Here is a 72,089-nt window from a genome sequence, read left to right on the forward strand (position 1 = left end):
CATGCTAAAAATCCGAAGCAAATAGCTTGGATAAGCAAAAGGAATTCAAAGCCCGAGACTATCCGAAGGTGTTTCAGCCCAGGCCGAAGGTGTTTTGGGCAAACCGAAAGTTTTTCAGCCCAAGCCGAAGGTATTTTAGGCAAGACAAAGGTTTTTCAGCCGAGGGCCGAAGGTGTTTTAGGCAAGCCGTAGGTAATTCAGCCCAAGGCGAAGTGTTTTAGGCAAGCCGAAGGTTTTTCAGCCAATACCGAAGGTAATTCAGCCAAGGCCGAAGGTGTTTTGGGCAAGCCGAAGGTTTTTTAGCCGAGACTGAAGGTAATTCAGCCCAGGCCGAAGGTGTTCTAGGCTAGTTGAAGGTGTTTCAGCAGGTACTAAGATGGTTCATCCGAACCAAAGCTCACCCAAGCATGTACCATGTTTGAGAGCCAAAGCTCATCCCTTTGCAAGCTTTGCTGAGGTTCAAGCTCCTGACCATTGCCGAACGTAACCCGAGCCAAAGGTGGTTCATCTGAGCTGAACATTATCCGAGTCGAACCTCATCCGAGCAAAAAGTGATTCATCCAAGCCGAAAATGATTCATCCGAGCCGAAAATGGTTCATCCGAACCGAGGCTTATCCAAGCCGAAGAACCAAAGCTCATTTGAGCTGAAGATGGTTCGTCTAAACCCAAGCTCTAAACCAAGTGCCAAAGCTAGAGTTACTAAGCAAATTGGTTTGGCAGGTTGAAGTAACCATTGCTGAAGCCAAAGAAACAAGGCGTAAGCAAAAATAAATGAGTAATTCAAACAATTGAAGTGACAACTCATAAAATTACTTTATCAAAAAGTAATATTCAAGTCATGTGAGTTCATGGCAACTCAAGCACTCATTTCTCATGTGCCCAACTACATAATTACCTTACTTGCCTATAATTTATTACAAAATTGAAACAACTTTGTTTTTTTTCTTTTAATCCTTTGTATTTTGTAGGAGTGTGACAATATGGATTTCTATCAATATTATATACTACACATGCTACAAGTACAATAATAATAATAATAATAATAATAATAATAATAATAATAATAATAATAATAATAATAATAATAATAAACACTTATTATGTGTAACTTTGGGTTAGTATTTCTCAAAAAAAAATATATATAATAATAATAATAATTAAGAAACATATGTATATTTGGTTCACTTTCATGTTTATGGAACAACTACATGTAATAGTATTATTGTAATTAAATTAAATTTATTTTTTATTGGAAATTATTTTTTAACAACGTTTTATTAGAATAAATAAAACTCTAATACGTATATATTTGCATACGTTTTACTACTACGAAACTTATACATAGCTCTTGAAATTAACATTTGATAATACAAAAATGATATCTGTTGAAACACGAATAAACAAAAATGAACATTGGATGATGCAATAATTCTTATAATAAAAATTATTCGAATGTGTAAACTTTATAAATAAATTTGCTCTCATTTTTATTTTTAAAAAATTATTAATATCCAATTCTAAAAATATTTTAATTTGAACAAAAGACTCCTTGTTATAAAAATAAACATCCAATGATACATAAATGAAAATTTGCCAATTTAGAAATGAACATTTTTAAAAATTTACATCAAATCTATGCTATTATTTTAAAACATGAAGTTAGAAGGACACGTGTCCACTTCCTTTTTTATTTATTTATTTATTATTATTAAAACAAAAAATACCAAAAAAAAAAAATCTCAAGAGTTGTGACATTTTGTGACTTTTTTTTTTTAAAAAAAATAAATTTTGTTATTTTGGTTTTACAAAAATTTAAGCCCTATTTATCTATCTTACTGAAGTGTCCTTTCCAAAAAAAAAAAAAAACATCATAGTGAAGCGTTTCAATTTTTTTTTTCTTTTTTATACTTGTTTATTTCTTTTCCTCTTATCATTGTTCATCATCTGTTTTATAAAATTTGTTTCTTTAATAGTCTGTTCCATATTTCCCTCTCCTATTTATATCACAATACACATGCAATTGATCTCTCCAACCAAATTTTGAGTTTTTTGCTTAAAAAAATTGGGTTTTCGTGATCGATTTTTTCAGATACTTCCACAATTTCTTTTTAGTTCAGACATTTCTTTAGCATCTTTAATTTCCGATAAGCAAAAATTATAAAAATTTCCGATAAGTAAAAATTATAAAAATTTGATATTATAATAATTTCCAATATGTAAAAATTATAAAAATTTGATATTGTGATTTTTATAAAAAGATCTCACATCACTATATTTTTCATTATATATCAATCACAGAACAAAGTCAAAGGAAAGTGTGTGAATAGTGCTAAAGTCAAAACATCTCAACTAATAAAAAATGGAGGTAGTATGTTACAACAAGGTTTGTATTTTTGCAAGTTCAAGTTTGGGGTTTCATATTTGAAATCAGGTTGTAGTGGTGAATTTATTGGTATAGATTTGTGATGCTAGGAATTATTTCTTTTATTTTTTTTCATAATTTATATTTTCTTTCTCATTTACCTATATTGTTAATTGATGCTTCGTTTTACTATGTTTTCATAACTTCTGGGTCGTCAAGTTTGTGGGATTGCTTAGACTGATTTAGTTAGATTTTAGTTTATTTGCATGACCAAAATCGGGTTTATGGTATCTAACGACTAATATGTTTGTGGGACGTTGAGAAGAAGTTAATTTATTTCCCATCTCCAATTGTCACAAGTTTCGTATCCAATTGTCATAAATTCCATAAAAAATTGCGAGTATTAGGCAAGATTGTTGTGATCATTTGATTATCTTTTTTTTTTTTGCAATGTTTATTTGGTAAGAATGTACATCTTTTCTGGTTAGAAATTCACTTACATATATTAATATTTTTGGGTAAAAATTTACATCTTTTCTGATTTAATAAAATTCGATTTCATGTATTAATATTTTTGGGGATGAGTGTTTAAATGGTATTGTTGAATTTCTAAAAATCCATAAGAGTTTTTAGACCAATAAATAACTATACGTTCAAATACCAAAAAAAGTATTGTATAATACATTAGACAGCTGTGCATCGCACGATTTTAAGACTAGTTCATAAATGAAAAGGGGCGGAAGTAGGGGCGGGGCACGCGCGAAGGATGGGGGTGCAGGCAGTGTTCTTTTTCATGGGATGTAGGACTGTAGGTAAACAATTGTATTTTCCCAATACAAAATTCCAAATAACGGCCCGCTATAGCACAACCATTATAAAACAAAGGCCCTGTTCTTTTGAGCTTCTGGGCAGAACAGAGCAGAGCAGGGGTCAGCAGAGCAGAGCAGATTAAATGTCAGCAGAGCAGATCTCAAGATAGCAGAGCAGAGCAGAGCAGATTTCAACATTATTATTAATACTATTATTAATTTTGTTGTTGTTGTTATTATTATTATTATTATTATTATTATTATTATTATTATTATTATTATTATTATTATTATTATTATTATTATTACTGCTACTGCTGCTGTTATTATTATTATTATTATTATTATTATTAAAAAACCTACAAATTCAATCAATTTACAAGAAATTGGTAGGGAGCCGAGATACAATCTGGGCTCCCACCCCTCTAGCTATAGCGAACCCGATCCTACTGAAGATGTGAGCAGCTGCACGAGCACCAATATCCTGAGTCTTAGCGAACGCCTGAACCCGCTTCAGCAACGCAATAGCATCCTTGTCTAATTCCCCTAATGAAGAAAAGGAGAAAGGAAGAAAACCATAGCCATTAGCCCTGCAACGTGCCCCATATTTGTCCCGCTTCCGCTGAGCCGCCGCCGACACAACACGACCAGGAACGAAGTCAGACAACCCCGAATGTGTCAAAGGTGAAGACCCCGTCAAGTCGACACATACATCACGTCCTCTATCCCAGGAATAAAGCAACACATCTGCTGGTCGTAGCGCCCCCTCGTTCCCACCAGTCAACCCAACGTTGACCTCCTTTCGAGCAGAAATCCCAGACCGAAAACAAATATCAACAAGGGTGTCACGAACAACGTTGTGCCGATGTTTAATACCTACTATCCCAACACAAGATATTGCATGATCCCCATAAATATCTCCATCAAAAACCCTTGAGCAAGTAGAACACGGTGTTGAAACGGAGAACAATGGAACACCCAATCGATAGCAAAGAACACAACGGTAAGTCTTACCATTCATAGTCTGACCCAAACCCGATATCGGGACCGTTCGCAACCAGGCCGAAGAGTGATTCCCCTGTTGGGACTTCCATAAGGCAACCTGACGCGGAGATAAGGAGAAAGTGGAATCCACAGATGAAGTGACCTTCGTGAAATATATATCTGCCAATTTTTTCATGAGTCTGGGGGTAGCGATCTCACTAGGGTTACTCAAAAGGTCAGTCTCCACAGTCCTGTTAAAAAGACTAAGAGCACCATCAAAGGCCGGTCCCGGACCAACAATACCAGAATCGCGAAGAAGCGTAGCTTGAAGACCAGAAGACTGGAGACGCGACGCAAGGAAAGCGTAATGCCGAACAACACCCGCCGAATATACACCCAAACCACCATAAGAAAAAGGTAAGGTGGCAAGTCGTCATTGCCAATCACCAAAACCAGGCCCCGAAGCAGTTACAATAAGCTCTAAAGAAGCTCGAAGGGCCACGTCAAATGAAACCTGTGCCGTTTCAAAAAGACGAGGAGGACAAGTGCGCATAGCAAAGTAGAGTTTTGAAACCCCAGTACACGCACGAAGAAGTAACAACTCGCATTGGGGATCATCGAGCTTAGCAACAACATCCATTAGCACAATGGTCTTCGACACTCTCTGCGAAACAAGCTCACCACAGAAAGAGGAATCAGCACTGACAGGACCACCCAGCAACTTAACACCATGCAAAGGACGACTAATATTTGGAGGAAAGACACCGACGAGACGACTACGAGGGTCCTCCAAAGGCCAGAATACTTCCGTTTTCTCAACGTTGACATGGAGTCCGAGACGAGGTCCCTCCGCCAAAATCAACTCCAAAACTTTCCCTACCACTAAGGTATCACCAATAATAGTACCGTCATCTAAATACCAAGCTTGCAAACATAAGTCAAAAGAATCCCTGATTTGGCACACTAACGGGTGAAGAACCAAAGCAAAAAGCAAAGGACCTAGAGGATCACCTTGTTGCACCCCCTGACATGACCATAAGATATGCTCCCCGTAAAACAACCTGGCTGGAGTAGAGTAACAGAATTCAACCCAACGAGAGAGAGAAGGACAACGGAGACGAACCTCACGCAACAAAGCCGACCGGTCTACCAAATTAAAGGCATTCTGGAAATCCACTAACAACATGGAGAGGCCAACATCACCACCACGCGCCTCAACCAAACGATTAACTACATGAAGAATAGCCTCACCACCCGCCGGCACCCCAACACCAAATTGAAGACCTCCTAGATAACTTCCCAGACGCGGACCAATCAAAGCAGCACCAACCTTTGAAACCAGACGCCTCCAAACAGTACCTACAACAATAGGCCGAATACCACCACCAGGCTTGACAAGTGGCGTAAGAGGAGCACTAGCAATGTATTCTCCCAACACAGCAGGACATTTCCCAGCGAGAAAAAGATTAACCACTTGCGTAATAGAGTCCACCAACTCATCCGAAATAGCAACTGCAGCACCACTCAAACAATCCATAAGGTGTTGAGCACGCAAGCCGTCTCTACCGCATGACGTACCTCGCGGAAAACCCCTAATCTGATCCACAACAACAGCAGGAGTAGCAATAAGGTGCTGATCAACGGGAATATCCGGGAAGATAGGAGCCGGAAAGGAAGGGTGCTTAGCTTGTAAATCTGCAAGAGTAGCGTCATTGTAAGGGGCAAGACCAGAAGACGAAAGAACCCTAACCGCAGCAGTGTAATGTCCGTCAGAAATCTTTCTCTTACACTGCTTAATATTACGCTCAGACAAATCATGGTCCTCATCAGCATCCAACAAAGGTGGAGACACATCAGCCAACGTGTCACGCACAAGCTGCACAGAACCACCAGGCTCACACCAAGAACGAATAGCAGAGGTGATACCCTCTTCCTGTCGCTGACGCCTGACACCCGAAGAACACTCGCGACTACTCCTTGGGGAAAAGGTTTTAAGGACACAGAGAGGCAACACAAGCAATTGAACCCAACAAGAGATGTCATCAGGCTTGCCAATCACCTTATCATATGAAAACATAAATATATGTGTACCACATTTAACATATGTTAATAGTAGAAAGATAAAAGACAACGGTTTACTTATATTTATTTCACAAAAATTTTAAAATAAAATGATTTAATGAGTAATAATGATTTTACTTATAAATTTGTCTTAATCATATATTTTTTACCCTTAAAATAATAATAATATACAAAGTACTACTTGAAAACAACTTTTTTTTTTTTTTTTTTTTTTTTTTTTTTTTTTTTAAAATCTTAAAATGTATGGAAAGATTTGAAAAATAATTCAACTCAATGAACTAACAATCAATACCCACATAAAATGTTTCTACACATTATGATTCTAATATCAAATGTTTATAAAAGAAATTGTTATTAATTGTTATTATTATTTATTTTTTTTGAAAGAATTGTTATAATTATTAGAAATTATTAATTAATAATATTATTAAATATTAATTTTTTTATAGTTTGAATTATTAAATATTATTATTGATAATAATTATTATTAATTATTATTATGATTAATAAATATTAATTATTATTAATATTAATAATTATTAAAATTATTTTTAATATTAATAATAATTATAATTATTCAAAATAATAAATTATTATCATCAATACAATATTAATACTTTTTTTTTTATTAAATATTAATTATTATTGTTGTTATTATTAATTATTATTTAAAAACAGACAGAGCAGAACATATTTGATTTGAGCAGAGCAGGACTCAACAGAGCAGCTCTAAAAAACGGGGTCTTATGGAGTTAATCTATTCGGGTCACTTAAATTATCGAATGGGTCAAAATTCCACTATATCATAGTCAATTTTAACGGGCCGAGCCTGGCCGGTAATTACAATGGTGATATCCAAAGCGCATTTCCACTAAATAAAAGCCCAAAAAATGGCCCACTTTACGAAACAGAAGGCCATTATCATAAAAACCGAAGTATGAGAAGAAACCCTAACCCTCCAAGCCCCTATTTCAATTATTAGTCGAAACCAAAACCCTAATTTCAGCATTTCTCTGCTGCAGCAGCCATGGGTAACTCCATCTCTCTCTTTCTTCTTCTTCTTGTTCGAATTTGCGCAACAATTTTATGTAATTTTGATCATTGTTCAATATGATAACTGTGAATGTTGATTGCAGTTTCAGGCTCAGGAGTAATGGCGAAGAGAGTGGTCGTGGATGCCCGACACCACATGTTGGGGCGTCTAGCCTCCATTGTTGCAAAGGAGCTTCTTACTGGGCAGCGTGTTGTTGTGGTTCGTTGCGAAGAGATCGCACTTTCTGGTGGTCTTGTTCGGCAGAAGATGAAGTACCTTCGATTTCTTCGTAAGAGGATGAACACTAAGCCTTCTCATGGTCCTATTCATTTCCGTGCTCCTTCTAAGATCTTCTGGCGTACTGTTCGAGGGTATTTCCTGATTTTCTCTGTATTTTGGATTCTGTATTTTTTGTTTTATTTGCTATTTTTTTTATGTTTGATTGATACATGATGATATAGGATTGCTTCTATGTTTGAGAAATGTAGTTTGTTCATGAATTTTTTTTGCGATTTTTCACTTAATTTATTATTTATGCTTGAAAATTGGATTTAGCTAACTGTGATATTTAGAGGATAGAGTACTTATTTCTGCCTGTTTTTGATTTAATTACTAAATCCTATTCTTTATTTTAATTTAAACATAACGCATTTTGTTGAATCAAGTTAATAGGTTTATAATTCTGATTGTTGTAGATTAAAGTTTGCCTCCAAGATTAACATTCATGTTTATCTCCTATCACAAATTGCTACATTTGTTTTTCTGCCACTTTATTAAAAAGCTTTTATTACTTGAAAAATACAGAGTAGAAGAAAAAGATTTAATTGTGAGATAAAATATGGTTGGATCCTCTCGTAGATTAATACACTCTTATGGTTTTAGAGGTTCTGGTCTCCTTGTGATTAGAGTTTGATTTTTTGTTTAGTGATCATCGTTTGTGGTAAATGGTATTGATTGTGAAATTGCTTGTTTAGTATGATTCCTCACAAGACAAAGAGGGGAGCCGCTGCATTGGCAAGGTTGAAGGTGTATGAGGGAGTTCCCCCACCTTATGACAAAATCAAGAGGGTGGTTGTTCCCGACGCTCTCAAGTGAGTTGGATCATTCTTAATTTTGTTGATTACAGTTTCGAATTTGATTTTGCTGTGACATTTTGCCTCTAAGTATTGACAGTGTCACATGTTGGGTTAATTCAGGGTGTTGAGGCTTCAAAAGGGTCACAAATACTGCTTGCTTGGCCGTCTATCAAAGGAAGTCGGCTGGAACCACTACGACACCATCAGGGTACGCATATTTTTTAGTAGCTTTTGTCGTCGTTTATCTCTACTTATTTGCTTGTTGAACCTCGTTTAAATTGTTTTTTTGCTCATGTTTAGTTACTTATCATGTTATAATTGTGGTGCTTTATTATACTTGGTTGATACATAGACTTAAATTAGTTTCTATTGTGGACTGCATTCATTAGTCCTATTATGATCTGAAAATTGTAGTTTTCTCAGCATGTGTATGTTCTGGTTTAAATAAATTAGTCTTGTCATTGTTGTTTGACCATATTTCATTATAATTATAATAAATGTTAGCTGATGCTTAAAATTCTATTGTCTGCAACCTTTTGCATTTGCTCAAGCAATATGTTTTCATCAGATGAAGTATGTATTTGAATTGATTTTTTTGCTCCCGTTCAATCTGCTGGTGCTACTAATGAGGCATTGTTTTAATATACACATTCTCTAATGTAGGAACTTGTTTGCTTGAAGTTTAGAATTTTATGTGTGCATGACTTGTTTGCTATGATGGAAACCTGGTTGTGATATTTGATCTCATCTGTTCTTGAATCCTGGAACTATGAACTAAATCTGTCTTAACTTGCTGTGTTGGTATTTTTCTGCTGACTGTTGTTTTGACTTGCAGGAGCTTGAGGAGAAGAGAAAGGAGAGGTCCAAAGTTGTTTACGAAAGGAAGAAGCAGCTCAACAAATTGAGGGTGAAGGCTGAGAAGGCAACTGAGGAGAAGCTTGGTTCCCAACTAGAAATTCTTGCACCAGTCAAGTATTGAGGATAGAAGTTGATTGCTTCCAGTTTTGTTAAACTAGACAAATTGAGTTGTTTTATACTTTTTATGTATTGCCATTTAGTCTTAAATCATTTGTGTCATACATCCATCATCTTTGTTATCGTGTGTTTTGGCACTAATTTTGATTTTGTTGGCCACCTAATATGATGAATGTAGGTCATTTGTTGTGGTGCTTAACTTTTTTGAGCATATATAGGTCTCTGTTCTACCTGAGTAAATCTTAATCTAGCTTGTCTTAGGCTCAGAGTTTGTCAAGACCTAAACTTAAACCTTGGCTTTTGCTTGTGAAGCTCCAATTTACACCTTAAGCAACATACTGCAGTTTGACATATGTGCTCCTAGACTAAAACTCAATTTTACAGGACAAGCAGGCTGCAGAAGTGTAGTTAACACGGATGTTGGATTTTGATTTTGTTGGACTCCTTTCACTTCGCGATGGATCTGGTAGACACTGTAGGCTGTAGAGAATTGTCTAACTGGTTATAGACTAAACAAACTTATATTAGTTTCACGCACCGCCACAGCCTTCCCCCTCCCCAGCCACTACTATACAATGGTTACAACCTCTTTTCCTTACCTTCCAGGCAAGCAGGTTACTAGCACATGCTTATGAGGAGGGCGAAGAGGGTGGATCCGTGGATGAAACAGGTTACTTGCACATGCTTAGACAAAAACTATATTAAAGAGAATTGTAATCAATGATTCAGTATATTAAGCATGGAGTTCCTCAAACTATATTAAAGAGAATTGTAATGCTTTGACAAAAACAATTTGTTTCATTTTAATTGATTCAGTATTTGCTTTTGCATTCTCAAAATCATAAAATTAATACCAATAGGGTAAAGATAAGCTTTGAAAACAGAGGAATTTCTAGCTTGATATTTAATGTACATTCCCATTTTAGATTTTCTGGATCCATCACTGCTATCAGCTCAACCACATAGCCTGAAGAACAGGCAAGCTTTGATTTACTTGTTAATCTCTGAAGTCTGAACCATATCCGAGGAACTTTCAGCGAGCTTTACAACTTCACCAACGACGACGGTGATATCATCCAATTTCCCCCCTGCTTAATGACCACACATTTCGGTTAATCTGTAAGCATCACACAAGAAAGTATCAATAAGAATTGATTTGACTAAAGATATGTAATCAATGCCTGTTAGCTTCATTCCTAGCAACTTCTTCCAATCTGGCACATCAATACCCTACAACACCGATTATATTGAATGAGTTAACCAAGTGTATGGTGTAATGAACAACTTAGGAGGAACAAACAACATTCTTACTAGGATTGTTTTACCTTGGTTCGAGCTTCTGATGAATAAGGAGAGTCGAAACTGATGTCCATTGAGTGATCTCTAGCTAGCCTAGCTAATGCCTTGGCTAGCATAAAAAAATCCAACTAAGTTAGGACTTCTTCAAGATTAATAATTCCGAGAAACAATATATTTACTGTAAATTTTATAGCAGGAGGAAGTACCGGCTTCTGCTACGTCGCTGTTGCTTGCAACAGTTGATGCAATTTCTCTGTCATAAACATTGTCGAAAAGACCATCTGATCCCATAACTACAATGTCTCCCTCCTCCAATTTTACACTGCTCACCTGTTTATATTTAAGCAATTAAGAAATCAAAACTATTAATGAATGAAGTGTGAAAGATATGATGACATACAAAAAGGGATTAATGTTTGACAGTAGTTTGAGTAAAAGATGTTTGGAAAGTAAAACAGGCCTAACATTTTCTTACCATTGCATCTAGGTATGTTTGACCTGAAGTTTCTGAGCTCAACTGATAAGGACAATCAAAGTAATGCTCTTGAGTGCATGTTGAGAACATTATTTGTCCTGCAGAATCACTAAGCCCCGGTATTTGTTAACACGAAAACATAATCAGAACTTCAGAAGAACCAATTCATCTTAATTCTGCCCCACATCTTATGTAACACTTGTATGTCACTCGCTAAGACAGATTCATCAATATACATATACTTTTACTCTGTTAGTATAAGTGGTGCAGCCTTCATTATATTATGAATCAAAAAGGAGGATTGACACAAATGCAGAACATAGAAAGTGGACAGAAGATGTAGATTTAGTTCAGATTAGTAGTTTTAGTATCAGTAACCACCTTTGCGAATAACACGTAGTCCACAATCTCCAACATTTGCAATCTTAAGAGTCCCATTTCCTTCCATCATAGCAACAATTCTGTATGTTAAGTGAGAGATCAGACAATCAAATTAAAATATTTTTAGTACATTGTGTGTGTATTCACTAGAGAGTTAACCTACACTGTTGCTGAACCCATTGAAGAGGTAGCTGCATGCGCCTTTTTCAACAAAACCTGCGGATCATAATTCACCTGTTGGCATATAAATAGACACCTTGCTTAGTTGGACAATACTACATGCCTTGATAGGCTTAAACTAAGGAAGAAAAGGCATACATAGCAGGGGATTGAATAATGTGAATTGGTTGAGCTAATTAATCAATCGGAACTATGTGTTTCCCTTTGGTTTTCTTCTCCATCTAATTAACTGACATGCTACAGGCTTAACTTTTTTTTTTTATAGAAACTGTGACTACCTCTGTATCATACACCATTGATGATGCATGTGCCATCAGCTCCCTAGAAAACAATGCAGGATCAACATCGCGTTCTGCCCACCTGCCACATAATGACAGCAGTCGCAACACAAAGTATAAATATTCAACTATTCAGACAGTATCAGTTAGTAACGAGTAAGGAAGTATGCATACTGCATACCCTGACACTCCATCTGCAACAGCTATAGCTCCACCGCCGTGGCTGCTAATGAAAAAAGCATCTTCTCCTCCCCTTTCAATCTACAAAGGCAGAACTATCATATCAACTCCCTTCCATAGGCTATACAAAGAATTGAATGCCGCGGGAAAAATAGAAAGCAGCAAAGAAGACTACCTACATACCTTGTTTGGATGAGGTATAAGATGTGTTCCAACACAAAGTGACATCTCTGACCTATGAATAATCACAATTCACAATCATCAGATTTAATAACATGTAATTCTGCACTTTTATCAACTAAAATATTTGGTTGGGGCCCAGGAATATGTTTTATACTCTATCATAATGACTTAAACTTAGTTGATGCTTTGTATATACAATTCATAAATCATAGCTACTGAAGATTTCTCTAAATTATACTTCGTATATTATTGGTCATAATAAGGTTCTACTAGTACAAGTAACAACCCATCACAAATTTGAAATAATATCAAGCTTATATTGAAGAGAATCAAATGAAAGACTTTTGTAAAATACTCAAAGAATCATTCTAGATCATGAAATAGTACAAAGCATCATCCAATCTCATAAACTAGCAAAGCTCAAACGGTAAGATTTTAAGAAAGAATTGTGTAGGATTTGATCATTATCTTTTCTTGTTTTTCAACTAACAGTCAAATACTCATATGCTATACAATATGATAGTTTAACAATTAAAAAAAAAAAATGTATAAATAAGAACATTACTTGATAGGATAAGTAACTTGAGATGAAAGAGCAGCAACATTAGAAAGTGGAAGCAGGGTAATTCTGTTGCCTAATGATAGTTTCGTCACTTTCGTTGGTAATAAAAATGAGCTCAATGAAGATCTGAATGCACTGCTACTATTAACCACCATTTTTCTCTTCTCCTTTTCCTTTCTTCGGTAAATCTCTTCACCTTATCAATCTTGTGGACTCGTTTCTTTTGGGGGATAAGCAATTTGCAGCATCAGATAACTTTGCAATTACTATTATGTATCTAATAAAGAAAGAAAATATTATCAATAAGCACCAGTGGTCTAGTGGTAGAATAGTACCCTGCCACGGTACAGACCCGGGTTCGATTCCCGGCTGGTGCAATATTTTTTTTTTCTTTCCCCAACATTTTTGAACTTTTTTTTTTTTTTTTTTTTTTCCGTACTATCCAAAATTTGTATATATACTTTACAAGACTAGTGATAAATCACTAATATGAAATAAAAATGGGTATTAAAAGCAAAAACAACTTTTGAATACATGAAGAGAATATGATTTTGGAAAATTTAACAACAATAAACCAACCTTTGCTCCATTATTCCAAAATGAACCAACCTTTAAATCTGCCCAATATAAACACCAGTTTGCCTTTATTCTCCCAAAATGAACCGAACAAGTCACCTTACCTGTTATACTAGGTAAAAATTCACGTGTCATTAAATAATTGGTCAAGGCTTCTTTTTTTTTTTTGATAATTTTTACAAAAAAAAAAAAGAAATTAAAAAAAAAAAAAAAAAAAGCAAAACAGCCTTCCAAATGCCAACCACCCCACTACCAACCACTCGAAGCTTGACCCCCTGCCCCCTGGTGCTGGCCCGCCCAAAACCCCCCTCCTCCGGTCGTCGGTGCCGACTATACTCACACCTTAACCTTCACCCTTCTCGCCACCAAAACCAACATTACTTACCAACAACCACATTCTCCACCTGCCGCACAAACAAAGCAACATCAGCAGCCCACAGTCCCACACCTACAACCGCCAAGACCCACAAATCACGACTCACCTCAACAACAATCGCCACTAGGGGTGAGCAAACCGGGTACCCGGTCAAAATTTAAGAACCCGGACTTGGAATTGGTTGGAACCGGGTCCTAAAATTCGGAACCGGAATTGGAATTGGTTCAACCAGGTCCTAAAATTTAGGAATTGGAATTGGAACCACCGGGAACTGGTTCTGGTTCTGGTTCCGGTTCCGGTTCCGGTTCCGGGTACCCACATGTGTATGTAATTTTTAAAATATAATACAAATTATAATTTTTATTGTAGTTAGGTTCATTTTTAGCATTTAATACTTATATTTATATGTGCATTAAGCTATTTGTAATTATGTTAGGTATTAATAATACTTTTTTATTTTACAAATTAGATACATTCAATGTATTTTTATTATTTAAATTTAATTTAGTTTAGCATATATTGGGTAACCGGGTACCCAACCGGTTCCGGGTCCAAAAAGTTGAGAATTCGAATTGGAATTGGTTATAACTGGGTCCTTAATTTATTACCCAGAATTGGAACCACCGGGTCCAATTCCGGTTCCGGACCCGCCAGTTCCTAACTGGTTCCGGTTCCAATTCCGGGTACCCGGAATTTTTGCTCACCCCTAATCGCCCCCATTAGCCCTGCTACGTCTCTTCCCAACGCAACTCCACCACCAATCATACAAACCCTAATCGAACTCTTCATCAACAATATCAACAACGTTGAGGGACGAGTCATAGTGTTGCTAGCCGGCGACAGGTTGCGGGTTGCGAGTTGAGGTGTTGCTCCGTTTATGGGTTAAGGTGTTACAAAATCAACAACGATGATTATAGCCTTACAAGGGTGTGATTGGTGGCGATTTTGGGCTGTGGCTGGAAGAGGAATGTGTGGTGAATGGTGGTAAGGCAAAGGATGTGTGTTGCGGCAAAGTGGTGGTGATTGGTTTACAATTGAGGGGTAAATTATGGCGTAAGAGGGTGGTTTCGAGAAGGTGATTTAGGGTTCGAGGGTGGGGTTGCTGGCACCGGGAGTGGTTGGGCGCCGGCCGCCGGCAGACGGAGGGAGGAGGGAGGAGGGGTGGCTGGCAGTGGATTTGGGGTTGAGTTTTTTTTAATTATTTTAATTTAATTTTATATATTTTAAAAAGATAATAAATGGAAAATAAAAAAAGTGACCGGTTATTCAGGTCACAAGTCATTTGGGTTTACTACGGGAGAAAAAATGCAAACTTGTGTTTATTTTGGGCAGATTTAAAGGTTGGTTCATTTTGGGAGAATGGAGCAAAGGTTGGTTTGTTATTGTTAAATTTTCCTATGATTTTTACAATTTTACAAGACCAGTGATATACAAGTATACAACTAACGTGAAATAAAAATTAGTATTTAAAGTATTTTTTTTTTGACGGGTAGTATTTAAAGTAAAAACAATTTTTGAACACATAAAAAGAACATCATTTTTTCTTTTTCTTTTTCTCTCAATTTTTTTTTTTTTTTTTTTTGGGAAATAAGGGTCATAGATGAGGGTAGAAAAAGTATATAACTTTTGAAATTATACAAATTGCTTATTTTAAGGACTAATTTTGAATTTTGTGCCAAGCCTTTGCCATGTTTAGTACAACCTTGTTAGTAGAGCGGTCAAAAGTTGACTCGACTCGAAATACCGACTCAAACCCGATTATTAACCGACCCACCTGAAATCGAAAAAATGGTGACCCAAACCGACCTGAAACCAACCCTAAACCCGAATTGACCCGAGTATGTGAGACCCGAACCCGAACATGAACTGACCTGAATGTAACTCGTAAATTATTGACCTGAACCGAACCCGAATTGAACCGAAATTGACCCAAACCGGTTTTAACCCGTCAAAACCCGAATTTAGCCCAACTTGTTACTAACCTGACTTGAATTCAACCCGACCCGTTCCTACCCCGACCCGAATTTAACCCAACCTGTTACAAACTTGACCCGAAATCAACCCGACTTGTTATTGACATGACCCAAATTCAACCCGACTTGTTATTAACCCGACCCGAATTTTACCAGACCTATTACTAACCAGACCCAAAAATTCAACTCGATCTGTTACTTACTCGACTCGAAATCAACACGACTTGTTATAGACCCGACCTAAATTCAACCTAAATTGTTCCTCACCCGATTTCAAATCACCTTAGATGCAATTTAGATCACCTTATTATTGTTGATCAAAGCATTTTGTCTAAGGATACCAAGTCGGTCCAAGCCAGCAAAAGAAAGGAGCATCATCCTCAAATTTAAAGTTGATTATAGTATATATTTGTTGTTTGGTCAAAGGAGATAATTATCTTCCTAAATTATAGACTAAAGTTCCCTAGTATATTTCCATATATATTATTGTAGACACCCATTTGTGTCTCCCCCCAAAACCAAACCCAGTGATGAGTACCTTTCACGTCGCATCATAATCGAATGAAGTGAAAGTGTGGAAGGTCTAGTGTTGCGGAGAGTTTTTATTTCTTTTCTCTTCTCCCTGTTTTTGAAAACTTATTTTAAGAAAACAGTCAATCCAGTTTGGTTGGTCCATGATATGGGTCCAATAGTAGTGTAGTTGGATGGGGCTTGCAAAGAGCTTTCCAACGATATATTATAAGCCCAATTCCGATGAATATTGAGGAAGTTATGGCCAATTTACCAAACTGGGCCCGGTTTGAGCTTTATATGTGGCCCAATGATCTAGGGGAGGGCCTAATATGATTTATCATTCCTAATGCAATTAGGAATGTTTTTAGTCTTCTAGATTCTTCTAGAAGGTTCTTTTCATTCCTAATTCAATTAGCATTGATAAATTGACTTGTGTTGACTTTTTAGAGTTTTAATCAAAATCAAATAGCATTTTCGAAGAAATTATATTATTTTATCCTCCAGTATGGTAAACTTATCGGATTTTCGAAAACGCGTTAAAATCAAGCTTGGCGCCTAACCCCAGGCCTTGGCGCTTGGAACCAGGCCTGACGCCTGGCGCTAGTGCTGGTGCCTGGCGCTAGCTAGCCAGGGTTGGCGCCAGCTCTGTTTCCTGAGCGTCAGACTCTGTTTTGTTAATTTATCTTTTTTGGCTGATTTTCTCTATAAATATCGTATTAAAAACTCCGTTTTCATTCATCAAGATTCACCAATTCTCTCCATTCATTCACCAATTCTCACCATTCATCAACAATCAGTTTTCATTCGCAAATCACTAATTCTTTAGCATTCATCTAATTCATTCATCTCTTTCTTTCTTTTAAAAACTTTGCTTTTTATACAAAATTCCGCATTCGCAAGATCTAGAAACACCTAGCCATATTCGAAGTTGCCTTCGCCCTAGACGTGAAAGGTTTAATTTCTGAGGGTTTGGTCCCAAATCTCTATTTCAATTATTTAATTTAATTGTTTGTTTATTATTTTCCTTGAAGTTACTAACGTGTGTATTTTGTTATTAGAAAGAGGTACGAGGCATCAAAGTAAGTGCTTTAATTGATTCATTGATATTATGATGTAGAAATCATGTTTAGATTGTTATTATGATATTCCTAGTATCATGTCTAGGGTAGTTTTAATATTAAATATGATTCATGTGATGCTTCCTATGTTTTTCCTAATATTTATGATTGTTAGTATCATGTTAGGGTTAAAGATTTGATTTTTATTGCTTAGTGACATGCTAGGGTTTGTGATTAATCTTGTTAGTATCATGCCTAGGATCTTGCTATTTTTATTAACATGAATATGATTATGATTATAATTGTTATGATTTATGATGATTATGAATATTATAATTTAATTTTATGATGATAATTTTATTATTATTATTTTTATGATTATTATTATTCATGTTTATCCTAATGATTATAATTAATTTGTTATGTTGCTTGATATTTATTCTTTGTTGTTGCTTGATCACACCTTTATGCATGTTTAAAGGGAATTGGTACTTGTAATCATGCTTAATAAGATAATTAATAATCTTGTTTAGGGTTAATATGATTATAATTTCAAGTGATCGCGAATAATAGTTTATTTGTGCATTTATATTCAACCAACATAGATAAACATGTTTAGGGTTAATCCTATTGATTGCATGTTAATCAGAATGCGCACATGAATACGAGCAGAATAAAGTAGAGGCCTATTATTAGGGCAGGTTCAATCTCTTTTAGGTTGGATTTGTACCATCATCCCCGAACCCTTTATTTGGTTCAAGACCTTATAGAGTTGACGATCTCTTGGATCATTAAGGGGTGTAACCTTCATCCTATGAACGGTTTACAAGTTCCTAAAAAACTTGTTGGCGACTCTTTTGCTCTATCTTCTTCCCTTTTTGACGCCACCGTACTTTAGTGTATGATCATAGTGGGGTTCAAGCTAGTGGGATTAAAGCTTGAAATTTATTCCCTACAGTTTTTTGGCGACTCCACTGGGGAGGATTTCTATTTTAATTCCTGAATTTGTTTCGGCAATGATTTAGAATGAGTGGATGAGACTCGAAAAGTTCTAAGTATTTCATGTGCGTAATTTTGATTAACATTATTGTCATATGCATAAAAAAGATCTCATTGGAAAGACCATCCGTAATGAGTTAAAAACATAGGATTTTACACGTAGGAAATTTGAGGAATGTCTTTCACAACTAGGACCGAAATAACACCGCGCGAAACTGGAAAATTTTATCGAGCACAGAAAGCTGCTGAGGCATGTGGGAAGTAGCGTCAGGGGCCAGAGCTTGGCGCCAAACTTTTAGCCGTAGCGCCAGACGCCAGTATTGGCGCCAGACGCTACAGTTAAAAGCTGGCGCCAGTCTCTGTTTGCTGGCGCCAATTTCCCCCAATACCGAGCCAGAAATATGCGTTCTAATTTTGACCGGTTTTTCGTATTGTTTGCTCGATCCTACTTCCTGATTGAATTTTTTCTCACTTTTCTGAAACCCATATGTGTTCTACATATGGATATAACCCTCTGGGAATTCATGCTCCATCTACCCGATTGAACGCTCCGTGCAACAAAGGGTACATCCGAGATGTTGAATTCACCAAACCATGGAAGCGAGTTTTTTCCTAAAACTCGCGGTGTCCCATCCACTCGCGCCAACCCTTCACGGTTAGGCTTCCGCGCGGTGCATCCGGACAATTAACCATGGACCCTCTTTGACTAAACCATATCCCGAACTTTAGAGAACTAGAGCCATGGTTAGGTTGCGAACGCATTGCATCATATTGTGCCTACTTGACTAATTGTGCATTATTTGTTGTGCATATATATTCTATGTTTCTCTTAACCGTTTGTTGACTTGTGTTAAGACTAAATAAATAAATTAATGACTTAAAGAACTTTGCCTAATTAATTAATTAATTATTTAATTTGAGTTAATAAAGTCTAATATTTTAATCGGAATTGACCTAGTACGACTTTAGGCACACCCCAGTTGACTAATAACACCGAAAACAGTCCCAGACCGAAGCTCCACTATTGGCGCCAAGGTCTGAGCTGTAGCGCCACACTATGGTGTGGAGCGCCTGACGACAGCTATGTTGTCTGGCGCCAAGCTCCACAGTGTGACGCCAGTCCTGTCGCTTGGCCGACAGTTCGGATTATTTGTCGAGTCATCACCTAGGGTCTAATTAATCAGTTTTCTGTTTAATTCGGTTAATTTTGCTGTCAATAATATTCAATTGAATCAATGATCGAGTTTAAGCACTAAGTCCAAGCATGTCACTTACACTCAACGCACACACCAATACACATACTTTGACCATGATTAAGAAAGTCTTGTGTGCGCGTTTTTCCGTCATTTTTTTAGGGGGGTAAGTCGGATATTAATCCTCCAATATAAAAATAATAATACTTAGTTCCCTAAAAATATGGATATTAATCCTCCAATATAAAAATAATAATACTTAGTTCCCTAAAAATATGTACATTATTTTTGCCAAAAATATGCACCCTCTTTTTTCCTTTTTTCTTTTTTCCCTTAAAATAAACCATAAAGTCAAGTTGATTCGAGTCAAGTAATTAAAACGCAAAATGGTTTAATTTACAGCGCGTGGTCAAGAAAGGAAGGACGATTAATCAAAGATAACCTCTTCGTACAAGTCCAACTTTTCGACAAACCTATAGCTCGCAAGAGGAAAGCTAGGGTTATAATGACAACTCAAGAAGAAGTCAATGATCTTAAGAACCAACTGGCTACTGTGACTGAGATACTGAAGCTTCTCGCACTTAGGATCGACGATCCCGTGAAGCAACAACAAATGGACCTCATGCAAGAGAGCCTAAGCAAGTTGTCCAGCGACTACAAGTTTCAAGAGCTTACATCACAAGGGGTCTCGGTGGACAAAGATCTTCTTCCGCAGAAGTTCAATGCCAACGACATCCCAAAATTCAGAGCAATTGACAACCCATACTTCCATTTAAGAGCATTTGAAACAATAATGAGTATCAAGGGTATCGATAAGAAGGTCTTCCCTTCTCTATTCTCGCTATCTCTCGAGACTGTTTGCCAACAATGGTTCTTTTCTCTCGAGAAAGAAAAGACCTCTACCTGGGAGTCTATAGAAAACGCTTTCGTTGATAGGTACAAGTGCAACATCCAAGTCGAGACTGACCATAGAGAACTTGAAATCCTCAAACAGAAAGAGAATGAAGGCTTCACCTTTTTCTTTAACAAGTGGAGAGAAACCTCAACTAAGATGATTGAGGTGCCAAGCGAAAAAGAGTCTGTGAGACTGTTTATCAAGAATCTCCAAGAAAAATATTCCAAGCATCTTAAATATCAAAATAATCTCCATACCTTTAAGGTGTTTATGACATTGGGATCAATATTGAAGATGACTTGGCTAAGTCAAAAGCTGCCAACAATAACTCCAACAGTGGCTGGAAAGGAAAGAAGAACGACAATCCTTCTTCTTCCAAAATCGCCCACTCAAATAATGTTAGCACCTTTAATTTAGGAGAAGTTCTTGCCATGAACAACCAAGGACAAAAGAAACCATTTAGGAGGAACTTCACTCCTATTGGCATGAGTTATGACACCGCATTTGATCGATTAAATGCAAAAGGTCTTATAACTCCCATTGGACCATTTGGAGACCCACCAGTTGAGAAGAGGTCGGTTAACTGGAACCCCAATGCACACTGCAAGTATCACTAAGGTAGGGGCCATTCCACCGAAAGCTGTTGGAAGCTTAAGGAAGCTATCCAAGACCTAATCGACAATAACAAATTGTTGTTGCCCCTTGCCAGTAAAAAGCCAAGCATCGACAATGCACCTCTAGCTCATACTCTGGCTATCTTCGATGAAGAAAACGAGGTTGACCCCTCATCTCTCATTAGACCTGTTGAAGAAATCAATGCCATAGAAAAAGAAGAGGAGATCTTTTTCGATGTCAAAGGCAACCTTCCAGAACCGGCAAATAAAGAAGATATACAATTGCTCACACTGTCTATGAAGGAGGCATCGCAACTACTACGTGAAGCTCTCAAAGTTATGAACGAACTTCATAAGAAATATGATGAGCTTCCACTTCCAAAAGAAGAACCTAAAAGAGAATTCACACCAGTGAGGACGACTTATGAGGCAAAATACTTTCCCTTACAAGTCACTGAGAAACCCAAGAAGAGCAATAGAATCTACACTCCAATTGGGATCCCATATGCGCAAATGTTCGAAATGCTCTCCGAGAGTGGCGAGGTCAAACCTCTCGAACCGAGACCATTTGAGTCATTAAAAAGGATAGATAGATATTACTGTCAGTATCATCAATCAGGGGGGCACACTATAGAAAACTGTTTCAAATTCAAGGATTTGGTACAGAAAATGATTGATGAAAAGAAACTAGTCCAAGTCCAACAAGAAGAGGATATAACCATTAATGGAGTTTGGGACAGTGATGAAGAAGATGTCTATCTAAAGGACATAGTAGGACCTTCACCTTCTGTATCATACACCATGGATGACATTTGGGCTGAAGAAGATTCATCAATAGATGTCCTCACAAGATCCGGGAGAATGCAACCTCCCGTTTCAACGCAACCTATGCCCACCATACATCAAGTTCCCATACCTATCATCGAATACAACGACATTGTTAAACAGTTTAAGAAGACAAAAGTTGAGATGAATGTGTGGAAACTTCTGGCAACATCTCGAGAACATAGGTTGGCTGTAATGAATGCCTTGGATAAAATCGGGATAAATTCTGACACTACTCTTGAGGGACTAGCCAACTTTCTCACAAGTAACCTTCCTAGTCCGATTAATTTGATCACCTTTTCTGACAAAGATTTACCCCCAGAAGGTGACAAACATTACAAGGCATTAAACCTCACGGTAGTCTGCAAAAGGATGAATGTTCCCATGACTCTTGTAGACAATGGATCGGCTATCAATGTATGTCCACTTAGAACTGCGAGGATGCTCGGCATAAGGGATGAAGACTTAATTCCGTCCACACAAGGAATTAGAGCCTACGATAATACTCGCCGTCAAGCTCTTGGAAAAATAACCCTAAATGTGACGGCAGGAGCAATAGAACATGCTACTACTTTTCAAGTAGTGGACATCAAAGCCTCATTCAACTTGTTGTTGGGACGCCCTTGGCTTCATGATCTAAAGGCCATCCCTTCATCTCTCCACCAACAAGTAAAAGCCATAGTTGGAGGAATTCCAATCACTATCGATGCTTCGCCTATGAGAATCAAATCCATAGAGAATCCAATTATTAATGTGGAGCATGATGAAGGTGACGAAGACCTATGGGGCTTTAACGAAGAAGTATCCTTAATCCAGGAGGATGAAAAGACATCTCTTTGCCATGACCCCCATTCCAACATGATTGTCAACACCATGCTGAAGAAACAAGGACACTTCCCTGGGATGACCCTAGGAAAGAAGAAAGGGATAGCAAAATCGCTGGAGTCACCTGGCCTCCCTAAGTTAGATACTTTCGGACTTGGTTTCGAACCGACTCGGAAAGATCTCAAGCGAGCCCAGGAAAAGTCGAAAGCACGTAGGGACGCTCGCATTCAAAAGAAAACAATCCCAATGGATCAGTATCCTCTTACGCTTAATGGTCAGTTCATAAAAGAAGGAGAGGACTATCCATGCTATGAATTTCCCGAGCCATTTGTTGTAAACGGCATAAGACAACCAGGATTCGAGATTTTCTTGGATTGCTACTTCACTGATGAAATCCCAACTCCCGTCCACAAGGAGAAAGCACCTCCATGCTTTGACTTTAACGTCATGGGATTACTGTTTGGGCGAGAAAAGAATGAGCCAACTTATAAAGAGGATAACTCCTCGCTCATTCAAACGACCCTACAAAGTGAAAGCTTCGACCCCTCGAAGCTAATTACTCCAGCCGAAGGATCACTACAAGGGTGGCGCAAGACTATCAAAGTGACTACTCCAAGAGGAAGGAAGATATCAATCACGACAGGGCAAGTTCCGATGTTTGAAGAGTCGTCTGAGTCAGAGTCTTCTAAGTCTTTAGTAGTAACACCTCCCCCTCCTATTTCTTCTCCCAGGATAGTTAGTGATCCAGTCCCTGAGGACATATCACTCTTTGATGTAATGATCTCAGAGTATAATAATATTTCTCATTCTCCTTACTTCTTGTGTTCCTCCCTAACCCAAGATGACGAGCATTGCTTAGCTAACGATGAAAAAGACAAAGAAATTATTAAAGCAATGGAAACACTCGAAAAGAAAACATCGGTAATTGAAGAAACTGAAACAGTTGACATCTCGAATGATTCAACTCATAAAAAAGAAGTTAAAATCGGACTAACATTGAATAAACAAGAAAGAACCGATTTAATTAACTTACTTAAAGAATTTATCGATGTATTTGCTTGGTCATATGAAGATATGCCAGGCATTAATAGAGAGATAGCTCAACACACTATACCACTAATTCCAAGAATGAAACCTGTAAAACAAAAGTTGCGTCGAATGAAACCCGACGTAGCACTTAAAATAAAAGAAGAAGTTCAAAAACAAATAACTGTAGGTTTCATCAAGGTATCCAAATACCCCGAATGGGTCGCCAACGTCGTCCCAGTTCCAAAGAAAGACGGAAGGGTAAGGATGTGTGTCGACTATCGAGATCTAAATAGGGCAAGTCCAAAGGACGACTTCCCTTTGCCACACATCGATATTCTGGTAGATAACACGACAAATCACGCGCTTCTCTCATTCATGGATGGATACGCAGGGTACAATCAGATTCTCATGGCAGAAGAAGAAATGGAGAAAACAACCATTATAACACCATGGGGCACTTACTGCTACACGGTAATGCCATTCGGGTTGAAAAACGCGGGTGCTACTTACCAACGTGCATCAACTGCCTTACTCCATGACATGATGCACAAAGAAGTCGAGGTATATGTCGACGACATGATTGTAAAATCAAAAGACCGTCCAGGCCATCAAGTAGCCTTAAGGAAAATTTTCGAAAGGCTACGAAAATATAACATAAGGTTGAATCCATCTAAATGTGCTTTCGGAGTCACCTCAGGCAAGCTCTTAGGATACGTCATAAGCTCTAGAGGAATAGAGGTAGACCCAACCAAAATTTAAGCAATCATGTCAATGCCACCGCCCAAGACTGAGAAGCAGATTCGAGGATTTATTGGCCGGTTGCAATACATAAGTAGGTTCATATCAAAGTTGACGACAATATGTGAACCTGTAGACACCCATTTGTGTCTCCCCAAAACCAAACCCAGTGATGAGTGCCTTTCACGTCGAATCATAATCAAATGAAACGAAGTGTGGAAAGGTTTAGTGTTGCGGAAAGTTTTATTTCTTTTTCTCTTCTCCCTGTTTTAAAAAACTTTATTTTAAGAAAACAGCCAATCTAGTATGGTTGGTCCATGATATGGGTCCAATAGTGGTGTAGTTGGATGGGGCTTTCAAAGACCTTTCCAACGATATATTATAAGCCCAATTCCGATGAATATTGAGGAAGTTATGGCCAATTTATTAAACTGAGCCCGGTTTGAGCTTTAAGTACGGCCCTATGATCTAGGGGAGGGCCTAATATAATTTATCATTCCTAATGCAATTAGGAATGGTTTTAGTCTTATAGAACATTCTAGAAAGTTCTTATCATTCCTAATTCCATTAGGACTCTTCAGAGTTTTAATCAAGATCAAATAGCATTTTCGATTGAAATTATATTATTTTATCTTCCAGTACGGGAAATTTATCAGATTTTCGAAAACGCGTGGAAAATCAGTTTGGCGTCCAACCCCAGGCCTTGGCGCCTGGAACCAGGATTGGCGCCAGGCGCTAGCCATTGGCGCCTGGCGCTAGCCACTGGTGCTGGCGCCAATTAGCCAGGGCTGGCGCCAATGTGTTTTTGCGGTCTTCAGACTCTGTTTTGTTAAATTATCTTTTTTGGATGATTTTCTCTATAAATATGGTATCAAAAACTCCGTTTTCATTCATCAATTCTCACCAATCATCAACAAGCATCATCTATCATCAACTCTCCTCATTCATCAATCATTCATCAATTAGCATTCATCTAATTCTTTTCTTTCATTCATCTTTCATTCATCTCATTCATTCATCAACTTTCAATAATATTCATTCATTAGCATTCTCTTCTTTCTTTAATTCTTTAGAATAAATATTCTTTCTTGCTTTTTAATACAAAATTCCGCATTCACAAGATCTTGATACACCTAGCCATATTCGAAGTTGCCTTCGCCCTAGACGTGAAAGGTTTTAATTTCTGAGGGTTTGGTCCCAAATCTCTCTTTCAATTATTTAATTTAATTGTTTGATTATTATTTTCCTTGAATTTACTAACGTGTGTATTTTGTTATTAGAAAGAGGTACGAGGCATCCAAGTAAGTACTTTAATGGTTTAATTGATATTATGATGTAGATATCATGTTTACATTGTTATTATGATTCCTAGTATCATGTCTAGGGTAACTTTAATATCAAGTATGATTAAAAGTACGATGCTTCCTATTTTCTTCCTAATATTTATGATTGTTAGTATCATGTTAGGGCTAAAGGTTTGATTTTTATTGTTTAGTGACATGCTAGGGTTTGTTATTAATCTTGTTAGTATCATGCCTAGGATCTTGCTATTCTTATTATGCTTTAACATGATTCTGATTGATATTATTGTTATTAATGATGTTGATTATTTATTATTGTTGCTTGATGCATATTATTTTATATTTATTGCTTGATCACCTTTATTGCATGTTTAAAGGGAATTGATATTTGCAATCACGCTTAATAAGATAATTAATAATCTTGTTAGGGTTAATTGTGATTATAATTCAAGTGATCGCCAATAATAGTTTATTTGTGCATTAAATTCAACCAACATAGATTAAACAGGTTTAGGGTTAACCTATTGATTGTATGTAAGTCAGAAAGCGCACATGAATACGAGCAGAATAAAGTAGAGGCCTATTATTAGGGCAGATTCAATCTCTTTTAGGTTGGATTTGTACCTTCATCCCCGAACCCTTATTTGGTTCATGACCTTATGGAGTTGACGATCTCTTGGATCGTTAAGGGGTGTAACCTTCACCTCGTGAACGGTTTACAAGTTCCTTAAAAACTTGTTGGCGACTCTTTTGCTCTATCTTCTTCCCTTTTGGACGCCACCGTACTTTAGTGTATGATCACAGTGGGGTTCAAGCTAGTGGGATTTAAAGGCTTGAAACTATTCCCTACAGTTTTTGGCGACTCCACTGGGGAGGATTTCTATTTTAATTCCTGAATTTGTTTTGGCAATGATTTAGAATGAGTGGATGAGACTCGAAAAGTTCTAAGTATTTCATGTGCGTAATTTTGATTAACATTATTGTCATATGCGTAAAAAGGTTCTCATTGGAAAGACCATCCGTAATGAGTCAAAAACATAGGATTTTACACGTAGGAAATTTGAGAAATGTCTTTCACAACTAGGACTGAAATAACACCGCGCGAAATTGGATGATTTTATTGAGCACAGAAAGCTGCTGAGGCATGTGGGAAGTAGCGTCAGGGGCCAGAGCTTGGCGCCAAACTTTTAGCCGTAGCGCCAGACGCCAGTATTGGCGCCAGGCGCTACAGTTAAAAGTTGGCGCCAGTCTCTGTTTGCTGGCGCCAATTTCCCCCAATACCGAGCCAGAAATATGCGTTCTAATTTCGACCGGTTTTTCGTATTGTTTGCTCGATCCTGCTTCCTGATTGAATTTTTTCTCACTTTTCTGAAACCCATATGTGTTCTACATATGGACATAACCCTCTGGGAATTCATGCTCTATCTACCCGATTGAACGCTCCTAGCAACAAAGGGTACATCTGAGATGTTGAATTCACCAAACCATGGAAGTGAGTTTTTTCCTAAAAACTCGCGGTGTCCCATCCACACGCGTTAACCCTTCACGGTTAGGCTTCTACGCGGTGCATCCGGACAATTAACCATGGACCCTATTTGACTAAACCATATCCCGAACTTTAGAGAACTAGAGCCATGGTTAGGTTGCGAACTCATTGCATCATATTGTGCCTACTTGACTAATTGTGCATTATTTGTTGTGCATATATATTCTATGCTTCTCTTAACCGTTTGTTGATTTGTGTTGAGATTAAAATTAATGACTTAAAGAACTTTGCCTAATTAATTAATTAATTAATTTGAGTCAATAAAGTTTTTTTTTAATCGAAATTGACCTAGTACGACTTTAGGCATACCCTAGTTGACTAATAATACTGAAAACAGTCCCAGACTGAAGCTCCAATATTGGCGCCAAAGTCTGAGTTGTAGCGCCACATTGTAATGTGTAGCGCCAGACATTTTCTAAATTGTCTGGCGCCAATTACCATATTGTGACGCCAGTCCTGTCGCTTGGCCGACAGTTCGGATTATTGGTCGAGTCATCACCTAAGGTCTAATTAACCAGTTTGCTAATTAATTCGGTTAATTTCCGCTGTCAATAACACCTTGTCGAGTTATTAATCGAGTCTTGGTCACACAGTCTAGCCACATGGTCATGACACGAGTCTTAACGCACCATCTACACTCACTAGTCTTAGCACACACTTTGAGTATACATCACCATGGCCATGTCTTAGGTTCATGCATGAGTCGGTCTTTTCTGTCATTTGAGTTGGGGGGTACATTCTATTCCTAATTCTTCATATCCCTCCATCTAAATCTTCTTTCACATTCTATTCCAATCTTTCTTCACTTCTTCCATCCATGTGTGTTGAATCGAGTTTGAGTCATATGATTGAAAAACAAAAAATGAGGGTGATGATGAAACAACACAAGACAAGAGGCGAGCTTCAATGACAAGATTTCATGACCTCTTTTTCTATTTCTTTTTCATTTTTTTTCCTTTCCTCAATAAGTCTAGCATAGACACCTTTTCTTTTCCTTTAGATTATTTTTGTAGTTTTTCTTTTCTTTTCCCTTTTTAATAAAATGAGCATTTATTTCCTTATATATGATCATTTCATTATATTGTCAAAAAAAAAAAAAAAAAAAAAAAAAAAACATGTCGAATTAAGCACAAGGTATACTAATGATTTAAGGCACCCCTTTGTAGCCACATCATATCTCCTTTCACCTTTCAAATTTACAAATTTACAAATCCTTTCTTCATAAACCACTTTGAGCCTCGTCTAACGATAGACCCTTCTTTTTTTCAACCTACATCTACCTAACCTTGGGATGGGATGGCGTGCAACTTATGAAATTCTAAAGAAAGCTTGAGCAAATTCAAAAGAAAGCAATAGCAAAAATAAGCATAAGCAAAAAATAAATAAAAGTGTACAAAAGGGTAAGTGTTCAAATGTCTTTGATATGAAAGTATCTTCGATAAGAACATGTCTCAGATTGCGTCTCTTATCGAGTGCTCGGTACCGTGCCTGAGAAACATGAATGCCAAGTGAGTGATAGACCACATGATCGGGATTGCCCACACTTGCAAAAATAAAATAAATGCTAAAGCAAAAAGAGCTAAAAAAGAGTAGAAACTCAGGCATGAAAATACAAATATTCAAAAGCAAGGTTGCACACCTTGGGGGCTTATCTAGGGTCTTGAGCATTTATCCCCTTCTTCTTTAGCCTTTAGCCTAACCACGTTACAATCCTTAAAAAGACCTTTTTGAGGTATAAACACTTGTGCGAGGTTTGGCTAGAGCTACGTTCGGCCTGATTCCTAACGGATACTTAGGCAACCTCACATCGAGGTGCGGCCGTAATAAACATGCATTCATATTCACATTCACACACTTACACCATGATCATATCAAGGGATCTCCAATGCTCATCCCTATTCACTTAGAGCTAGACTTGGGGGCTTGATCCCTACATCATTAGCTTACCTAGCCTAAGAGTCACCACCATTTGACTCTTTTCAATAATATATTTTTCCACACACTTAGCTCTTGCGGCCTAACTTTAGTGTCACTATCACACACATCACACATACATGACCAAATATATTTCCCTTAGGAACCCTTTGTCATGAAATCTTAACGCTGAAGCATGCTTCGTCAAAATCACTCATAATTGTCATTGCATCACGAAGTATGAAGTGCTTAGCCTCCGTGCCTAAGTTACCCAAATACTTTCATCATTGAGTCAACAGTTGAGATAGCCTAGGATGAATTAATCCTTGAACCTTGAGATATAGTATCAAACAACATTTGACTAAGCTCATTCAACATGCATCTTCAACACTTCGATTCTTTTTTCGCGTCTTTCTTTTTCGGGAGAAAATCGGTACCCTCCATAAAAATGACGGAAATTTTTTCTTTTTGCATTTTCGAGTCGCACGATCACATTACAATGCACACACGGGTCACGAGTCACATGTGTCATGTTACTTCGAGTCGAGTCAACCTCGAGTCAGTCAAACATATCGAGTCAAGTTTATACCTTGAGTCGTGTCAAGTCGATGAGTCAAGCAACATTAAGCCTTAGGTCAACCCTAAGATAATTAAAGAAATTGCCAAAGTTCTATAGTAAAAAATAAATACAGGTGTAGCAGAACAGGGAAGACCCTATCACAGCGTTCGGTGACAGAATCAATTCTTGGCGCCAGAAATATCTCAACAACAATAGAGCTCGAAGCCTCTCAGAAAGATGATTTCGACTTCATACAACAATTTTGGGTTCCTTGGTGCGCCAGTTAGCCCCTATAAGCAATTTGACATGATTAAGTAGTCAGTTTGATTACAATCACAATAAGGGGTCGACCTGATGAAAGATCGTCTCGCTTAACTTAAAGCGCCTAAGATATGGCTCATTACGGAAACACCGACATACTGGTTTTAGCGAAAGCAAAGTTCATGCGAGCTTTAGAGATCGACAAACGTTGGTCTTCGGAAATTTTTCTTCAGAACATTATCGCAACAAACATTCAAGCACCGAAGCTCTATTGTTCAGAGACGCGTGAACATTTCCATCAGAAGCTCTTTTTCTCCAGAGACGCGTGGGCATATCATCAAAGCTCTTTTGCTCAGAGACGCGTGGACATTTCATTCAAGCTCTTTTGCTCCGGAGACGCGTGGGCATATCATCAAAGCTCTTTTGTTCAGAGACGCGTGGACATTTCATTCAAGCTCTTTTGCTCCAGAGACGCGTGGACATTTCATTCAAGCTCTTTTGTTCAGAGACGCGTGGACATTTCCTATTTTCAAGCTCTTTTGTTCAGAGACGCGTGGACATTTCCTATTTTCAAGCTCTTTTGTTCAGAGACGCGTGGACACCTCAATCAGAAGATCATATAAAAAAAAGACGCTCTTTGTTCAGAGACGCGTGAACATATCAAAAAGAAGCTCTTTGTTCAGAGACGAGTGAACATCGAAACAGCAAGGTGACGTTCCCTAGATTATGGAGAGTTGTCACAAACAGCTGAAGATTGTTTCAAGAGAAGCAATCTTCGATAGTATTCCCTTGGACGCGGAATATTATCATTGCGGATGAGGATTGTTTCGAGAGAAATAATCTTCGATAATGTTCCCTAGGATGTGGAATATTATCATTGCGGAGGAGGATAGTTTCAGGCGAAGCAATCTTCTAATTTGGAAGCAGTTACATGCGTAGCGGTTTTCAAGAGGGATGGCATTCTCTAGCTTGTAGAAGGTCATCAAAACAACAGAGCAGCAACAATCGGTTACTTTCAGAGACGTGTGCTCGACGGTGCAAGATACGCGTTTCTTAACTCTTTTATCTGTTTAACTAATGCTAGTTTTGCAGGTATCGGCGTTATAAGATTGATTTAGGATCGCAGAACGTTCTGAATCATTCTCCGTCCCTATCGTTACTTTGACTTTCGTTTTCGAAACTTGCGTTTCTCCAAACTCAGTCAAAGAGGGGGCTTCTGTAGACACCCATTTGTGTCTCCCCAAAACCAAACCCAGTGATGAGTGCCTTTCACGTCGAATCATAATCGAATGAAACAAAGTGTAGAAAGGTTTAGTGTTGCGGAAAGTTTTATTTCTTTTTCTCTTCTCCCTGTTTTTGAAAACTTTATTTTAAGAAAACAGCCAATCCAGTTTGGTTGGTCCATGATATGGGTCCAATAGTGGTGTAGTTGGATGGGGCTTGCAAAGACCTTTCCAACGATATATTATAAGCCCAATTCCGATGAATATTGAGGAAGTTATGGCCAATTTATTAAACTGGGCCCGGTTTGAGCTTTAAGTACGGCCCTATTATCTAGGGGAGGGCCTAATATAATTTATCATTCCTAATGCAATTAGGAATGGTTTTAGTCTTCTATAACATTCTAGAAAGTTCTTATCATTCCTAATTCCATTAGGACTCTTCAGAGTTTTAATCAAGATCAAATAGCATTTTCGATTGAAATTATATTATTTTATCTTCCAGTACGGGAAATTTATCAGATTTTCGAAAACGCGTGGAAAATCAGTTTGGCGTCCAACCCTAGGCCTTGGCGCCTGGAACCAGGATTGGCGCCAGGCGCTAGCCATTGGCGCCTGGCGCTAGCCACTGGTGCTGGCGCCAATTAGCCAGGGCTGGCGCCAATGTGTTTTTGCGGTCTTCAGACTCTGTTTTGTTAAATTATCTTTTTTGGATGATTTTCTCTATAAATATGGTATCAAAAACTCCGTTTTCATTCATCAATTCTCACCAATCATCAACAAGCATCATCTATCATCAACTCTCCTCATTCATCAATCATTCATCAATTAGCGTTCATCTAATTCTTTTCTTTCATTCATCTTTCATTCATCTCATTCATTCATCAACTTTCAATAATATTCATTCATTAGCATTCTCTTCTTTCTTTAATTCTTTAGAATAAATATTCTTTCTTGCTTTTTAATACAAAATTCCGCATTCACAAGATCTTGATACACCTAGCCATATTCGAAGTTGCCTTCGCCCTAGACGTGAAAGGTTTTAATTTCTGAGGGTTTGGTCCCAAATCTCTCTTTCAATTATTTAATTTAATTGTTTGATTATTATTTTCCTTGAATTTACTAACGCGTGTATTTTGTTATTAGAAAGAGGTACGAGGCATCCAAGTAAGTACTTTAATGGTTTAATTGATATTATGATGTAGATATCATGTTTACATTGTTATTATGATTCCTAGTATCATGTCTAGGGTAACTTTAATATCAAGTATGATTAAAAGTACGATGCTTCCTATTTTCTTCCTAATATTTATGATTGTTAGTATCATGTTAGGGCTAAAGGTTTGATTTTTATTGTTTAGTGACATGCTAGGGTTTGTTATTAATCTTGTTAGTATCATGCCTAGGATCTTGCTATTCTTATTATGCTTTAACATGATTCTGATTGATATTATTGTTATTAATGATGTTGATTATTTATTATTGTTGCTTGATGCATATTATTTTATATTTATTGCTTGATCACCTTTATTGCATGTTTAAAGGGAATTGGTATTTGCAATCACGCTTAATAAGATAATTAATAATCTTGTTAGGGTTAATTGTGATTATAATTCAAGTGATCGCCAATAATAGTTTATTTGTGCATTAAATTCAACCAACATAGATTAAACAGGTTTAGGGTTAACCTATTGATTGTATGTAAGTCAGAAAGCGCACATGAATACGAGCAGAATAAAGTAGAGGCCTATTATTAGGGGAGATTCAATCTCTTTTAGGTTGGATTTGTACCTTCATCCCCGAACCCTTATTTGGTTCATGACCTTATGGAGTTGACGATCTCTTGGATCGTTAAGGGGTGTAACCTTCACCTCGTGAACGGTTTACAAGTTCCTTAAAAACTTGTTGGCGACTCTTTTGCTCTATCTTCTTCCCTTTTGGACGCCACCGTACTTTAGTGTATGATCACAGTGGGGTTCAAGCTAGTGGGATTTAAAGGCTTGAAACTATTCCCTACAGAACCAATCTTCAAGAAGCTCAAGAAGAATGTACCAATAATATGGGATGACGAGTGTCAAAAAGCCTTTGAAAAGATCAAAGCCTATCTCGCAAATCCTCCCGTATTAGCGCCAGCACTTCCCGAAATACCTCTTAGGTTATATTTGACGGTTACCAAAGAGACAATGGGAGCCATGCTAGCACAAGAAGTAGAAGGCAAAGAAAACGCAATCTATTACCTAAGTAAAAAGATGCTCGAATACGAAACACGCTATACACCGCTCGAGAAATTGTGCCTCGCCTTGGTGTGGGCCACAACTAAGCTAAGACATTACATGTTGGTGCATACCGTTTTCGTAGTCTCCCGATTAGATCCACTCAAGTATCTATTCGAGAAATCTACGCTCAATGGACGCATATCAAGATGGATAGTCAATCTAGCCTAGTTCAATGTAAGGTTTATGCCACAAAAGGCTATTAAAGGATCCGTGGTATCAGACTTTCTAGCAGATTTTCCAATAGAAGACTCGACGCCAATACAAGACAATGACTTTCCAGATGAAGACCTAATGGTCACTGAAGATGATACTTGGACCTTGTATTTCGACGGAGCCTCAAACCAAAAGGGATGTGGCGTCGGAGTGCTACTAGTATCACCTAAAGAAGAGCACGTTCCAATCTCAATAAAGCTTGATTTCGACGTTACCAACAACGCTGCTGAATATGAAGCATGCGTGGTAGGCCTTGAAACAGCTTTGGCATTGGGAGTAAAGAAGTTAAGGATATTCGGAGACTCTTCTTTGATCATCAATCAGATATCTAAAAGGTGGAAAGTAAGGAGCGAAAGCCTAGCCCCTTACCAAACCTATCTGGAAACTCTTACCGATCAATTAGAGAAGGTAAAATACACATATCTACCTAGAGAAGAAAACCAATTTGTTGATGCCTTGGCAAGATTAGCCTCAATGGTTAGGATTCCCACGGAGATCGAGCAAATGCCTCTAACTATCGAAAAAGACACAAACCAGCATATATCCAGGCTATAGAAGACGACGACTTAGTCCAAGAAGAAGAAGAAGAAGAACCGTGGTACACGGACATACTCAATTATGTCACCAATGGAGAATACCCTCCTCATGCTGACAAAAGAGAAAAGCGAGCGTTGAGACTTTTGGCTTCTCAATATGTACTCATAGACAACGAGCTACATAAAAGGGTACCTAAAGGTCGAGCTCTCCTATGTGTAGGAAAGGTGGACGCACAAAGAGTAATGAGACTTTTGGCTGACAAAAGAGCAAAGCGAGCGTTGAGACTTTTGGCTTCTCAATATGTACTCATAGACAACGAGCTACATAAAAGGGTACCTAAAAGTCGAGCTATCCTATGTGTAGGAAAGGTGGACGCACAAAGAATAATGAGAATAGTTCACGAAGGAATCTGTGGCACTCATGTAAATGGCAAAATGTTAGTCCAGAAAATAATGCGAGAAGGATATTATTGGACTACAATGAATAGGGATTGCCATCAATACGTAAAAAGATGCCCTAAGTGCCAAATTTATGCCAATTTACAACATGTCCCTCCATCTTTGCTCTACACCTACACATCGCCATGGCCATTCTCTACATGGGGAATTGACATAATTGGCAAAATCACTCCCCCCCCCAGGAACAGGAGGCCACGAATTTATTCTAGTAGCAATTGATTACTTCACAAAGTGGGTCGAAGCGCAATCATACGCTAAACTCACTACAAAACATGTAGCACTCTTTATCGAAAGAAATATTAATTGTCGATATGGAGTCCCACATGAAATGATAAGTGACAATGGAACTCACTTTCAAGCCGAATGTGAAGAATTGCTACAAAAATACGGCATTCAACATCATCATTCTTCCCCTTATAGACCTCAAGCAAACGGAGCAGTCGAGGCAGCTAATAAAAATCTAAAGACTATCATCGAGAAAATGACAGAAAACTATAAGGATTGGCCTGACAAGCTTCACTTCGCATTGTGGGGTTATCGCACGTCAATCCGTACATCAACAGGAAATACGCCATTCTCTTTGGTATATGGAATGGATGTCGTACAACCTGTCGAATTAGAAATACCATCTCTACGCATCGCGCTAGAGAGTAAACTCGATGAAGTTGAATGGACTAGGGTAAGATATGAAGAATTGATTCTACTCGACGAAAAACGACTAGAAGCTCTACATCACACTCAGTGTTACCAAAATCGTATGGATAGGCATTTTAATAAGAAGGTCAAGACAAGAAATATCAAAGTAGGAGATTTGGTATTAAAAGCACTAAGGAAAAATGTTTTAGACCCAAGGGGAAAATTTAGACCTAGTTGGTCTGGACCCTACATTGTCAAGACAATCCTATCAGGAGGTGCAGCAAAACTAACTGACATGGATGGCAATGAATTCTCAAACATGACCAATCTTGACCAACTTAAAAAATACTACCCATAATTACTTGAGTAGGATACTCAAGAGAGCTACGTTCGGCCTGATTCCTTAAGAAAGGATACGTAGGCAACCCTTTACGGGTGCGGCCACTTTATTTTCGACATCTCCGCGTTCCAGAATTAGTTAAAAATTCGACAGAAAATCGGCAAATTGTTGGCGTCGCAGAACAGAGCTTGGCGCCAACCCTAAGTCATCAGCGCCAGCCGATGGAATTGGCGCCTGGCGCCAGACTTCAGTAGCTGGCGCCAAATGCCAATGACTGGTGCCAATTCAGGAATAAAATTTGGGCGAATTTCGGTGTTTTTCGGAAAATTTTCGACTTCCGTACTCGAAGAATTTCTGGAAAATTAATTCTTCGATTTTCATTGCTTTAATAAAATAAATTTAAAGTAAATAATTTAATTGAAAGCTAAAATTTCATTAATAAAATAAAATTACATTGTTGATGGAATTTAAATAAGGCTGAAATAAATTAACTTTAAATAAAAATAACAATCTAAGTCTAATAAATCTAAAGCTAAGCAATGCTCTTAATCTTTCTTTTCCTTTCTAGCTCTTTTCCAATTCTTGTCTGCTTCCTCCTCTTCATCCATAACTTTAGCTAGTAGGCATCCTTTAGAGGACCTACATTCAATTTTGGAGTAGATGGTCTCCGCTTCAGCTAGCACTCCATGCTTCTTTTCCACCCAAGCTTTTTTGTCTGTGGTGTTAGCTTTCCTTTTTCCTTTGTCTTTGGTAGTATTTTTCTTCCTAGGCATTGTAGGTGTTTTAAATTCAATTCTTGCACCTAAGCGCTCTTTGGCAGGAGTCACCCTGTCACCTAGACGATTCTTCACATCGATTCTACCCTGATCAATCGAAAATTTCTTCAGCAACCACTTCTTTACATCATTAGGCAAAGAAGGAGGAACCTTTTGGGTAATCACTTCCCATAAAGGTCTAGCGCTCCAGTAAGCATCGAATCTATCTACTTCTTGAGATACAGGGTACTCATAGGGAGGACGAAGATCCCCGGAAGTAATATTCTGAAGCAAGCCGTATTGTCTTTTTACCCTGCAGGGATAATAATATGTTACACGAGACAAGCTTGGAAGACGGCAGAAAGGTTGCTTGTTAACACCAACCATCCTTTCTATTTTCCACCATGGGATGACCCACTTGATAGAAAAATCACGTGATTCAAAGACTTTTATCCACCCATGGCGCCCAATTTTAGGGATGCGCTTCTTCCTTCTCACGAAGCAATTGGGAGTATATTTTTCAATGTCGTCCGGAGGGCTAATTAATCCTAGCCTCTCCATTAGCCACATCTGTAAAAAATGCAATGCAAATAAATTATTATTACAATACAAAAATATATTTTTTGATTTCTGTAATTAAAAATATTATTTTTCTACCTGTAATAAAATTGGAGAGCCGCGAAGAGGCGCTTTTGGGTCCCTTTTCAATTCATCTAGACTAATCATAGTCTCTCCAACTATCAATGGCATTGGATTCCTCCCTGATTCAATTTGTTCTAAAACAGTGGTTATAATTGATTGACCCTCATTATTTTTACCACTACTAAGAAAAAATTGATTAAGCATGCAAAATAAGAACGCCCTTCTTCTATATATATGAAAAGATTCAGAAAGAGGTTTATCAAAATAATGGCGTGCAAATTCTTTCAAATTAACTATGTTGCCATCTACTATTTTTGATAAATCCCTTTCCTTCAAATTAAAGAAGCGCTCAAAATCCTTATAATAGTATGCATCTACTCTAGGGATTACTACGAGGTCTATTGCAGGGAAGCCTAAGATAGCACCAAATTCCTCTGGCAAAGGGCTAATCTCATCATACCCTATTCTGAAACAATGAGTATCAACATTCCAAAATTCTAAAGCGGTATGTATGAAGTCTAGGTTTAGATCTACCCCTTTGATGCCATAAATTCCCCCCAAGTGAAATAAATCTAATTCTTTCTTGTCTCTAGCATTAAGGGATCGACACCATTCATGAGTGTATTGGGTGAAGGTTTTGGTGACTAAAGACATGATTATTGTTTTTCTAAAGAAGAGAATTATTTTATTCGCTGGAATTATGAGAAGAATCGGCTGGGCAGGGGGCTATTTATACACAAATTGCGAAGAATTTTAATCAGAATAAAACACGGAGTCAGCGTCAATTGGCGTCATAACCCCGTGATTGGCGCCAACCGCCAGCGCTTGGCGCCACACGCTAAGTGTAGCGCCTGGAGCCACGCGCCATAGTGTGGCGCCAGCTGGCGCCAAGTTGCCAGACCAGCCGCGCGTGCTCAGTTTGCGTTTTTAATATTAAACTCGAGTCGGTTAATGACTTTAATACTTTTTTTATCCTTTTTCTTAATTAATTAAATATAGCTATTATTTTTAATTTATATTATTCTTTTTGGACTTTATTTTAAATTCCAAAAACCCAACATTTATTCGATTCTTTTTTCCCTTTTTATTTTTTCTTTTTGGGGGAGAGAGTCGGATACCCTCCATCAATAATAAAAATGACGGAATTTTTTGCGCAAAATTGTTTGTCACACTTTCCTTGCACACACAAACATACACACAACAATAAATAAATTCACAATAGCATAAATATACAAATGTGTCTACAAATAATGAGTCAAAGGCAAAGTTCTATAAAAAAGTCAAAATAAAATATACACAGGAACAAACTACGACGCCGGACGACGTAGGCCCATCATGTTATAAAATTGCGCCGTACGAGGAGTCACCTCTCCACCGGCTCCAGCTTCAGCACCAGCTCCAGTCTCCGTAGGGGGAGGAAGACTCAATATAGGACCACTCCAGCCAGGATCAACCTGAGGCTGAGGCCGCGGAGGCTGCTGCGATGACGAGCCAACCTCGTACATCCCACCACCTCTGAAAGCTGAGGTAGCCTCTCCTACCGGTGTAGTGTGACCACCCTCAGAAGAAGATCCCGAGCCCTCAGCAACGTCGGCTCGAGCAGCCTCAGAGCGACCACCTTTACCCCCTAACGAAGTACGACGACGTCTCGAGCTAGACCTCGCCGGATCCCTCCGCCCCTCAGGTCTCGTGCGGGTGTGAGAAGAGATAGGCTGGCCCTGCAAAAAGAGTTAAATCAGAAACAAAGTAAAACTGAAGCAGCAATGCAAAAAAAAATAATGAGAAAGGCTACCTCTCGGACAATGTCATCCCGACGGCAAGTGGCCGCGTTCCTCATCCGGACGAGCTGGCTCCGGAAGGCATCTATGCATCGTGCCATAGCCGAAACCACCTCGCGTGAAAACTGTCAGAAAAATAAGTCAGTAAATATACATGATATACGAACACAAAAATTCTGAATTAAAACTAGGCTTACTCTAGTCTGGTGGCGAGGAATCGACCGCTCTACGAAGCGCTCGCCCTCGGGATCCGGAGGAATCATCTCCTCGATCGGCCCGTACATCCCCTGGTAGTGGATGGACATACGGGGCGGCACGAACTCAGCAGCACCATCCTGATACGACAGAAAAAAATCAGTAAAGTATTGCTCGGGGGCTACTTAGCGAAAAATAAAAGCTAAGAATCTTACCCTCACATCCTCAGCCGGAACAGGGGCTGGAGCTAACAAAGGTAGTAGCTCCTCAGCATAACACCGCCCGAGGATCACATGGGACCGCCAAGGGATACCAGCTCCCTCAGATATGCTCGACAACCGCGCCTCGTCGAACATATGACGTGGTGGAGCAGCGGGAACGACGAAGACATCAGAAGAGTGTTGTCTAGTGACCCTCTCTCCCAAGTACGCGACCGCTCCATAAGTCCCCAGAAAATAGCGACGCTCAGCAGAGTACTGTGCAGCTAATCCAGGGACTGTCCAACCGCCCCACGGTCGGTATACCACCTCAGGTCCCTATAAAAAGCATCAATCAGGCAAGAATATATCTAAAGCACCACGGAAAAGCAAGATAAACAATAAAAGTCGTATCGAGATAATCCAGTTCCGGACACGTGCAGTGGACATGTCCACGTGGTGACCGCCCTAAGAGGCGCTCACTAGAAATCCCCTCGGCGATGGTCTCGCCGGCGCAACGGAAGGAAAGTACTCGTAGAACCAGATCTACAAGGAGTTAAAAGTGTGATTAAATGCTAACTAATATGTAGGGCTAAACTTTATAGGGAGTAAATGTTTACCTCTACGACCTTCCAAAAAGCAGACAAAGCAACGTTCGCCCCAAAGGACCGGTGACGACACGAGTCCCTCAGCGCACGAACGAAGTCAGCATAGGCCAAGCTGGCCTAGTCATAAGTCCCAATCCGCTGAAGATCGCGGACAGTAGGGAGGTAGTAAAGAAATTCCCTACTACCCTTGTCAGGGGAGAATGTCCCTGACAACAACATCAGCACGAAGATGCGCACCCGCTGCTCTCGGGTGGTCGCATCATCATCAAGAGCCGTTGCCAGTGTCGAGCGTCGAATTCCTCTAGCACTGAACTGAGTCGTCTCGACCTCAGCTTGGGCCCGAATAGCAATCGACCCCAACAACTCCTCGACCTCCGAAGAGAAGACGTCGATTCCACTGTCAAACGGCAGTGGCACAGAAGTGAACTCCAGTCCTGTGATGAGACTAAAGTCCGTAGGGGTGACCATCATCTCGCCCTAAGGGAAATGGAAGGTGTTGGTGGTGTCCCAGAAGAACTCCACCAAAGCACGCACTACGTGATGACCCCCACTGGAGACAACCATGGCCTCAGAGGTCTCGAACAAAGTAGCTAGCCCGCAAGACTCCCATAGGAGTCTCGTCTCAAGATGCCTGGCGATTTACATCCTGTACAAATCGCCTAAACCGTCACAGCCAGAGCCGTGATGTCGTTTCCTCCCGGGCTCGGTACCCCGTCTCACCCTCTCAGAAATGTGGTGGACAGGAGCGAAGAACAGGGTCCGGTCATCCCACTCCGGAAGCCGACCAAGTGAAGTGGAAGGCGTGGCGTCGTCCTCCACGGGCTCATGCTCCCGTCTAGTGTTTCGGTACCGTGAACCCGAGCCTCGTTGTCTAGCCATACTACATTGAGAAGAATCATCATAAATTAAGGTTCTATAGTATCTAAGGTTCGCCTAGCCGCATGATACTATGTTCGCAAAAACAGAGTACGTAGTACTAAAACAGAGCACAAATACAAATTGAGCATGACAGCATTTTTCAAGCAATCAAACAATTTCTTGCAACACTATAGTGATTATTGTGACAAATTGAACGAGAATTGCTAGCAAAAACATCAAGAACAAGCCACATTGTTCTTCACGACCTTAAGAGGTCCAACAATGGCAAATTGCTCATTTCTTCACCAAATTGAGTCAAACAAGTCTCAAATTACTCCCAAGGCAATATACAAACATTATCAAGCAATTTCATGGCATAAAACTTGGAAAATTGAGCATTATAAATTTCGAATTTTCATGAAATTCGTGAATAAACATGCCAAGAATTCATAAAAACTGATGTGAGTTTAAGGAAAACTTACATAGATCAGGAAAATAGATGAAAAAGAGCTTTGATTTGCAACAAATTTGAGCGAATTCGATTGAGAAACGAGCAAGCAATGAGCAATTGAAGTTTCGAACTTCTTTCGAGCAGTTCGCGACGAACAGAGCAGCAAAATGAAGAGGAAAGGGGTATTTAAGGAAATCCCCGTGCTGGCGCCAGGCCCTGTGCATTGGCGTCACAAATTAGGCTTGGCGCCTGGCGCCAACATCAGCGCCTGGCGCTAACGCTAAATAGGTGGCGCTGATGGTTTTTCAGCGACGCTAAAGCACCCAGCCACCTGATGAGGTTGTGCTAGCCTTCTGCAACATATTTTCAGGTTCCTTGGTACGCCAGTTAGCCCCTCTAAGCAATTTGACATGATTTAGTAATCGGCTTGATTACATAAAGTGATCGACCTGATAAGAGATCGTCTCACTTAGCTTAAAGCGCCTAAGCATTGACTCATTAGCAAAAGGCACCGACATATAGGTTCAAAAGAAAAAGGCACCGACATATAGGTTCAAGAGCAAAAGAGCACCGACATACAGGTTCAAAGCAACGGAAGCGCCGACATACATGCATAGCGGAAGCAAAGTTCAGGCGGACTTTTAAAGATCGACAGGCGTGGATCTTCGGTAATTTCCTTTGGAAAATTATCGCATCAAATGAGGATGACTTCAAGAGAAGATATCTTCGACAACGTTCCCTAGCTTGCGGAGAGTTGTCACGAACAACTGAGGTAATTTCGGGCGAAGTTATCTTCGATAGTATTCCCTAGGATGTGGAATATTATCAATGCGGATGAGGATTATTTCAAGGGAAATAATCTTCGATAGTATTCCCTAGGATGTGGAATATTATCAATGCGGATGAGGATTGTTTCAAGAGAAATAATCTTCGATATTGTTCCCTAAGATGTGGAATATTATCAATGCGGATGAGGATTGTTTCGAGAGAAATAATCTTCGATACTGTTCCCTAGGATGTGGAATATTATCATTGCGGGGAGGATCGTTTCAGGCGAAGCAATCTTCTATTTGGAAACAGTTACAGGCGTAGCGGTTTTCAAGCGGGATGGCATTCTCTAGCTTGCAAGAGGTCATCAAAACGAATCGGTTACTTTCAGAGACGTGTGCTCGACGGTGCAAGATACGCGTTTCTTGACTCTTTTATCTGTTTAACTAACGCTAGTTTGCAAGTATCGGCGTTACAAGATTGATTTAGGATCGCAAAACGTTCTGAATCATTCTCCGTCCCTATCGATACTTTGACTTTTGTTTTCGAAACTTGCGTTTCTCCAAACTCAGTCAAAGTGGGGGCTTTTGTAGACACCCATTTGTGTCTCCCCAAAACCAAACCCAGTGGTGAGTACCTTTCACGTCGAATCATAATCGAATGAAGTGAAAGTGTGGAAGGTCTAGTGTTGCGGAGAGTTTTTATTTCTTTTCTCTTCTCCCTGTTTTTGAAAACTTATTTTAAGAAAACAGCCAATCCAGTTTGGTTGGTCCATGATATGGGTCCAATAGTAGTATAGTTGGATGGGGCTTGCAAAGAGCTTTCCAACGATATATTATAAGCCTAATTCCGATTAATATTGAGGAAGTTATGGCCAATTTACCAAACTGAGCCCGGTTTGAGCTTTATATGCGGCCCAATGATCTAGGGGAGGGCCTAACATGATTTATCATTCCTAATGCAATTAGGAATGGTTTTAGTCTTCTAGATTCTTCTAGAAGGTTCTTTTCATTCCTAATTCAATTAGCATTGATAAATTGACTTGTGTTGACTTTTCAGAGTTTTAATCAAAATTAAATAGCATTTTCGAAGAAATTATATTATTTTATCCTCCAGTACGGTAAACTTATCGGATTTTCGAAAACGCGTTAAAATCAAGCTTGGCGCCTAACCCCAGGCCTTGGCGCCTGGAACCAGGCCTGGCGCCTGGCGCCAGCTAGCCAGGGTTGGCGCCAGTCTGAGCGTCAGACTCTGTTTTGTTAATTTATCTTTTTTGGCTGATTTTCTCTATAAATATCGTATTAAAAACTCCGTTTTCATTCATCAAGATTCACCAATTCTCTCCATTCATTCACCAATTCTCACCATTCATCAACAATCAGTTTTCATTCGCAAATCACTAATTCTTTAGCATTCATCTAATTCATTCATCTCTTTCTTTCTTTTAAAAACTTTGCTTTTTATACAAAATTTAGCATCCGCAAGATCTACAAACACCTAGCCATATTCGAAGTTGCCTTCGCCCTAGACGTGAAAGGTTTAATTTCTGAGGGTTTGGTCCCAAATCTCTATTTCAATTATTTAATTTAATTGTTTGTTTATTATTTTCCTTGAAGTTACTAACGTGTGTATCTTGTTATTAGAAAGAGGTACGAGGCATCAAAGTAAGTGCTTTAATTGATTCATTGATATTATGATGTAGAAATCATGATTAGATTGTTATTATGATATTCCTAGTATCATGTCTAGGGTAGTTTTAATATTAAATATGATTCCTGTGATGTTTCCTATGTTTTTCCTAATATTTATGATTGTTAGTATCATGTTAGGGTTAAAGATTTGATTTTTATTCCTTAGTGACATGCTAGGGTTTGTTATTAATCTTGTTAGTATCATGCCTAGGATCTTGCTATTTTTATTAACATGAACATGATTATGATTATAATTGTTATGATTTATGATGATTATGAATATTATAATTTAAATTTATGATGATAATTTTATTACTATTATTTTTATGATTATTATTATTCATGTTTATCCTAATGATTATAATTAATTTGTTATGTTGCTTGATATTTATTCTTTGTTGTTGCTTGATCACACCTTTATGCATGTTTAAAGGGAATTGGTACTTGTAATCATGCTTAATAAGATAATTAATAATCTTGTTTAGGGTTAATATGATTATAATTTCAAGTGATCGCCAATAATAGTTTATTTGTGCATTTATATTCAACCAACATAGATAAACAGGTTTAGGGTTAATCCTATTGATTGCATGTTAATCAAAAAGCGCACATGAATACGAGCAGAATAAAGTAGAGGCCTATTATTAGGGCAGGTTCAATCTCTTTTAGGTTGGATTTGTACCGATAAGAAGCATGACGCGACGTGACCCGACTAAAGCATGAACCAACCCACTCTCACCGACCCAAACCCAACCCGACCCACTCTTACCGACCCAAACCCGACCCGTTTATCCGAATTGACAGCTTTACTCGAAACCTCCAAAATTTCCCAAAAAACGTGGATATTAGTCTTCAATTTTGGAATTTTTTTGATTTTTTTTTTCACCCGGAAATAAAAATTTCCGAAATGTTTACCATGGTCCCTAATACCCTGGGAGTCCAATTAGCTGGGTGGAACCATCCAATTTTCCTTTGAACGACCAATTTATCGGTTTACAACTTGCACCGATTTCATTAACTCAAGCCTACCACGAACATTTATGACAACATATAATGATCATATATGGTTCCAAACAACATTATATGACCCGAGATGTATCCCCTAAAATCTCAATTCTTTTCGACACTGGGCCCCGAAACAATCGAAATTTCTCAAAAAGCGTGGATATTAGCCTACAATTTTGGAATTTTTGACTTTTTTCGCCCGGATATAAAAATTGCCGAAATGTTTACCATGGTCCCTAATACCCTCCGGGAGTCCAATTGGGTGGGTGGAATCATCCAATTTGTCTTTAAAAGACCAATTTACCGGTATACAACTTGTACCAATTTCATTAATTCAAGCCTACCACGAACATTTATGACAAAAAATAATGATCATATATGACTGCAAACCAAACTTAACCTAAAACCTAAAAATTTTCTATTTGGTAAGGTACATTAAACAAACTAATTAAAAATGAAAAAGTCTAAATAAAACTGTACTATAATAATTAGACTACTTCGGTAAATAGCATATGATTTTATTTCAATTTTTCTTTCTCTGTACTCAAACTCACCTATAAGGTGGTCTTATACAATCTTATCTAAAAAGTTACTTTGTGCAATTAAGAATCTATCCATCAATACACCATCAAAGTCAACATTCTTGAAGGAGTTCCATCTAATCTTTATTATTTTCACCTTAACTTGGAAGTCAATAGGTGGAGCAATTTACATATTGATAGCAATGAAGTAGTCTTGCTCTCTTTGACATTTTCATTAATTTTTAATATATATATTTGAGTTCAAAACTAAATAATAAGATGATTTGAGAGGACTCTTGCAATCCACTTAAATTGTTTTCATGTCACACTTTTTTTACGTCTTAAATTGTTTTTACGTCACACTTAAATTGTTGCAATCCACTTAAATAAGAGCAAATGATGTTGAAAGGATTTCATCTTAAGTCTTAAGTACCATCCCTTAAGATTTTAACCAACTAAACTAATTGATCATCCATAATTGTTTCTATATCACTATGATTGTGAGCCCTCGGGTTTTGTTAGTCAAGGGTTGTTGCCTTGTTGGGGGGGGGGGGGGGGGAGGAGAAAGGGAGGTTTCTAATTTATTAGTTTAACACACATCCAATGTCATACCCATCAAATTAAAATTAGGAACCAAACAAAGCATAATTAAAAGATGATGGAACTGAATTATTACAATTTAATTATAGAAACGTAGTTAAACTAATCGTTGTAAAAACCATGACAAGTTTAGTTATAACGTATTCTGGGTGGAGGTAGTAGGGCTTTTTTATCTGGATCAGCATTACAGTCTGAGCTACAAGTTTGTTTATGGGACTTCAGGCGGCGGTTCGCAAAGGATTCTTGAAGATTCGGATTCATTTTGATTGTGCGGCCCTTCTCTCTTTGCTTCTGGATTTAGGTCCAATGGACATTTCGGTTTGGTGGCTCACTCTAGAATTGCGTGCGGCTGTTAAATCTTTTTTGGTGTGTCAAATTCGTAAGGTTCCTCGGTCCTAGGTATCTCCGGCTCACTTTACAACATTTATGCTGTCACTGGTCAGGTACATTGGCATAACAGTGAAGCAAAGTTTCGAGTAGAGCGAGTAATCCCAAAACTGCAATGATCAAAGGAATGATTTTGCCTAGCAGAATACAACATGTTTTTTTTTAGAGAAATTGTTCTGATAAGTGCTTCTCTGTTCATTGGGGCCTGTATAGTTACAAGTTCATGCTTGATTAACCTGAAAATTTGATAAATCATCCGTCATAACATCTGTAAATCTATTACATAGTTGTTTTAATTTTTTTACGGAAAATTTGCAAATTGCAGCCATTTAAAGTTCGTATTTTGCAAATTGCAGCCATTTAAATTTTTTTTTGCAAATTGCAGCCCAAAAGTTCATATAAATTGTAAATTGCAGCCCAATTCAACTTTTTCATCAGTTTACAAGTTGAAAAATCTTCGATTAAGGTTTTAGGGGCCATTTTAGTACTTAGGGGACCGAATTGAGCTCGGAATTAGCAAAAAAATAACGCAAGTATCTCGTTTTGCGTAACAAAAGTGTATCGATTTGTGGGAAACTATAAATATGAGACACTTACGTTATTTTTTTGCTAATTCCGAGCTCAATTCGGGCCCCTAAGGGCTAAAATGACCCCTAAAACCTTAATCAAAGATTTTTCAACATGTAAACCGATGAAAAAATTGAATCGTGATGCAATTTACAATTTATACGAACTTTTGGGCTGCAATTTGCAAAAAAAAATTTAAATGGCTGTAATTTGCAAAATACGAACGTTAAATGGCTGCAATTTGCAAATTTTCCTTTTTTTACGAAACATTATTAATTCAGAAATAAGATACAGATAATAAGTTGAACATAATAGCTCAAAACCAGAGACGTCAAATAAAATCAGTACTTTCATAATGAATTTGTTTGACAATAATAAGTCATCAAACAAATACATAACACCATATTGTGTAAATCAAACGGTAACCTACAAACAAGTTATTAATTTTTATTTTCTTTGGCATCAATATGTCTCCAAGGATTTAGAGCCTCTCTAGCAGCCTGAGCTTCTGGTGAATTCTCCCAAGCCCGCTTTTCTGATTCCAGAACTGTTACCTTGTCATCTACATTGAAAAAAAAGGCATTAGGAAACTTGAAAGCTATTTAAATTTATATTGCACAACGCACATACATTTCAGAATACCTGAAACTTGTTTTATGACTGACGTGTGCTTAATGCTTCACAAGTTTTTTAGGCTTATTAATATAACCACAACCACCCTTAAAATCCCTAGCAAACGGTCGGAAGGACTATTTACCTTACGTCTTTATCAATCAACACAAATCTAGAAAACAACTAAAACAAGTAAACGCCCAAACCACAGCTATGTACAATATTCCAGGGATGAAACCCTTTATCTAAAGCACAGGATATCACCAATAAATCCTCGAGCACATACCAAGACATGTCCAACATAAAACTCTAATTCAGATTACTATTAGGATCTGAACATGGATAACAGCTGCAATCCTCGAGATCTCAACTTATCAAGTCTGCATTCAATTTTTGAAGCAAATGCACTTAATAGAATTTAAACACCCAAAGGTTTTTAATTGTAGCCATCCAATGAGTAAGATAATAGCTGTAGGTGCACCCGGATGCATAATAGATTTTGCACCCAAAATACCAGACCTGAGGAGGTTGAATTGGAACATGCCAACATGAATAAAGCATCTATCCTGAAATAACCAAGGGCTATGTCACTAACAAGAAGGGATGTGTACTATATCAAAGAAAAGAATAAATTAAGAGGACTCTACTCAGGAACGTTTGGAAAATTAAGCAGCAATTGACCTTGGCAATGACCTAATGACCAGTGTTTTTTGATTTAATAATCCCCACATGAACTGTGAACTGAAAAAGGCAACTTAATGCATGAGTAATAATTTTGGCATACTTTACAAACCTAAGTGAATCACATTCCAATATCCAATCTTGCACTAGCAAATTAACAATGCTTCTGACTAGGGATGTCGGTGGGGCGGGTCAAGTAGGAGACCCGCCCCATCCCCGCCCCAATGGGGCGGGGATGGGTCTCGGTTTGGCGGGTGGTGGGGCGGGGATGGGGATAAAAACCATACCCGCCATGGGTGATGGGGCGGGGGTGGATTTTAAGTTGTACCCGCCCCATCCCTGCCCCGCCCCATTTCGTACCCGCCCCATCCCCACCTCATACCCACATCTATATATCTTTTAAAGCAAAATTACATACTTTTATTCTATTTATAAAATAATTACATGAAATACAATATTAATTATAATACTTTGTACGACACTTATATTATAACACAAAAATGTGTATAGAATGTTTTAATTTATAATTCGTATTAATTATGTAAGATTGTGTATTTGAGATACGGATATTAGGTGGATCTTGGGTGGGGATTAGGCGGGTCTTAGGTGGGGATTAGGTGGGGATAGATATCCAAGTGGGGGGTGGGGCGGGGATGGTTTTGGAGTTGTACCTGGTGGGGCGGGGATGGGGATGAAAATTGGACCCGCCGCGGGGATGGGGATGGGGATGGGAATGAAAATATTAAGTGGGGATGGGGATGGGAAGGCCAACATCCGCCCCGCCCCGCCCCGCCCCGCCCCATTGACATCCCTACTTCTGACCTATACCAGAGTACCAGACTATTAATTTTTTATTAGGCACCAAAAAAGAGACTAACTCATACACATAAGAGCACATGAAAATATTGGATGGTGATGATGGAAGGTGGAAACCAAAAGGAGATTCATCCTCATGGTACTAGAATATCAGTAGTTATGAGTAATGACATTAACCATCGTCAAAGTACAGAGGAATTTGCTTCATTATCCATCGTGGTACATTGAAACAATAGCCATCCAATTATAAGCATGGCATTAAAATGAGGCATCCCTTTTTTATCAATAACCAACCTTGCCCAAATAAATGCTAAATATCTAATATGACATATTAGGCAGGTCAAGTAGAGTGGGCGTGAGACATGACACCTATAAAATCTCAGTCTTCACGCAGAGGTTACTTCCCCAATATGATAAGATAGTAATCATCCTATAGCCAACACAGCTCAAGCAAATTACAAAATCTGCAAATGTACAACATCCTCATCAAAACCAATTTAAAATCCTGCTAATGGCTCCAAGATTAAAGATATAAAATTAGAACCACATATCAGATGTACTCTAGAAGGTTCATGAGGCCAAACCCTTCTACACATTATAGACAAATCCTGAATCGACTCTAACTGTAGTAGCATTATAATAGCTGGAATAATTTGCTATTTAATAAAGGGCTCTCAGTCAGTTATCATGTATAACTAAAATCAGATGTTTGATAATAGTATGATCCAAAACCACCTACAAAAGGAAATCAAGTTTATTAATGAATAAATTAGGTAAATAAGCAAGCCCCCATAGTATTTGGGGGTCTTGTCAATTGGCAACTATGACACCTAAGCTTTGACGGTTCCTGGGCCTTGGATACTAGAGAAGATGTCAGTTATTAAGTCCGGATTGATAAAGCAAACAAACTAAACTTCTCAATGGCATGAGCGGTACATCATCATCTTGAAATTTTCACCAATTAATTTTGGCAATATATATACTAGCCATAAGAGCGGCAGGAATCTTCATAGTTCATATAGATCGATCTTTGCGTATATCACTTCACAAAGCATGATAAATGGAGGCAATTCATCAGTTAAATTGTAGATTGCTAGTTGGGCACTTTTTTCATATTCTGAACGCAAAATGTACATGAATAGAACTAAGAAAAAATGATATAATTTCGGGAAAAAACGGAAAGAAAGGAGAAATGGAGATTTCTCACACAGAATCCAGTTTTAATCATGAAATACTCCATGGAAGCTCCAATCATAGCAGAACCCACTGCAATCTTCACATACCAATCCAGGAACTTCATCTGCCACAAAAAATAAATAAATAAAATAAAAAGGTTTGGACTTATAAGTACCAATAATTCCAAAAGGCAATCATGAATATTTGTTAGATGTTTGACCTCTAAATTGCTTATTTATATATATTATCAATAATTCCAATATGGAACTTTGAAAATGGATCTTTTCTATGGATCAAGGAATTATTTTGGCTGAACAAAAGCCTGCAATACGTTTATTTTAGCAACCAAACTCAAATCAATTACCAAAATTAGGGTTGAAAAATCGCATAAATTCTTCTCAGTTAAGCATATATATGTAAATTGCACATAGAAAAATTCTAGCAACAAAATCACAAGTTATAATCTTCCAAACTTGAGTAATCCTAAGCAAAAGTTCATTAGTTTACATAAGAAGAACCCTAAATTGACTATGAAACTAATTTTAGATTATGATTAAAAAAAATAAAAAAATAAAAAAATAAAAAAAAAAAAAAACTTACTCAGAAGCTGCTTCAATGGAGAGAAAGCGCAGAAGTCGTATCAATGGAGGATTCAAAGTACACGTCAATGGAAAATGGAAAATGGAAAATGGAAAAATGGGAGGATGTTAGTAAATGAGCAGTGATATTACTGCTATAGTGCTATATGCCAGATTTGAGTTTTCGCTAATTTTGTGTAGGAGAAAATGAAAGTTTTTCACCTTGATTTTGATTTGCAAATCAAGTACTCCACTACTCCGTACCCTGTTTTTTCTTTTTTCTTTCTTTCTTTTTTTTTTTTTTAAAGTAAGACGAAGACCCTCAATAGGTTGTTCACAATTTCACATTAGGTTAAGCGTACGGTTAACCGTTATAATTGTAATTGTACCATTAAGAAATGGTTAACCATGAATTGTAACCGTATCGTTAAGGAACGGTGAACATATTAACCGTTCCTTAGTGGTATGGTTAACCATTCCTTAACGGTACGGCTACCGGTTAATCGCTAACCATTAATTAAATTGTAAATCAATACTTTTTTTGCTCTTCCAACAGTTCTGACTCTAATATATAATTTAATATAAACATAATAAATTCCACCTAGTAAACAAGAGGATAAAGATTTTTTGGGATTAACTTATATAACTATATATATTGTTTTTTCTAAAAAAAAAAAAAAAAAAAAAAAAAAAAAAAAAAAAAAGGGTAAATAAAAATGTTATTGTTTATCTTAACGGTTAACCATCGGTTAACCGTTTACTCAAAACAGTAACCGTAGTCGGGGATACCGATTAACGGTTACGGTTTTTTTTCCACACCCCTACGACTGAGCCAACATCTCTCACAAGTTTAGTCATCCTAGTTTCGCTGGTCATAGCTTGAGAGTAAAGGGGGACGTAAGGGAATCCCTCTACTCCCAAGTATTTTGCAGTTGGTGGGGCTCGAACTCGAGACCTCAAAGTCACAAGGTGAGTTCCCCACTAACTCCCCAAGCTTTGCTTGAGTACCCTTATTACTTGCTTCATTTCTTCGTGTATGAAGAAAGAGTAGAATGTACATGAAAAAGAAAATTTTGTCTAGAATAAGCCAACTGCTCAAAATAAGTTAATCTTTCAATCAACTCAGAATAAGTCGATATTTATAACATATTTTCTCAAAATGAGTCCTAACTTGTAAGATTAAAAGGTAACCGGTTATTAAGGTAAAGTATAATCTTTGTCATTATGTAGTTGGTTACTTTTTTTAAAAAAAAAAAAAAAGTAATTATTAATAATTAAATAATTAAAAGGAAATTTTGTCAAAAACCACTCGCTAAAAACATTTTTTTGTCAAAAACCACCCACTTAAAAATATGTTGCCCACGACCACCCAATTTTGAAAATTTGTTGTCAAACGCCACTTGTCCATATTCCGGCGTTGACCCAAAACTCCGGCATTGACCTACCCCACGTGACTTGCACCTGACACCCCCCCTTTCCTTTTTTTCCTTCGAAAATTTTTGTGCCCTCCATTCTCTCTCTAGCTTCAATCTCTTCTGTCTCACCTCTTTGTTCTCTCTCCCTCCTCGATCTACTATGTGCAAGCTCCAAGTAGAATTATGGACGCACCTTTATCGCAATTTTCCATCACCGGTAGAAACTTTCCACCTACTCAAATACAAGGTTGTGGGGTTGGTTTCGGGGAATTAGCATAAGGATAGGGTAGTGGGTCTAGGATTTCAAGGTAAAGCGAGGTATTTGTGGTGTAGGTCTAGGGTTACGAGTGGTGGGTAGGTTTTCGAAGTGGTGTGGGTAAATTTGGGGAAAAGGAGAAGAGCGGCTGTGGTGGATTTTTGGTTGGTAGGCTTGGATCTGGAGAAGAGGTGGATTAAGGTGGTGGAGGTGGTCGTGTTTTCAACTTTTCGTGATTGGTGGAGATGGTTGTGTTTCGTGGCTGGGTATGGGGAGTTTTTCTGGCAGTTTAATTGGTTTCGGGTGATGGGGTGGATTCAAGGGGTGAAATTCACTGGGTTTTGGGGTGGTTGTGGCGGTTGTGCGTGCTGTGGGGTTAACAGCAGTGGCTGTGATGGTGGTTCTGTGGTATGGGGGGTCATTAAAAGTCACATGTAAGTCACGTGCCCAAGTCAACGCTAGAGTTTATGGTAAATGTCGGAATGTTGAGCCGGGTGGTCATTGACAACAAAAATTTAAATTTGGGTGGTGTTGGGCAACAAATTTTAAGTGGGTGGTTTTTGACAAAAAAATATTTTTAGCGGGTGGTTTTCAACAAAATTTCCTAATTAAAATAGATATAAAAAAAAAAACCATATAATCCCAACCCCCTCCCCCCGCCAGCGGCCGACGACCAGCTCTCTTTATGATGGCGCGACCTTAGCCCCTCTCTTTCCCCCAACCCGCGAGCCCATTCTCGTTCCTCCACCCTCCCCACTTTCCTGGAGACGACCCGAGCATGGGGCTCAGTCAAGTAGATCAAGTTGCGCTGACTAATGCTCCAATCGAAATCAAATCTGTTGGGTTCAGGGTTTTGGGGTGACGTTTTTTGGTGGGGACGGGAAATGGGGGTCGTTTCGTTGTTTATAATTAGAGGGACATGGGGGAATAGGTGGTGTTGGAATTGGGGTGGCGAAAGTGGAAATGGGAAAAATAGAGGGATGGGCTGTCGTGGGTGGGTTGGCCGACGCCGGGAAATGATAACGGCTCGCGTGCTGGTCGTCGGCTGGCAGGAGGAAGGGGCTCGCGGTGGTCAGTTGGGGACAGGAAAGATGGTGGGGGTTGTGCTTTTTTTTTATTTTTTTTTTATTTTTAAAGTTTTTATAATTTGTTTATTTAATACAATTTTAGTTAAACGTTTACTTAAATTTAACAAATTACTTTTAATGTAAAAACTGACATGTTTGGTAGGTTGTAGTTCATTTGACCTGTTATAAGCAAATACCCCTTAGAAGTCGTTTTTATTTTGAGTTAATTAAAAAGTTGGCTTATTTTAAGCTAACCACACAAAGAGTAACTTATTCTTGACAAAATTTTCAAAAAAAAAAAAAAAAAAAAAAAAAGTCAAATAATATAACTATACATAAATTAACAATTTTGCTGCCATTTGATTGTTTCTTCAAATAATATTTTCCCAACTATAACACCATTGTTTTTGTTATTTTGGGAAATAAAATGATGATTTAAGTATGGAAGTAAATTTAGGGGGGTGTTAAATACCGCCATCCAAAATGATCAAAACCGCCAACATTTAGTGTGAATTGACAACCATACCCTTAGTACTTCACCACTATCTTCCCTCATGCCACCAATCACAAACACCCTGACACCACCACCCCAATTGATGACTAACACCACTACCACACTGACCGGCGATAACGACCACCACCACAACCACCCTGACCGGCGACCCACCACATCCCCCTCAAAGATGACCCACCACCTTCCCTCTTTGGCGGAAAGGTGGTGTTTTTTTTTACAACCGTACCAACCGGAGCTCAAAACCGGTTACCGGGCACGATAACCGGTTTTGGGCTCCGGTTACCATGGAATCGGTTAAGGTGCACGGTAACCGGAGCCCAAAACCGGTTACCGTGCGCGGTAACCGGAGCCCAAAACCGGTTACCGTGCGCGATAACCAGAACCCAAAATCGGTTACCGTGCACGATAACCGGTTTTGGGCTCCGGTTATCGCGCACGGTAACCGGTTTTGGGCTCCGGTTTATCGCGCACGGTAACCGATTTTGGGCTCCGGTTACCGCGATTGCCTGAAATAAAAAAATATATTAAACCACCACCTTCCTGCCGGTGAGGGAAGGTGATGGGTCGTCATAGAGGAGGGTATGGTGGGTCGTCGATCAGGGTGGTGGTGGTCATCGCCAATCAGAAGGAGTTGTGGGTCGCCGGGAGGATAAGGGGTGGTTAAGTAATAAGGGTACGTTTATCCATTCACATCGAATGTTGGCGGTGATGATCATTTTTGTTGGCAGTGTTTAGCAATTCACTTTAAGGAAGTTAAAGTTTATTTTAAAAAATATCCTATAATAATCATCTTCTTTAACATTTTTTTCTAGAAATTAATCATTACTAGCCATTAACTTAAATTTGGTAATTCACATCAGGTTATTCACCATATTTTAAATCAGAGGCTTAATAAGATGCCAAAAGCTCAAACTGCATACTAAAAGCAATTCTTACAAAATACGAAGTACTATGTATCTAATGATATGTCATAGGTGCGTAAACACACAAAATTCAGGATCTAGTCTATCGAAATCTTGCAATCTCATTGTGAAAATGAATTTCACACATTTTTCAACAAATTACAACCAGTATCAAGCTTCACTATCAGTCTTCCTCGTTGACTTCTTTCGATGTGATAGCTCTGAGGAGCCTGAAACTGTGACATCACTTCGACCTCGACCCGAGTCTTGAGCAGATTGATTGCTGTACCTTGATGGCTCAGCATGGGTTCTTTTTGAAAATTCCGATGCATCAGTGACTTCAGACCGAGAACTTCTTTTGCTCGTAGATCGGCTTCTACTTTGTGAGTGTGGAGTTCTCTGACTCCTAGAAGGAGTCGAAAAGTGATGAGAAGAGGTTGTCATTGAAGTCCTAGAGCTCAACGGTCCTTGGTTTTTCGTTTCATTTTCAAGGGCTATTAGCTCATTTGGATCTGGAAAATGAACCAGCGAGACATGCCTTGAAATCTTCCCAGCTGACAGGAAAACAGATACAGATTAAGCAGAGAAAACATATGGGTGGCTCCTCACCCCAACTAGATTGATGTTTGAGAATAAAATTGTTGTATAGCAATGTTCTTAACTTCCAGCTGATAAGCTAAAAGGTTTATTTATAGTTATAGCATCAATATTTATCTCTTTACAAATAAGATGAATTAGAAGTACTTTCCAACAAAAGTAATGAGCTAATAAGCAAAGTTTTCCTCTGTTTATGAGTTTCTACAATACAACTGATCTTATCATTTAGAGGTGTTATTTCTTGTTCTCTTTTATCAAAAATTTTCAATAATTGAATCTTGAGATGAAAATTTCAGACATACCAACTTTTGGCCCAGATGGAGAGGATAGGAAGACTGTAACATCATTCGTCTCAGAGGGATAGTTGACCAAATTATAAACTTTACCTGGAACAAACAAACAACCATCAAGAGGTAGCTACGGTAGCATATGAAATTTATTCTGTTTTAGCTTTGACAGGGTTGGCGAAAAATACCAGATTTTCCTTCAAGACTACCCAAATGTCCATCTCCATCGAGATTCAGTGACACAGTTTGCCCATCAAAATCAGGAAACTATACAAACAACAAACAGCCTGTTAGAAAAAGACAATCCATTGTGCAACCCATATTCAATTTGACCCAAACATAAATAAAATAAAAAATAAATAAAGTAGAAATAACAAGAAGAAGTAGAAACAACAATCATAGATTCATAGCACTATTTGCCTCACACATATTACTTTTACTAACATTTACTTAGTACTCCCTCCATTCCATCATAAGTTATGATAATATACCAAGTATATAAAAGAAGAAACACTAGCATGTGGAATCTTGCTAGATTCGTCTCAATGTAAAATTCTGAAATGTCAGCTTTTCATTTCTACCACACACATTATTATAGATATCAAATGGTCAAAAACAGGCACTAAAGATAGTGCAAGCCAAGTGAAAAGAACAGTGAGCAGCAATTGGTTTACTCAAAGTTATAGTGTATAGGCAACAAACAAATGTGGAAACAGAATATGATCACTTGTTTAGAGAAACGGCTGACTTAAAGAATGAAAATCCCAATCTATAACAGATTGTACAGCTTTGCAAATAGCTTAAAAAGACTATACTCATCATTAACGGCCTTCCTGCTAGAAATCCCATTCTACATTGCACAAGTGGACTGCAGAAACTATATTCATCTTGGTTTCTTCAACAAAAAATTATTCATCTTGGTGAAAGACACTTATTTTCATCTTGGTTTCTTCAACAAAAAAAAAGCACTAGCGTACTGATTTATTATTGTACAGATCTTGGGCATATTGTACCTTGGTTACATGCCCAATTCCCAATCAGGTGTCAAAGAATGCAGGAAATAGCAGTGAATACTCAATGAGGCTGATAAAGATGAAGGATCATATCATGGCAGCATTTAATATGTGATAAGGTGGCTAAATGCTTTCCCATCCTCCCTCTCTTTACCTTCACTATACTTCTCAGTTTAGAGAAATTCTCAGTTTAAAAATATTAGAAGATCTGAAGAAGATGAGCCTAAGAGACAATAAAACTGAATCTATGACAATAATTAGAAGAGATTGATCTACAACCACATTGCACGAGTAAAAAGAAGACATTCACAACTGAAATCCTGCAAACAAAAATGGCTTAAGAGTGTAATATATGTATTAAGCCGACCAGAAAAGTCTTAACAAGTTCCAATAAATAACCTTCACCATAAGGGGTGCTCAAATTTGACAGAAAGGTATAGTCTGATACATTCTAGTCATGCAGGTAATGCACTTATGCCGAGTTTCCATCTGGGAATCAAGTTTCACTCGAAAATGCATACTCTATTGAAGCTGATATTGGGAGAATCAAATAAATACTCATTACAAAGATTACTCAATGATACAAGTGAATAAACCTAACAGTCAGGTTTCTAAGAAGTGGTCAAGCTCCAAAAATCCAGCCTTAACTATTTCAAACCATATATACTCCTAATGAAGTATTATAAACAAAAAGATAATGACATAAATGGCTTCAAGCTCAAAAAGCAGCCAAGGGTGCCACAGTAAAAAAGTACATAAACCCAAGAGGTCAATCAATCAAGTCTCACACCAAACATAACGAATCATTTACTCTAAAAGTACTCTTTATGTCCCTATTTGTTTGCACCATTTTAAAATGTACATATCTTCAACCCCACTTATGCAAAATTTATAAAAACGCGATGTTCTAAAAGTAGACATTGAAATGAATCCAACAAGAGACTACTTCTTATATAAAGTTATAAACTTTTTACTCACAAAAATGCAACAAGGCAAACAAATACGGATAGAGGGCTTACTTTCCTACACATTACTATTAAGACAATATTAACATGGCATCTCTAATTTTTGAAAAATAATAATCAAAATTAAACAACAAAGTAAAAAAATTCACATGAGAAAAAAATCAAAATAGTTTAATTGAGAGGGGAAGAAGATTACTTGATCATCAGGCAACTGAATAAGCCAAAGTTCAGTATCTTCGTTCATCTCAATATCAATTAGAGATTCCTTGTTATCTTCCTTATAATCAGGCCCAGGAACATAACCCTTTTCCTTCACTTCTGGTTTGTCTTCCATTATTATAAATTAAATCCTGCAAAACATTTTTACTCAAATTTGACTCAATTTTCAAATAAGGCTTGAAAAATCTCTCTAAATTCTTCTCGCTTAAGAATACGAATGTCAGAATTCTAACAACATTAGGGTTGTTCAATACATTAGCAACAAAATTTGATTCGAAAAATCACATAATTTTAGGATTCAATAATCAAATTAGGCTCATAATTCTCTTTTCATTTGGTTATCTTGGAATGAAGAAGCGATAGTTGAGATTTTCGAACGCTACACTTAATTAAATTAGATTAAACCCTAGATTGTGAGATTGAAATGATGATAACAAAAACAAACAACTTACTTAAGCTGCTTCAATGGGGATACAAGTATTAGATAAACGGAGAACGTCGACTGCGCTTCAATGGAGAACGTTGAGAGAGAGGTAGAGGCGTATGAACTGCCACAGTCATAAATGGGTTAAAAAGCTCGCAAGTATGCTTTAATGGAGAATTCAGAGTACTCTTCGTTAGAAGGGGAGGGGAAAGGGTGAAGCGGCGCAAAACACTATAAGGGAAAAAACTTAAACGTAGGATGATTTCAATTTTCAAGTAGTATTACATTAATTGTTGTAATTTTTTTTATTTTTTATTTTTTATTTTTTATTTTTATTTTATTTTGTGTGTGTTTTTAGGAGCAAATACAAGTTTTATCCCCTTGAAAAATGTTCTTTGTTTATCAAGTGGCATTCTTGTAATTAAATGGCACAAAATAACAATAAACAATTGGATTGCGCTAAGGTGTTTCACTTTTTCTGACAATCCATATGGAGCGCTTCCCAGTTGCTCTACAAGAGAAACATCAGCCGTTTCTCTAATGGCATTTTGGTGAATAATTGTTGAATCATGGGCAGTAATTAAGCTGACTTACATGTGCATTTGCTGAGTAGGTTCTGCTTAGTTGGCTATTTAGGTGACTGTACTTGGTGACTTGGATTGGTAGCCGTTATTGACGTTAACATTGGAAAAATCTGTCCGTTTGAGTTACCGTGTTACTGTGGGTAGAGTTTCTTTTTCGCTTTAATATATCAACAACTTAACCTCGATCATATCGAAGCTTTCTGTGTAAGTCACCCACCAGCAGGAAACAGGTAGCATTTTTCGAAAGCATTTCTCATCCGTTTCAGTTCGTGTTAGCTTCGATTCATGGATGGTATGTTTTCTATTCTTGTTATTGTGATTTTTTTCCTTGAGTTAATTGATGTTGTTTTTTATTTTGTGTCTATTTTTTGTTGTAATTATTTTTTCCATGAGTTAATTATTGTTGTTGTTAATGTTGTGTATCTTTTTTATTGTAATTAATTTCCATGAAATAACTGCATATTGTATTTGTTAAGTTACCGATTTGCCTTACAAAATAGCTGTTGTTAATTTTCCATCATGTGTTGCTGGTAAATTTCCACGGATTTCTTTTGTTGTTGATAGAAAATAAAATATTTTTTGTTTGTCTTTAAATTATGTTAATACCGTTGTTGTTGATAAAGATTAAAATTATGTTAATTCTGTTGTTGTTGATAAAGATTAAAATTATTTTATTTTTTGTTTTTATTATATTAAAATTATAATTTATTTTTACTATGAATGGATATAATGGCGGAAAATCCAAAGAGTTTTTAGCGTTTTTATTGTAGCTTTATCAAATATATGTTTTTGTTGATGTCCATTATAACTTCTCCGCAGATAATTCCTTAGCTATGGTTACTAAAAGTAGTGTCCCTGTGGCTGATAAGGGTAGTGGTGTGAAGCTTAAAGATAATAATATAGAAGGTGGTATTGATGAAATAGTAATTGAAGATAGTTGTGGAGGTACTTTAAACAATGATCAAATAAATGTAGTCAACCATACAACCAATGATTCACAAATAGCCATTGATTGTCGATATACTTCTCCTATGAAAACTATTGAAACCACCCATACAGTTGTTGCTAGTAACCAGGTTACAGTAGTTACTCACATAGAGCCTCCTAAGGTTGGTATGGTTTTTAAAAGTTGTCAAGAGGTGGAAGCTTATTATAAGGACTACGTCGAACAAACTGGTTTCGGGGTGTCTAGGGTACAAGGTGTTAACTCCAAAACTGATAAAAAAATTAGAATAGGAACTAGGTGGAGGTGTGAGTGTTGGGGTCGACCGGACATGAGGGCAATAAGAGAAGCAAAGAAGAGGGCCAAGGCTATGGATGTTTGTGGATCAGGTGGAGTAGTTGGAGGTGTTGTAGGTGAGGATGAATTACGACGTTGTAAGAGGACTTCCAAGAAGTGTGAATGTCAAGCAATGGTGTATGCTAGTGTTAATGCGGAAGGGAATTGGATTTTAAGGAAGGTGCAATTAGAGCATAACCACGACGCAACTCCGAGAAAGGCTAAGCTTGTGAAGGAGTACCGCATGAAGCATATGACCTCTAATGTTCGAAAGAAGTTACTTAAATACTTTGATGAGGGTGTACCTGTATCACAAATCCACGGGTGCATGGCGACAGAGATGAATGGTATTGAAAACATGCCATTGACTGTTAAAGACTTACAACATGAGGTTTACAAGGCTAGGCGTCTGAAGATGGTTGGGGGTGACTCAGTGGCAATGTTTGAGTACTTTGAAAAGATGCAATCTGGGAACCAGAATTTCTACTATTCACAGAGATTAGATGAACATGGTCGTTTGAAGGATGTTTTATGGGTGGATGCTAGAAGTCGTGCTGCCTATGAAGACTTTGGAGATGTTGTTTGCTTCGATGCCACCTATCTCACCAATGAATATGAGCTCCCATTCGTTAACTTTGTGGGAGTAAACCACCATGGACAGTCCATGTTATTGGGGTGTGCTTTGGTTTCGCATGAGGACTGTGACACTTTTCGGTGGATTTTTGGACAGTGGTTAGCAGCTATGAATAACCGACCACCACAAGCCATATTGACAGATCAAGCTGCTGCCACGCGTAAGCCACTTGAGGAGATCATGCCATTAACTCGTCACCGTTGGTGTATTTGGCACATCATGAGTAAGATACCCGAAAAACTTGGCAAGTGCTCCAAGTAAGTTAATCACAACTTTTTTTTTTTTAAAGTTCCTGTCTAGTTTTTAGCTACTTGTTGATTGTGTTATGATTTTGGTATTTATATTTTTATGAATCTGATATAATTCTTTATTTTATTTTGTTGTTATTTCAAATAAGTTGCTTTCTATGTATTAATCATGACTCATTATTTTATTTTGTTGTTATTTCAAATAAGTTGCTTTATATTAATTATTACGCTTTTATTTTTAAAGATAATAATGAAACTGATTTCTGTATATTAATTATTAGGCTATTATTTTTTGAGATAATATTGAAACTGATTTATCTAAGGATGACTAATTAAACAAATATGTTGGTATGATGAGTTTAAATTATTACATTATAATTTTGTTGTGTTGTTTAATCATTAGAAGCAAGCTGTAATTTTATCTGTTATGTAGGTATGATGAGTTTAAGAATATACTAAAAGCTATTGTGTATGAGAGCTTTACAACGGACGAATTCCATGCACGCTGGGCTGCATTCTTAACAGAGTACAAACTAGAAGGCAATGATTGGCTTGAAAGCCTCCACAAAGAAAGCTATATGTGGGTTCCAGCTTATATGAAAGAATTCTTTTGGGCCGGGATGAAAACAACCCAAAGGGTTGAGAGCATTAATCGATTCTTTGATGGATTTGTTAATCGACATACCAAATTGTTTGAATTCCCTCAAAAGTATTGTAAGGCCTTGGAGAAGCGTGTACGCGATGAAGTCAACGCAGATGCTCGATGCGCAAAATATTTGAGGAGGCTAGTCAGTGGTTTTAAGGTTGAGAAACTTTTCCAAAAAATATACACTGACACAAAATTCCAAGAAGTACAGAAAGAATGCTCGAGGATGATGTATTGCTTTGCCGGGAAGAAAATGTGGTGTCTGAAGATGTTATTCAATACATGCTTGAGGATCGAGTGTGGATTATTCTACCGGGAAATAGTGAAGAGATCTTAACTGATCGTAGGAGGTTCTTTTGTGTAGTATTTAATTCAAAAACTCGTGAGATAACCTGTGACTGTCGCAAATTTGAAACACATGGTATTCTTTGCAAGCACACAATTAGAGTTTTAGATCAGAATTTTGTGTTTGACATCTCGGACAAGTATATCTTGGACAGATGGAGAAAAGATATCCCTCGAAAACACACAAGGGTTAAGGTTGCATATCATGATCCTTGTGATTCTACCCAAGTTCAAAGATTTAACAAGATGATGAATGTATTTGAGCCATTGTGTGATGCGGCTTCTATGGTGAATGATGAAACGGTGACCTTCGTGATTGACACACTTACAAAGCTATGTTCAGATGTGGATGAGTGTACACGACTCAAGAAGGAACAAACGGTGGCTTTGAGCTTAAGTTATGATGGAAACAATGGAACCAGTAATTCTACGTCGCAAGCTGTTAGCTTGTCTTCTGTGTTACAACCTCGTGAACCAGAGTCATCAAATGTAGGCACAAAGGGTAATGATTTAAAGGTTGATGCTTTGGCGGTGAAGGATCCCCCTATCAAGAAGAAGCCTCGTGGAAGGCCTAAAGGGTTTCGACACAAACCTTTGGCGGAGATCGGGTACAAAAAGCCAAACAAAAAAAAGAAAACTCAGGTAGTGTAATTAGTGAGTTATTTTTTCAGAATTGTTAAAATGCAAAAACTGATACGAGCTTTGTGTGGGCAGGCGGAGTTGATTGTTGTCCATGAAGCTACTAATGCAAAATTACAGGTATATAAGCTATATACTCTAAACTGTAAAGTTGGTTTTGATTGATTTACACTGTATTGTTGAAAATTTCAAAATGAACTTGATAATCCAGATGGTTCGGCATGATGATCTCATGGCACTTGGCTGTGGTGATGAACTACTAATGCGCAACAGTATGGAGTGGGGCTCCAATCCTTCGACAACACTCTAGTTTTTTCTGGCTGTTGTTTGTTTTACTTAAGACTTTTCAAATTGCATTTTAGATTTGATTTGTTGATGATTTTAGTTGATGTTGGATTTGAGATGTATTTGGATTTTGGTAATTTTTATGCCTTGAAGGATTTTAACTTCATCAGATAGTACTCCTATTTTGCATCTTCGTTGCATCATTTTAATTTCATCATCAGCACTATTTTTTTTTTATTTCGTGATCAAACATGTCACATGGATTAATATATACGTAGTAACATGAAATTTCAAACAGGTTACAAATCATTTTTTGTAGTGTCTCTAATTTTGGTTATTGTAATGGGCCAGCCCTTTGCTAATTGGCTTTAAATGTAGTTAATAGGAAAAACTTTGTACCACGTAGTACAGTTTATTACAGCATAATCATTCAATCACAACTTTGTCTGTTTAGTATTACAATGACATTGGAATCATGAAACTAAACATTATAAATAATTCAGAGATTCTATCATTACAACATATTAAATAATCCAAGCAATACAATACTAAGCAATACAATACACACTTGGGTCTGTGTTTACTAAAGTAGTGCATATGTATAGTATTGTATAACAAGGGAATTGTTGCCTTTAACTGTCAGATTTTTTATCTTTTTTTTTTAAATGCATGGTCTCTTGTGATAACTTTTGTTTAAAAATTATCTACTAGATTAACATATGACTTTTGTGATAATATATGATAAATTTTTTTTAAAAAATAATGATAACATATGACTATTGACGAATACTGCATATAATTTTTTTGTTTTTTAAATTTTCAATTTTTTTGGCCTTTTTAATTTTAATTTAATATTTTGCCGAATATTTTGTCAAAAAACTAAATAATTACATGATATTATTTTAATTATATAAAAAACACGTGACATAATTTTAAATAAGTTGTTATTTTTGTAATAGTTAAATATCTAAAATACATGTGACATTATTTAAATCAGAGTTATTATTTTACTTTTAGTTATTATGTTAATTTTATAAAATACACGTTAAGTTTATACAATGTCAAGGTTAAGTTTAGGTTAAGTTTAGGCAGAAAATAAGGCATCTCACTTCAAGCTAAGTTTATATTTTTCGAAATTACAGTATTTAATATTACAGTTTTTAAATTAAAAGTATGACTTTATTTTAATCATATATTTTTCAAGTTAAGTTTTTATTTTATGAAATTTTGTCATTATAAAAATGACTTTATTTTAATCTTAGTTTTTATTTTATTCAAGTATGACTTTATTTTAATCATATATTATTCAAGCAAAGGATTTATCCTAAAAGTAGACAATATTTTTAAATTAAAACTAAAAATTTCATTAATAAAAGCGCATAAGATAGCATAAGATAATCCTAAAAGTAGACCACCATACGACACACCATGAGGTATGACACAAAATACAAAATACGGTGGCTACAACCTTAAACATAATGCTGATACATAAATTTAGGACTAGATAGAGCGTACTACAAAGATAGAGCGTACTACAAAGATGGAACAATAGACCATAATACTAACTTAGTTTCAAAATCACCTTGACACCACATTTAAAAAACCATCCACTAAAATATCAAGCTAAAGCTTGCATTAAGGTGTCAAGAATCTCACAAACCTAACTTAATGAGACTTAACGGTCGGTGAAACAAAACACATCATCACCGTTCTTAATATTAACACCGCCGATAGTGTGGAGGGGAGTCAACATTTTGTTGTCATGTATTAATACAACGTCTCTCATCTCCACACCAACCTCGTTAGCCCAAATCCTATAAAGCTTCTTCAAGTGAGTTGTCTTCTTTCCTATGACTTCAATCCTCAATGGGTGAGTCCTTAGTTCACGAATCCAAAATTTCTTCATCCTAACATCCATGTTCCATTCAGCATTCTGCCGATCATATACGAAGATTAAAATACAAAACATGTAAAATACTCCAATTTTTAACAAATTACAGAAATATTGATTACTTCTTCCAACAAATGCGCCTTAAAAAGTTCAACATTTTCGCCTAACAAATAAAAAAGAAAAACTTGATTAACGAAACAAACTTTAATTATATATTCTTTTTACCATGTATGCACTCATTTTAACCAGATCCAACTCATCAAGATAATTGAGTAACTTGGTCAAGACTCTTGAGCACAAAGCAGATATTATTTAATTTTTGTTATTGAACCACACGCATGCAATCATTCTCATCACATCAAACTCAAAATTAAAACATGCTTATTTATTAAAATCAATATACAAAAAAATTTATAACATAAAATATCAATTTCTAACATAAGAAAAGTGTACTTTTTGACTAGTTATACGTGCATATTAAAAGGAAAAAACCAAAATTAGGGCTTACGTGTCCTCGAGCGTACATAATATCTCCATTTCCTACACCCACGTGGATAGGAGCTTGGCTCGCACCAATGACGATGTTGCTCTTACGGATAGTAATCTCATCGGGAAGGCGGTCAACCCTAGCAGCTAGTCGAAGTAGATCCTCTGGAATGTCTCGTTGGTGCGCATGGTGTAGTCAACACCAGGGTCATCATAATTGGTGCTCCGAACTATGACAGTTATAGTTGGGAAAATTGCTTTTGAAGGTGGCTCCGGCGCATCAAGGTCCACTACCGGTGCCTTTTCAGCAACACTTTCGAGAGCCAACACAATTGAACACTCACCGGGGTGATGTTCATCTACAGGCAGCACCGGTGTTGTTGCTTCGGGTGCAGCTACAACGTCAGCACCGAATGCAGGACCAGAAGGTGGCGGAGAGGTGTTTCCTCCTACCGGATTAGGAATGACTTCGTTCCAGCTGGACATTGCGCTTAGTCGGGAATTACGTTGAACACTCAACGCTCTCCCAGCATTAGCAACGTCCACCAGCCTTTTTCTAATTTTTTGGTGTTTCAAACGGCGGCCATGGTACTTGGTACCACTACTAGGTGAACCACCGGAAGCACCAGAAGATGAACCGTCGTTGCTCATAGGAGAAAGAGAAAAAGACGACATGATGAAGTTATTTTTTGGGTAATTAGTTAGATAATGGAAGGTGTTTTGTGATTTTGCCCAAGGTTTGCATCTCCTTTTATAGTAGTTGTGGTGTACTTGATAAGCCACTTTGTTTAATTGATTATAGGTATTAATTATTTTATTTGTCAATAGTTTTCTTGTATAGAAAGTCAAAGACTATGAGATAATTTTTAACAGCAAATGTTGCACCTCTAAACTCGAGCTACGCATTATTAAAGTAAAAACTGTTAACGAGGAGCAATTTTAAATATATTCTATAATTTATTATTCGAATTTGTTCATTTTAAAGGTTGTGCTTAGTGTAAATTTCTAAATAATCGTAACTACTTTAGTTATACAAAAGTTTGATGCCTTTAAGATGATATCTAGAAACATTTGATCTAGCTCATATGTAAGTAAAGGTGATGGTTTTGATGATATCAAGTGTTTATTTTAATTAATTCCCAAGGTAATGAACGATAATAATATAACAAAAAAAAATAAAATTATGTAACTTAATTTAAATTAAAACTGACATATAAAGTACAAAGTTCAATAGCTCATTTGATTTAATTCAAGCTATTTTGTTCATTAACTTAATTTTTAGTCAACCTATTTTGTTACTTAAAAATTTATGAGATAGGGAATGATAAAAATATTGATACAAATTTCAATTTATATATTCACGTTTTAATTTTGATGTCATAGTTAGGGAATGATATTTAGTTTTAAATGTCATAAGTTATGGAATTGCTAAAAATATCAAGTATAAGTAAATATGAACTACCATAAAAATTACAATTCAACTAAAAATTACAAATGGATGATACGATTACATTGGAGAATAGGAAAGGCTTTCCGTAAGGAACGATAGTTACACAAACTTTAAACAATAACCTACACAAGTTGAGTAAAAGATAATTATCGAATACTTGCGCAATTTAGTAAAAAAATTAGGAATACTCAGTATCATCTTGACTTGGTGCATCAACATAATCGCTTCCAACTTCGGATATCATCATTTTTGGTCCTATTCCAAATCTGAAGAATGAGTCTCATAATCCTCATCTTCTTGATTCCATTCTTCGGCGGAAGTTGGTTCCTCATACGTGTCAAAATAGTAATTCCTTTCCCATACTTCCCTAGCAAAATCCAACACTATTTTGTACTCCTCTGGGTAGTCAGTAATTTGGAATGGGTTGGTGGTACATAGAGCCATATAAGCAGTGGGATCATAACCATTTTTTTGGAACATTAACGCCTTAAATTGGACATATTTTGCATCATATCCAAAATTAATTTGCCGATATGTTTGAGAAAAATCATCATGGGAGAACCCTATCCAATCCATAGTTAAGATAGGTTTATCAAGGTCTATCTTCGGGTCAAAGAATTTTCTTCCCAACACCAATAAACCCCAAACACTACGGTCATAATAATGTGCTTCTAATCTTTCTTGAACCATGTTTAGCCAATCCTCTAATGACATAAAGAACTCAAATACCCTAATTAGGAAACGATAAAAGTGAGGAAACATAATGCAATTTAGCAAAGTCCGTCTTAGGTGAGCTAGGTTAAAGCTAAAGCACATATTGCAATAATTTAAGAGGTAAAAAATATAACAATATGCCTCTTTCCTAAAGTGTTTAGCTTTCCCAAGTGAAATTGGTGTTAAGAACGGATATGTCGGATGACAATTGATACCTCTAACGGCCTCGAACCCAAGGTGGGTAATAGTGCTAAGTTGATGTCCTCGCAACATCATTTTTTGTCGTTCACAGACATAATGGGTACCAATTAGTCGCTTAACGTCATGTTGACCTTTGTCATCCATTTGATTCAGTAAGTCGTCCAATTGCGCCATGGTCACCTCCTCTCTCCTTTGTCGAATTGTTTTCTTATTCATATGTGTCCTGCCCTTATTTGCCATCTTAGAAGTAACCATATCGTCCTTTTCCTGATAAATAACAAAACAACATTAGCATTATTACAATCACATACTTAATTATACGCTAGTAATAAAATTATGACTGAAACCTTGTTACCTTGATGTAACACCTTTATCTAATTTATTACAGTGAGAATAGTTGTAAACTTTTTTTTCCAAATAAAATTTATATGAATCGTGATACTATTTGTGTTTTAATTTCTATTGTTCTTAAATTGTCATAATAAAGGACCACACATTCACATATAAACATAAAAAAATCAAGCACACTAAACTAAATGTTGCATTGTTCAACAAGTTAATACCTACCTATATAGTTGAATTTATTGCCTGTAGTCTAAAAGGCCAAGTTGCATGTCATGAAAAGACTACTCAAGCTTTTTTACTTTTTCAGATAATCTTCTGATTTTTTTTTCCAAAGTGTATCTAATTTTGATTATAGAATGCGCCAGCCCTTTGCTAATTAAATAAGTTTGAACATATAGAAAGCCTTATAATTTTTTCAAATATTGTTTTTAGAACGAAATATAAAATGCTTGATATTATTAAAAATTGTCACTGGTATTATGTAAATGATAAGATATTAATTTCTGTAATTATGAAACACGTTATAATGATATAATAACGTGATCAACAGTTAATTAACAAGGTATTTAGGTAAAATATGCTTCTAATGCTAAGGTATTTAGGTAAAATAAATTAGAAAAATTGATATTCTTCATTTTTGACGGTCACCTTCACCAATAAAATATTATACTGACACATTTACACTTGAGTGACGCATTTATAACCTTGAGTTAAAAGCTTGCAACACATTTAAGTAACGATTAGATTTCCCAAAAAAAAAATTAATTAAAAACAAATCAGTTATTAGCAAGCTTGCAACAGATAGTAGTAAGCGTGAGGAGTACTTCAAGAAAGCACCAACAACTTTCTCAAGCTTTGTCATTGGTGATTATTTAGGTCCAATGAAAATGCCGTTGGTTTTTTGTTATACTATAAGCTTGTTATTTCAAACAGATCAATTATTATAGATTAGTAAAAGCAAACAACTACTAATGGAATTATTTACAATCTTTTAATAAAATTATTACTTTCATATTATATAACTATCTTAAACAAAAATATATCATTCATGTTAATTCTCATACCGTATTATTCAAATTAAGATCGAACTCTAAAAAAATAAAATGATGTTGTTGTCATCTAGAATAATTTAATCAACAGATCGAGGTTTGGTCTTTTCAAAAATATAATATTCCATGAACATGATCTATTGGGCCATAACTTGATATCTATTAATAGCAAACAACTACTAATGAAATCATTTACAATCTTTTAAAAAATAAACTTATCTTCCGAGTGAAATTAAAGTTCTTAAATCAAAAATTACAGAATATTATTAATTGTATCATATCATATACATATACATAAAAATTAATTAAGGAGTTTACGTAAATTACCAAAATAGTTTAATTTAAAATTTTATAGAGATTATGTAAATAACTATGAACTTTAAAATATGTACTATATAATATGTAATGATAGTGATGCATGTGTTACAACTTCCAAGATCTATACGGTCCAATGCATGCCATGACTACTTTGAATGGGTATATTTTCCATTTGCAACGGTAAGATTAAATTTTTTTTAAGTATTTGGTTGAGGTAAGAGCAATATTATTGTTACAATTTTCAGTTATATTGTATTCGTTTACATTATCTTTTAACACAGTGGTATAATTAGCATAATGTTGGAGTTTAATTTAATTTTAAAAATAATAAACCATGATTAAAGAATTATTAAACGGTTTATTAATGCATTAATAAAAAATAAAATAGACCAAAGGTTTGATAGTATTCTCGGTTTAGTTAATAGCTTTGCTACATTGAATGATTATATGAATTGATCTCGGTTTATTAAAGGATTCATTATATTGTCGGTTTAGTTAAAGGTTTATTGAATGATAAACAATTATTAACGGACTCATTTTATTCTCGGTTTAGTTAGTAGCGTTGCCACTGCACTAAATGATTACATAAATTGATCTCGGTTTAGTGCGTGCTACATTGAGATATACCATTCAAATAACTTTATGATATTCACGGTTTAGTTAATACCCCGGGTTAGGGTTCACATATAACTTATTATCCAATATAAAACAAATGTCAGGCTACATTGAATGATTATATGAATTGATCTCGGTTTATTCCTAACATTAATAAATAATTATTATCGGATTAATTTTATTCTCGGTTTAGTTAATAGCTTTGCTACATTGAATGATTATATGAATTGATCTCGGTTTAGAGCGTGCTACATTGAGATATACCATTCAAATAAGTTTATGATATTCACGGTTTAGTTAATACCCCGGGTTAGGGTTCTCATATAACTTATTATCAATATAAAACTAATGGGAGGCTACATCGATTGATTAAATGAATTGATCGTAGTTTAAGGTGTCATTATAATCTAGGTTTAGTTAATAGCTATGCTACATTGAATGAGTATATGAATTGATCTCGGTTTATTCCTACATTAATAAATAATTATTATCGGATTAATTTTATTCTCGGTTTAGTTAATTAATAGCTATGCTACATTGAATGAGTATATGAATTGATCTCTGTTTAGAGCGTGCTACATTGAGATATACAATTCAAATAAGTGTATGATATTCACGGTTTAGTTAATACCTCGGGTTAGGGTTCTCATATAACTTATTATCAATATAAAACTAATGTGAGGCTACATCGATTGATTAAAGGAAAAATTGTAAATAATAATCCCAACTTTGCTCCATTTTCTTTTAATAATCCCAACTTTGGATTATTCTGGAATAATCCCAACTTTAGGGGGTATTTTCTTTCTTCAATCCCAAACCGGTCAATGAAAGTCAATGACTTATTATATCAGGTTACTTGACACGTGTCAAGTCCTGATTGGTCCAAAAAAAATCTTTTAAAATTATATAAAAAAAAAACATCAGCCCCCACCCCTTCCTCCACCGGCTCACCCTAACTTCGACCCCCACCACACAGCCCGTCGCCGCTCCATCGCCGTTCGCCGCCCCTCCTTTGCCGTTTCGCCGCTCCTCCTCCAACCCTCGAGTTGTCGATTTCCCCTACCCCTCAAACTTCATATCTGGCGTCTTCAAGCTTCGTCTTCAACATCAATTACCTGTCTTCGATGCCGCCCCAGCAACTGCAAGACAATCTTCTGAAATGTCAATTAAAATCCTAACCCTCAATCTCAAAAACCCAAGCAACCGCAACAGCCTTGATTCTCAACCAATAGACCGGCGGACCGCTTGCTTTAACGCTTCGGTTTTCGACATCTCTAGCGAGAAGATTATCAACTTTGGGGTTTTAAATGGAGGGGGAGAGTCGGAAATCAAGGAAGTGCATCACCATCGCTAAGGAATAGGGGAAACCGGCTTAGGGGGAGGGAAATTACGGCACCGTAGGGGAAGGGAAGGGTGGGAGAAATCGGTCGGCGTCTAGATTCTGGTGGCTGATAAGTTGGGCGTGGGTTTTGGCTGGTTTTTTTTTTTTTTTTTTTTTTTATTTTTTTTATTTGTTTATTTTTTTTAAAAAAAATTATTTAACCAATAAATTTGCGCCATGTGTCATATAAAGAAAAAACAAAAAAATAAAAAACTTATTCAACAGGTAATCGGTCATTGGGATTGAAGAAAGAAAACGCCCCCCAAAGTTGGGATTATTCCAGAATAATCCAAAGTTGGGATTATTAAAAGAAAATGGAGCAAAGTTGGGATTATTATTTACAATTTTTCCTTGATTAAATGAATTGATCTTAGTTTAAGGTGTCATTATAATCTAGGTTTAGTTAATAGCTATGCTGCATTGAATGATTATATGAATTGATCTCGGTTTATTCCTACATTAATAAACAATTATTATCGGATTAATTTGATTTCGATTTAGTTAATAAACAATTATTAATTGAATGATTATATAAATGATTATATGAATTGATCTCGGTTTATTCCTACATTGAATGATTATATGAAATTATCTCGGTTTATATATTGTTTTTACACCTTGATTTTTAAGAAATTCAAATAAATTGATACATTTTAGGGTTAACATTTGTCCAACTTATGTGTCTCCATTGACTTTAGT

At 37.0% G+C, this 72,089-nt stretch overlaps 3 protein-coding genes, 1 long non-coding RNA gene, 1 other non-coding gene and 1 pseudogene across 6 annotated transcripts; 3 read left to right on the top strand and 3 right to left on the bottom strand.

The window, feature by feature from the left end:
* Positions 1 to 7,147: 7,147 nt before the first annotated feature.
* On the top strand, positions 7,148 to 9,521 carry LOC145558400 (large ribosomal subunit protein uL13w-like). The gene is made up of 5 exons (XM_081619629.1): positions 7,148 to 7,269; positions 7,375 to 7,642; positions 8,246 to 8,362; positions 8,468 to 8,555; positions 9,183 to 9,521. The coding sequence occupies exons 1-5, from the start codon at positions 7,266 to 7,268 to the stop codon at positions 9,324 to 9,326; spliced, it is 621 nt and encodes a 206-aa protein (XP_081475755.1). The 5' UTR covers positions 7,148 to 7,265; the 3' UTR covers positions 9,327 to 9,521.
* Positions 9,522 to 10,033: 512 nt separating this feature from the next.
* Positions 10,034 to 13,079, bottom strand: LOC145558399 (putative protein phosphatase 2C 1). Of its 2 annotated transcripts, none has more exons than XM_081619627.1 (11): positions 12,864 to 13,079; positions 12,299 to 12,350; positions 12,117 to 12,196; positions 11,936 to 12,017; positions 11,641 to 11,711; positions 11,478 to 11,557; positions 11,097 to 11,194; positions 10,828 to 10,951; positions 10,648 to 10,730; positions 10,504 to 10,552; positions 10,034 to 10,410 (listed from the first exon to the last, which is right to left on the bottom strand). In XM_081619627.1, the coding sequence occupies exons 1-11, from the start codon at positions 13,013 to 13,015 to the stop codon at positions 10,313 to 10,315; spliced, it is 969 nt and encodes a 322-aa protein (XP_081475753.1). In that variant the 5' UTR covers positions 13,016 to 13,079; the 3' UTR covers positions 10,034 to 10,312. The 2 variants fall into 2 exon arrangements, with proteins under 2 accessions (XP_081475753.1, XP_081475754.1); XM_081619628.1 differs by having other exon boundaries at positions 12,299 to 12,345; positions 12,859 to 12,998.
* Positions 13,080 to 13,166: 87 nt separating this feature from the next.
* Positions 13,167 to 13,237, top strand: TRNAG-GCC (transfer RNA glycine (anticodon GCC)). The gene has a single exon. It is a non-coding gene; the product is annotated as a tRNA-Gly (tRNA).
* Positions 13,238 to 47,089: 33,852 nt separating this feature from the next.
* On the bottom strand, positions 47,090 to 50,873 carry LOC145559568 (uncharacterized). Its single transcript, XR_014092775.1, has 3 exons — positions 50,644 to 50,873; positions 50,077 to 50,167; positions 47,090 to 47,320 (listed from the first exon to the last, which is right to left on the bottom strand). It is a non-coding gene; the product is annotated as an uncharacterized LOC145559568 (long non-coding RNA).
* Positions 50,874 to 54,746: 3,873 nt separating this feature from the next.
* LOC145559569 (uncharacterized) lies at positions 54,747 to 58,498 on the bottom strand. The gene is made up of 5 exons (XM_081620978.1): positions 58,309 to 58,498; positions 57,834 to 57,987; positions 55,848 to 55,926; positions 55,675 to 55,758; positions 54,747 to 55,329 (listed from the first exon to the last, which is right to left on the bottom strand). Exons 2-5 carry the CDS (start codon positions 57,969 to 57,971, stop codon positions 54,947 to 54,949), a joined length of 684 nt encoding a protein of 227 aa, XP_081477104.1. The 5' UTR covers positions 57,972 to 57,987; positions 58,309 to 58,498; the 3' UTR covers positions 54,747 to 54,946.
* Positions 58,499 to 59,697: 1,199 nt separating this feature from the next.
* Positions 59,698 to 63,114, top strand: LOC145557455 (protein FAR1-RELATED SEQUENCE 6-like; annotated as a pseudogene).
* Positions 63,115 to 72,089: the final 8,975 nt, after the last annotated feature.

The sequence above is a fragment of the Chenopodium album genome, chromosome 9 (assembly GCF_948465745.1).
Source record: "Chenopodium album chromosome 9, dcCheAlbu1.1, whole genome shotgun sequence".
NCBI classification, from domain to species: domain Eukaryota; kingdom Viridiplantae; phylum Streptophyta; class Magnoliopsida; order Caryophyllales; family Amaranthaceae; genus Chenopodium; species Chenopodium album.

What these genes read in the sequence shown, in the direction of transcription:
- LOC145558399 (XM_081619627.1), bottom strand. Translation starts at nt 13,015, where the DNA reads ATGGTGGTTAATAGTAGCAGTGCATTCAGATCTTCATTGAGCTCATTT. An exon ending in CAATGGTGTATGATACAGAG is followed by an intron (nt 11,712 to 11,935) that starts GTAGTCACAGTT and finishes ATATGCCAACAG; the next exon opens with GTGAATTATGATCCGCAGGT. An exon ending in ACTACGTGTTATTCGCAAAG is followed by an intron (nt 11,195 to 11,477) that starts GTGGTTACTGAT and finishes GTGATTCTGCAG; the next exon opens with GACAAATAATGTTCTCAACA.
- LOC145558400 (XM_081619629.1), top strand. An exon ending in GTTGTTCCCGACGCTCTCAA is followed by an intron (nt 8,363 to 8,467) that starts GTGAGTTGGATC and finishes GGGTTAATTCAG; the next exon opens with GGTGTTGAGGCTTCAAAAGG. An exon ending in ACCACTACGACACCATCAGG is followed by an intron (nt 8,556 to 9,182) that starts GTACGCATATTT and finishes TTTGACTTGCAG; the next exon opens with GAGCTTGAGGAGAAGAGAAA.
- LOC145559569 (XM_081620978.1), bottom strand. Translation starts at nt 57,971, where the DNA reads ATGGAAGACAAACCAGAAGTGAAGGAAAAGGGTTATGTTCCTGGGCCT. An exon ending in TTCAGTTGCCTGATGATCAA is followed by an intron (nt 55,927 to 57,833) that starts GTAATCTTCTTC and finishes TTGTTTGTATAG; the next exon opens with TTTCCTGATTTTGATGGGCA. An exon ending in TCCATCTGGGCCAAAAGTTG is followed by an intron (nt 55,330 to 55,674) that starts GTATGTCTGAAA and finishes TTTTCCTGTCAG; the next exon opens with CTGGGAAGATTTCAAGGCAT.